A 72,089-nucleotide genomic window follows, 5' to 3' on the forward strand; every position below is an offset into this window, starting at 1 on the left:
GAATCTAAGCTATTATAGTAAACGAACTTAATTATATATAAGCGATATTATAAGGTAGCGGAGTTTCCTAGTAGTTTAATAGCAGGGTTAAACGAGTATAAAGGATACTATTTAATTAAGGTTTAATAATTTTTAGTAGAGTCTTTCTTATAAGGATTCCTAAGTATAAACGGATTTACTAATATAACTATATTATTCTAAGAGATTAAGAAAAATAAGACCTCTAAGAAGTCCTAGAGGTAGTTAACCTTAAAGATAAGCTTAGCGGAAAAAAACTATTACTTTAAAGAGATATAGAACTAGCTTATATAGTAAGGAGAGCGAGAAAAGAGCTAACTATACTAGCTACCTTTATAGAGTAACTTAACTTAATTACTTAAGCTATACGCGGTTTCTTTATAAAACTCCTCCTTAAAAAGACCCTTAACTATTTAATCGCGCTAATAAGAATCGAGAATAACCCTAGACCTTTATTACCTTAAGCGTTAACTAAATTAAGCTCTTTATTTAAACTAAGTAGCTTTTCCCTAAGTAACCTTAAGATAGGATCCTTACCTTAGAATCTATAAAGGAGAGAGCTAAGCGCCCTTACTAGTCCCTTTATCTATATAGAAATAACGCTTTTATTTTCCCTCTTAGATATATAGCTAATTAAGCTTACTCCTTACCTACTACTAACGACCCCTTTAAATATATAGAGGAGCAAAAGACTTATAACTATACCCTTACTAATAGCTTAATAAGAAGCTAGTAAGGAAGAAAGGTAGATAGCGCGGCTACTAACTCGCCCTAAGACTCTAAAATTACTAAGCGCTTAGTTAATTACCTTAAGGCTAAAGACTTTAATAACGCTTATAGCGCGCCCTATTACTCCTTAGAAATAAAGTATAGTAATAGCCTCTTTAGCTATAGTCCTTATAAGGTTTATACTAGGCTTTAAACCCTCTTAGGTTAAAGGAGTTAAAAACCTAGGAATATATTAAAACTACTACTAGGATATTAATAACTATAATTCTATATATTTATATAGGACTACTAGTAACGTAATAATAACTAGTTTATAAGACTTTATAGCTTATTTAATCTAGCTATACTTAAAGCTATAGACTAGTAAAGATATTAACTACTTTATTTCCTTAATACCCCTAAGAATAATAAGCGTAAATACTTAGGAGCGTATATAAGGGGTAGTAGATAATTATTTAAAGAAGGAAGTATATAAGTAAAGATAGGAAAGAGCTAAATAAGTAGCTTATAAGTAAAAGGAGGAATAAATAATATAAAGGGAAAGGATTATAATAAAAGAGAAAAGTTCTATTAACGGTTTATTTACTTACTTATATACTTAGGAAGAAAGCCTTACTTATTATTATCGCGCCCTTTCTATTAGTATCTTAGGTTAAAAAGTTACTAGGAAGGAGTTTAATAAGTAAGATCGTACCCTTATAGATATTAGCTTATTAAAGGGATAAGACCCTTAGTACTCCCCTTTTAACTTACTTCTAAGTATACTTAAAGGCGTTATAAAGACCTTAATTATTTAATTAAGTACCTTTTTAATTATAGTTAATTTAAATTTTTATTTTTCCCCTTTAAAGTAAAGGCCGCTAGTTACGCGACTTTAGTAGAGATAAAGCGGTATAAAGTAAAGAAATCTCTAAGACTTATATTTATAACCTAAGGCCCTTAGAGCTATATATAGGACCGGTAATTAAATAATTACGTAGTTAATTGCTTTACTAATCCTTAGCTACGTGCTACGCGTGCTTTAAGTATATACCCTTATCCTTATTAAACTACCTACGCCTCCTCCTATATAAAAAGAAGATTTAAAAGCAGCTTTTTTAGTTAGTCTTCCCGTCTTAACCCTTAAAGGGGTAGGAAAGGCACCTCTCTTAAAGGATTACCTAGCTGCCTTTTTATCCCTACTTTAAGAAGTAAAGGAAGGTATAGGGCCCGATATAGTTACTAAAGAAGACTAACCTCTTTCTTATTTCGATAGTTTTTCCGACTTCTACCTAACGCTAATAAAAGACGGTTCTTATAAAGCGTTTATAGTAGGCCGGCTTTTTAAGCTACTATTAGTAAGGAAGGTATATAAAAGAGACCTCCTAGACCTACTAGTAAACTAAAAGCAGCTAGAAAAACACCCCTTTAAAAACTAGTTTTTCTAGGCCTAGAAAGACTACTTAGCTTTATATAAAGAGATAGGGTCTTTTAAAGAGGTCCTTAAGGAAAAGGTAAGAGGAAAATAGGTCCTTAGCTATAAGTAGGTCTTTATCTATAAGACTAATAAATATAGCTTCCTTTAAAAGTATAAAGCCTAGCTAGTTATCTATAGGAATTAATAGGAAAAGGGGGATTTACCTACTAAGGTAACTACCTTAGTAAGGATGTCTTTTTAGACCCTTATAGCTATAGTAATAAAATTCGACCTTAAGCTTAATTAGATAGATATAGTTAATGCCTTTATTAACTACTTACTTAAGGAAAAAGAAGTTATTTATATATACTTTTTACTAAGCTTCTAAAAGCTAGGAAAGGTTCTATAGCTTAGGTAAGCTCTATATAGACTATATAGATTACCCTTTCTTTAGTAATAGTATTTAATAGGTTCCCTTAAAGCCCTAGGCTTTAAGAAAGTCCCTTAGGAACTATATATAATATAAAAGGGTAAAATTATAGTCTTCTTCTATATTAATAATATTATCTAGGCCTACTTAAAAGAGGAAGAAGCTACTACTAAGAAGGCTATATAAGGCCTATAATAAAGGTATAAGATAACTAGGCTAAGGGAGCTAAAGTAGTTCCTAGGGATATAAATCCTTTAGAATAAGTCCTAATAGACTATCTAGCTTACCTAGGACGCTTATATCGATAAGGTCGCTTATAAATTCCTTCTTAATTCCCTTAATAAGAAGCTTCCCTTTACGCTTATATTAAATAAAGAGCTTTTACTTAATCCGTCCTTTTAAGCTAAGGAGTAAGAGAAATACTAATATTAATAAAAGGTAAGCTCCTTACTATTTTTTAGCTATTTCTACTAGACCGGATATCTTTTTTATAGTCTCTTAGCTAGCTAAGTATAACTAGAATCCTAGCCCTAAGTATTAAGAAGTAGTAGATAGAGCTATCCTTTATCTCTATTTAAAGAGATTATACGGTCTATGCCTAGGAGGGTAAGGAAGGAAACTAGCTATAGAAATCTTTCTTTATTTAAGCGATTCGTCCTTTATAGATAATTCCTTAAATAGGAAGAGCTTATAAGGGTATATTATATCCCTTTTTAGAGGAACTATTACTTAAAGAGCTTTAAAGTAAGCTACTATTTTAACTTTAAGTATAAAAGTAAAGCTACTAGCTTTTTTTAAAAGTATTAAAAGAAGCGATTTTCCTTAGCTAGCTACTTATATCTTTATAACTATAAATTCTAACCTTATTAACTATAGAATATAATAATACATAGACTATATAAATTCTTATAGAAAATAGTAGGCTATTAACCTAGCTATAATATATCGATATCTATAAGAGTCTTTAACTATTATAAGTTATAAGCTTAGGCTATAGCTTAAGCTATATAATTATATATAGAGGGCTAGATCCTATATATATATATATAGGCTAGCTATATATATAAGAGCTCTATATAGCTTATTAATATTATCTTATAGATAGTACCTATATATACGCCTCTACTTACTTTATAATAGTATAAGCTATTAACTAATAGATCTAATAGATATCTCTTTAAAGAGGGCGCCCCGCTTTTAAGAAAGTACTCTACCCCTCCTTAAACGGATAGGAAGTATTATAGCTATCCTAAAAGCAATTAAAAGCGCGACGGCTAATAAGAAAGATAAGGTTCTCGCTATACTAAGGGAGCTATCTATAAGACTAGCTTTAACCCCTACGACCTTTATAATACCGGTTATAGTAGTAATACTACTAACGCGGAAGCCGCTCCTTTAGCCGACTTAGGATAGTAAGCTAAAGTCCTTTTACTTCTTTCTTAGCCGGCTATAGATAAAGTTTATAACTAATAAGAAATAGGGCCTAAATAGCTATCGCGATATAGTATAGTATTTACTCCTTTATACGCTACCGGAGCCTTAGATATAGCGGATCTTTAGATTCTAAGATAAGGGCGGCCCTAAAGGTAGACGCGACCTATAAGACTTCTTCTAATACCTTATATATACGTTTAGCAACGTATAAAAGTAAGAGAAGGCGTAAGATAGGCTATAGACCCTTAAGTAAAGAGATAAATAAACCTTTAGTAAATTCCTTCTTAATTTTAAAGAGACGCTCTTATAAGTAGCGGGGACTAAAGTATAGGAAGATAGCGTAAAGCTTATATAGCTATAGAATTTAATTACGCCGGCCTTATAAGAGCTACTTATCCTTATACTTATACCTACTAACTATAGTAAGAATATAAGCTAGTTAATAAAGGTAGCTTAGGGCTATAAGTAAACGCTATATTTCTTAAAGCTTTATAAGTATACGCTATATAGTAGCGATAGGATTACCGCCCCTTTATAAGATAAATAACTAGCTATTAATATAGATAGGGATACCTTAATATCGGCTACTTATATAGACCGGGCTAAATACGGTAGGAAGACGCTATTAACTACCCCCTATACCGCCTTATACTCTAAGTAGTAAGCGAAGTAGGTAATAAGTAAGGAAATTAAAAAGAAAAAGGCTAACGGCCGCTACCTATATTATAGAGTATCTATATACTTTATATTAAAATGCCCCTTCTTTTTAGCTAAGCGGCCTATAGCGGTTTAAGTAGCGATGATAAAACCGCTCCTTATCTTAGATAATAAGGAGGACTCCGCCCCCCTAGGCCTAAAGGAAATAAAGTAGCTCTAGAGTAAAGATAGGCTTTAGAGCCTTAATTACTAATACTAGTAAAGGAGAAAGAGGAATTATCTACTTATATAAAAGAGGAGCTTACTTTAATATAGGTTATAATTAATAACTCCTTACTTATTACTACCCTTATAGATAAGGGCTATTAATACTATACTATAGTTAATAAGGCGCTTATATAAAAGATATAAGTACTAGTAGAAAAGATCGCCCTAAGGTAAGTAAAGGGCGCCTTAAGCGCGATAGAGGGTATAGTAATTAAGGGTATTATATAGCTAGCTATAAAGGTTAACGGTTACTATAAGCTTATTATAGCTTAGATAATCCCTTAACTAAAGTTTCCCTTAATCCTTAGGAAACCTTAGTTATTATATATAAAGTTATACTTAGTTTTATATTAAAAGAAGCTATAGTTTAGGCCTATATAATAATAGGTTTACTATAATAATAGTTCTATAAGTATAAGACTAAGGGTATAAGCTTTATACTTAGTATAAGAAGTCCTTACTTTTATTTTTATAAGAACTATATAATAGGTAAAGCGGGGGTAAGGCTAGGTAGCGGCTAATATAGCGGTCTATATAGTTAGCTTAATAGATATTAATAAGGCCCTTTAAATAAACAAGCTAAAGTCGCCTTTTAAGCTATAGTAATAGATACTAAAGCGCTTTTATAACCTCTTACCGCTATTTAAGTCCTAGGAAGCAGATAAGCTTAACCTATATAAGCTAGAGGTAAACTATAAGATCGTACTCTATACTAATAAAAAGGGGTAGGAACTACTTATACTATTTAGACTATAATATAGTATATTATATATAAAGCTATTAGTATTAAAGAAGATACTAAGGGACCTCTTAGATAAGGGTTTTATTTAAGTAAGTAGCTCTAAAGTAAGAGCGCCGGTTTTATTTATACGTAAACTAAAGGGCGGGATATAGTTCTATTATAATTATAGGGCTCTAAATATAATTATAAGGCTAGACCGCTACCCTTTACCCTTAATCTTAGATATACTTTATAACCTTTTAAAGGTAAAGTAGTTTATAAAGCTAAATATAAAATAGGCGTTTTATAAGGTATAAATCTTAGAGGGTAATAAGTAAAAGACAGTATTCTATATACGCTATAGCTTATTTAAGTAGCTTATAACGCCCTTTAGCCTCTTAAGAGCGCCCGCTACCTTTTAGTATTATATTAATAATATACTTTAAGACTTCCTTAATAAGTTCGCCTCTATATATATAAATAATATCCTTATCTATATAAGCGGCTCTTATAAGGACTATATATAGAAAGTATAAAAGGTCCTAGAGCGCCTTTAACTTTATAGGCTCTACCTTAACCTAGATAAGTATAAATTTAAGGTTAAGAGGGTTAAGTACCTAGGCTTTATTATTTATATAAGCGTAGGTATATAGGCGGATCTTATAAAGATCTAAGCGATCTAAGACTAAGCGGCCCTAACTATATAAATAGGTATATAGAGCTTCCTTAGGTTCGCGAACTATTATAAGATATTTATTAAGGGCTTCTCTTATATTATAAGTCCTTTAAATAAGATTACTAGGAAATAAACCGCCTTTTATTAAGGGCCTATATAAGAAGGAGCGTTCTATACGCTTAAGGACCTATTCTTATGGGCCTTAGTACTACTTTAGTAAGACTTCGACTAGTCTATATTAGTTAAAGTAGACTATAGCGGCTAGGTACTTAAAGGAACGCTCTCTTAAGAGGTAAATAGGTAGAAGTAACTAATAGCGTTCTACTCTTATAAGCTAACCTTAGTAAAGCGGAATTACGCTATTTATAATAAGGAGATACTAGCGATTATTAGCTACCTTAAATAATAGTAAGCGGAGCTCTAGAGCTATAAGAGCTTTAATATTCTTATAGACTATAAGAACCTTAAGTACTTTATAACCTATTAGTACCTCTTAAAGTAGTAAGCCTACTAAGTAAAGTATCTCTTATACTTTAACTTCTTAATTTAGTACTAGCTAGGGTAGGACTTTATAGTCCTAAATATACTTTCTTAAAAGGATTAAGACTAGCTAATAAGAGCGGATATTAAGGCCTAGGATCTATAGCTTATCTTATAAAAGGCGCTATAGACTTATATAAGAGCTTCCTTAGTAAAAGAAGGCGCGGTATTAATAAATATACTTTCCTTTATACCTTTACCTTAGCTTAGTAAGGAAGGATAGACCGGCCTAGGGGCGCGTATAGCGCGGGTATTTTAAGATAAGGTCCTTTAACGCTTATAGGATAGGATGTTATTTTTAAACTATACCTATAAGAGTATACGCCGCGCCGTTAAATCTAGCGCTCGACGCCTCGATTTAAAGCTAAAGCTAAAGGTATAAGTAGCTAACTATTATATTAACCTATAAGGGCATTTATATTAATAGGGGAGACTATAGGTACTAAGCGCGCTATATACTATAAAAGCTAAGGAGAAAGATAGACCGTTAAAGCTAGATAAATAAAACGAGCTTTAAGGGAAGGTAGTTTAGCTCGTCTATAACTTTAGTATTATAGGCTACCTAAGTTAGTAGGGTATAGTAGTAGGCCTTATAAGGGATTTTTTCTAGCCCCTCTTATAGTACTATATTCGCTACTTTCTTTATAACTATAATATCTATAACTATACTAAGATTTAAAGGGTATAGCTTAAAGGGCTACTTAAGTATCTTCTAATACTTAACTAGTTCTATATATATATATAGATAGACTTTATAATAGACCTTTTACTTATAAAAGGCAGTAACTACTATATATAGGTAATTAAAGACTAGCTTAGTAAATTAGTAGTATTAAAGCTAATACTATTTATAGATATAAAAGCTTATATAGAGCGCTTCCTATAGTACTAAGCCTACTTATATAGCTAGCTAACTTTTATTATAAGTAATAAAAGATTAAACTAAACTAGCTGCTTTTAGTAGTACTTATACTAGCTATATTAAATTATATAGTTACTTAGTATAGCCTATTACCTATAGACCGATAAGGGACTTAAGAGGGTTAACTAAGTAGTATAGGCGTATTTATAGGTAGTAGTAGCCTATAACTAAGTAAACTAAGACCGCTAGCTCCTTATAGCCTAGCTCGCGTTAAATAATAAACTATAGGCCTTTATTAAGATAGCTCCCTTCTTTACTATATATAGCTTTAAGCCGCCCTCCTTAAACTTATTTACTATAAATATAGTAGTAAAGTAATATAATAGTTTATCCTTAAAGAGCCGCGCCTCTATATTTATATAGAAGCTATAGGAAACTATAGAATACTACTAATCCGCGATAGCCGCCTTAGTATAAGATTAAGAGCGGTACGCTAATAAGACTAAGGCCTTAATAGATAGGTTTATAGTAAGAGATAAGGTATAGCTTAATCTCTATAACTATAAGTTAGCGCGGCTAAAGAAAAAGCTAGATTAGCTATATATAAAGTTTATAGTATAAAGGGTTATTAGCCTATAGGTAGTAGAGCTTAATAATCTTTTAATAGGTATCTATAATAAGATTAATATTAACCTCCTTTACTAAGCTTCCTTTAACCTACTACTTAGATAAGAAGTAGTAAACGCTTAACCGCCTACTATTAAGGTAAAAGAAGATAATAAATTTAAGGTTAAAGAGATATAGGCTATACGCTAAAAGAAGGTTAGCTAAGGAAAACGCTAAAAGGTTCTTATAAAGTAGCGTAGGTACCTCGACTTAATATAAGAACCTATATATAAGTTTATAAGAGCTATAGCTCTTAATAAGTTTAAGGCCCTATATAGACTAATAAATAAGAATAATAAACTAATAAACTACTAGTAGTAGCTTAAGCTATATAAGAAGGTATAAGTAATAAGTATAGAATCGGGTAATTAATAATATAAGTAGAGAGATCGGTTAAAGGAGTATAGGGTAGGATTTTATCCGGAATTTATAACGAGTATATAAGGGGCTAAATAATATATTAAAAGAATAGCGTTATAAAGGATACTTATAAACTTACTTATTCTATCTACTACTCCTAAGGAAATCCTTTGCCTCTTATAGACTATTGCTCGCCTACTAGTAGACTAATTAGTTAGCTTTCTAGTATATTTTATAGTACTTAAAAAGCTCTATCTATAGTATATCTTCCTAACTTAGTAGATAGTTTAATTATAGCGTAATAGTTAACGTAAGACTATAGGTTCTAGTATAAGTAGTAGATTTAACTAGAATATTCTATGCCCTACCTATTCTCGTATCGCGGATATCTTCGGAACCGCTAGGCTAAAATAGGTAGTAGGGTATCCGTTCTACTTATAATTAACTTATGCATTTTATATATATTTATATTTATAAGGATAGGCTTATCTTAACCCGCTTTTCCTAGAGGAAGGTATAGATATCTAGTAGAGGTCTTTATCTTTAAGGGTTATTCCCTTAGACTATATTATAAAGCCTCTTTTTGCTAGCTTATTCTATAAGGCCTCCCTATACCTATTATTTCTTTATAATAGTAAATTAGGAATATATAGGTATATTCTTATAAGCTAAGACTATAAAGTAAGTAAAGTAAAAGAGGTAGTTATAGTAATATAAGTATAATAGTATAAGTAGAGATAAAAATAATATTTATTATAAGGTAGAGCCCTTAAACTACTTAAGCTTATTCCTTATTATTATTATTACCTTTATTATTATTATTATTATTATCCTTATCTTTATTAGCTTTTTCTTTTCTTATTAGCGGTAGTAGCGCTCTTTAAGGCGCTAAGGCGGCCCTCTAAGCCTATAAGCTAGTTAGTAGAGGCGGCGGCTCTAAGAGTAAAGGGGTAGCGGCTAGCGTTAGTAGCGGCGGTAAGGGCGGTAGCGGTAGCGGAGGCGGGCATAGCTAAGGGGACCGCTAATAAAGCAACGGAGGTAGTATCCCTAGCGCTAGGTACGTTAAAGGTAGAAGTAAGGGAGTAAAGGAGTAAGGACTTACTTAAGTATAAGGCCCTATCGCTTAAGGGTATAAAGGTTATAGTATATAGTAGCGGCGGCGGTAAGGCGCTTCTTAGTAGCCCCCTACGCCTACCTATATAAGCCGGCCTTTTAAGCCGATACTATAGCGAGTAAGATAGGAGGCGCCGCCTTATAAGCGCGGCTAGCGCGTATATACTAGTAGTAGCTATTACTTAGCGGCGCCCGACTTAGTTAAAGTAGTTAAGCTCCTACGATATATAATATATATAGGGGGCTAAGTAGGTAGCGCTAGCTTATACTTAGCGCTTATATTATAGGAGGTTAGCGGAAAACACTTATTACGCGTGCTTAACTATAGACCTATAGGGGTAGCGGAGATAAAGGTAAGGGCTAAAGGGCCGGGCGTTATAGGTAGCGGCGGGAATAGCGTCGTTACCTTAAAGGGCAACGTAAGGGTAGCTAGCGTAGCGGAGGTAGTAGCGGCGGCGGTAGGCGTAGTAGTAAGGGCGCGGGCGGGAGTAGCGGTAGCGGCGGAGCTATTATTAGCTATACTTAGTATAGCGTTAATAAACGACTCTATATACTCTAAGAGAAAGGAGGTAAGGGAGGGGGAGGTAGATATATTTAGCGCGGAAGTTAGTATTATAGATTACGGCCTCTTACTCTATAGGGTAAGGAACTTATTAGTTAAAGTTATTATTATTATTAAGGCTATTATTACTATTATAGCTATTACTATAAGTATATATTAATAGAGCGGCTTATATAGCTAAGAATAAACTAACGCCTTAAGTAAAGTAAAACTTACTTATTATTACTATTACTATAGTTAAAGAAGGAAGAAAAGGAAGGGAAAGAAGAAAGAAGGATACTACTTTATATACCCCTTAGTAAGGAAGGCTACTTAAGGCTAAGCGGACGGGTAACCTAAGGCTTATATAGGTCTAGGCCGGCCACTAGCTACTTAAGGGCGTATATAATAGGTTATAGCCTTATTTAAATAGCTAGCCGACTAATAAGTATAAAGCTAGGTTATAGCTACCTAAGCTAATAAGTATAGGGATAATAAAGCTAGTAGGGCTAGTATAATTAATAGGAAAAGGGTAAGGTAGAGCTAGTAGTATAAGCTTAATAGTATAAAAGCTATTAATAGGGCAGCGCGATACTACGCTTAAGGGGGGGTATTATATAAGAGTCTTTAACTATTATAGGTTATAAGCTTTAGCTATAGCCTAAGCTATATAAGTTATATATAAAGGGCCGGATCTTATATATATATATATAGGCTAGCTATATATAAAAGAGCTCTATATAGCTTATTAATATTATCTTATAAATAGCACTTATATATACGCCTTTACTTACTCTATAATAATAACTAAGGCCTATACTAAGGTAAGACCTATACTAATAGTAGCGTAGAGGTATTTACTATAGCTTATACTATAACCTTAGTTCTAATTAAGGTTAAGACTAGTAATAATCTTAGCTAGGACTAAACCGCGATAGGTATAAAGATACTATTAAATAAAATTAAGAGTAGTAGTAAGGTTACTAAGTAATATAAGATAAGGACGCTTTAAGGCTAGCTTAGTAGTAAGAGAACTACTAAGCTATAGCTTAGCGTTAAAGTTAATAAAAGGTAATATAGTAAGATCCTATACTATCTTTAAAATAACTATAGGTATAAGGATAGTAGTAGACTCCTTAGCCTTAGCCTTAGATAGAGCCTTAATAGCCGCCTTACCTTTACCTTTACCTTTACCCTTCCTTTTATTAAAAGGGGCTAGGGCTAGACCGGGCCTAGTAAGGTTAAAACTATTATCCTTACTATTATAGTTATTACTAGTAATAAAATAGAAATAGTTAGTAAGATTATTAACTACTATAAGAGTCTTTTAAGTAACTAAAAGTAACTTAAGCTTAACTTAGGCTAAGGTCTTAATAGTATTACTAAACTTACTTAGGTACTTCTTTAAGGACTTATATATATAGTAAGTATTATCTATAAAATAAGTAAAAGCTAAGGTAAGCGTCTTAATATTCTTAGTTACTATAGCTAGACTAGGGGTAGACTCGCTTAACGCGCCCTTACCTTTAACGGTAAGGGCCTTTTAATTAGCGTAAATATAAGTTTCTAAAGTAGTATAGTAAAGGCGCTCTTATACTAAGCCCTTAATAAGGGAGGGGCTATTAACCTTAGACTAAGCTTAGTAAAAGGTATAAGTAGCCTCTTTACCTTTAAAGGTAATCTAAAATATAAATTAGTATTAAACTTAGACTATATTATAATAAGGTAAAGTTACTTACTTAATAATAAGATTAGTTAAAGTTAGTATAAGTAATATACGCTTTAGCCTTTATAGCTAGTAAAGTTAGTAAAAAGTACTAAAAGTAAAATTAACCTAAGATAAGACTAAGACTAATACTTATAGGATTAGTTTTAATAGCTAGTAAAGGACTTATAGGTAAGCTTATTAGTAAGGCGCCCGATATATATAAAATATAAGATAGAGCGCTCCGATCTTACTATAGTAGCGACTTTTTTATAATAAAGGGGTTTTAAAGGAAGTAAGCTACTACTACCTAAGTCGGCTTCTTAGTTAGATATAGTAATATAATAGCGAACGAACTAAATATAGTATTAAGGAGAACTAAGAATATAAAAATAATATAGGTAAGGAACTAAGGCCTATAAAAGAGATAATAGATAGAGAGGTAAGAGAAGGTAAGAATAAAATAAAGGAGAGAGGGTAAGTATATATATATATAAGCTAAGCGCGCGTAATTAATAACTATATAATAAATAGTAAATATAAGCCGCCGCGCCCTTAATTAAGAAGTCGCGTAGCTAGATAGGAACCGATTTTTAATTAGCGGAGCTAGCTAACTAAATTTTAATTAGTCGGCCCTACCTAAGAGCGACCTATATTAGCGCCTAGCTTAGTAACCGGATATTACTTACCTTACTAACTAATAAACTAATAGGCTAACGCGGCCGCGGCTATATAATAGTAATATAAGAGCTATAAAGAATAAAAGCGCCTATAAGTTAGGCCTTTAAAAAGAGACTACTATTATAAAGTAAGTAGAGGTATATATATAGGTACCGTTTATAAGATAATATTAATAAGCTATATAGAGCTCTTTTATATATAGCTAGCCCGCCCTTATATATATAAGATCCGGCCCTTTATATATAACTATATAGCTTAGGCTATAGCCTAAGCTTATTACTTATAATAGTTAAAAACTCTTATATAATACCCTCTCTTAAGCGCGGTATAGGGCTACCTTATTAATAGCTCCTATATAATTAAGCTTATACCGCTAGCTCTTCCTTACCCTTTCCTATTAATTAAGCTAGCCTTACTAGCCCTATTATCCCCGCGCTTATTAGCCTAGGTAGCTAGAACCTAGCTTTATACTTATTAGCTAGCTAGCCGTTTAAATAAGGGCGTAACTTATTATATACGCCCTTAAGTAGCTAGCGGCCGGTCTAAACCTATATAAGCCTTAGGTTGCCCGTCCCCTCTACCTTAGGTAATATCCTCTACTAAGAAGTATATAAAGTAATATCCCTCCTTTCCCTCTTCCTTTCTTTCTCTCCCTTCTTTAACTATAGTAGTAGTATTAATAAGTAAGTTCTACTTTACCTAAGGTATTAGTCCGTTCTTAGCTATATAGGCCGCTCTATTAATATATACTTATAGTAATAGTAATAGTAGTAATAATAGCCCTAATAATAATAATAACTTTAACTAGTAAGTTTTACGCCCTACTAAGTAAGAGGCTATATTTTATTAAGCTAACTTCCGCAATAAATATATCTACCTCTCTCTCTTTTACCTCTTCCTTCTTAGAGTATATAAAGTCGTTCGTCGACGCTATACTAGCCGCGGCCGACGACGACTCCGCTACTACCGCCGCTCTTACCCGCGCCGCTACTACCGCTCCTACCGCCGCCGCCGCCGCCTCTACTACGCTATTCGCCCTTATATCGCCCCTTAAGGTAATAACGCCGTCCCCGCCGCTACCTATAACGCCCGGCCCCTTAGCCCCCGCCTCTATCTTTACTACCCCTATAAGTCTATAGTTAAGTAAGTATAATAAACGTTATCTACTAACCTCCTATAGTATAAGCGCTAAGTATAGGCTAGCGCCGCCTACTCGGCCCCTTATATATATTATACGTTATAAGAGCTCGACTACTCTAACTAGGCTAGGCGCTACTATAGTAGTAGCTACTATTAGTACGCACGCGCCGGCCGCGCCTATAAGGCGGCGCCTCCCGTCCTACTTACTATGGCGTTAGCTTAAAAGGCTAGCTCGTATAAGTAGGCGCGGGGGGCTACTAAGAAGCGCCTTACCGCCGCCGCCGCCGCCTACTATAACCTCCGCGCCCTTAAGTAATAGGGCCCTATACTTAAGTAGGTCCTTACTCTTTTACTCCCTTACTTTCGCTTTTAATATACCCGGCGCTAAGGATACCGCCTCTATCGCCTTATTAGCGGTCCCCTTAGCTATACCCGCCTCCGCTACCGCCGCTACCCCTACCGCCGCCGCTAGCCGCCGCCCCTTTACCCTTAAAGCCGCTGCCTTAGCGCCCTAGAAACCGCCGCCGCCGCTAATAAGAAGGAGGAGGCTAATAAGGATAACGATAATAAAGATAATAATAAAGGTAACGACGATAATAAGGAATAAGCTTAGGTAGTTTAAGGGCTCCGCCTTATAATAAACGCTATTTTTATCTCTACTTATACTATTATACTTATATTACTTATATTACTATAACTACCCCTTTTACTTTACCTACTTTATAGTCTTAGCCTAGGCCGCTATTAGTAGTTTACTAGTTTATTATTCTTACTTATTAGTTTATATAAAGCCTCGAACTTATTAAGGGCTATAGCTCCTATAAACTTATATATAGGTTCCTATATAGGGTCGAGGTACTTATATTACTTAACGAGAACCTCCTAGCGTTTCCCCTAGCCTACCTTCTTTTAGTATATAGCCTATATCTCTTTAACCTCGAATTTATTATCTCCCTCTACCTTAAATATAGGCGGTTAAGCGTCCGCTACTTCTTATCTAAGTAGCGGGTTAAAGGAGGCTCGGCAAAAGAGGTTAACGTTAACCTTATTATAGACCCCCGTTAAGAGACTATTAAGCTTAACTACCTATAGGCTAACGACCCTCCGTACTATAAACTTTATATATAGCTAGTTTAGCTTCTTCTTTAGTCGCGCTAACCTATAGTTATAGAGGTCGAGCTATACTTTATCCCTTACTATAAACCTATCCGCTAGCGCCCTAGTCTTATTAGCGTGCCGCTCTTAATCCTATACTATAGCGGCTATCGCGGATTAGTAGTATTCTATAGTTTCTTATAGCTTCCGTATAAACGTAAAAGCGCGGCTCTCTAATAACGTACTACTATACTACTCCGCTAATACGTCCGCGGTAAATAAGGTCGAGGAGGGCGGCTTAAAGCTATATATTGCGAAGAAGGGGGCTATCTTAATAAAGGTTTATAGTTTACTATTTAGCGCGAGCTAGGTAGCGGGGAGCTAGCGGTCTTAGTCCGCTTAGTTATAGGCTATAACTACCTATAGGTACGCCTATACTTTTTAGTTAACCCTCTTAGGTTACTTATTAGTTTATAGGTAATAAGCTATACTAAGTAGCTATATAACCTAAAGTAGCTAGTATAAGTACTACTAAAAGTAGCTAGTTTAGTTCGACCCTTTATCGCTTATAATAGAGGCCGGCTAGCTATATAAGTAGGCTTAGTACTAAAGGAAGCGCTCTATATAAGCTTCTATATTTATAAACAGTATTAGCTTTAGTACTACTAATTTACTAAATCGGTCCTTAATTACCTATATATAGCGGTTACCGCCCTTTATAAGCGGGAGGTCTATTATAAAGTCTATTTATATATATATATAAAACTAGTTTAGTACTAAAAGCTACTTTAATAGCCCCTTAAGCTACGCCCTTTAGATCTTTATATAGCTATAGATATTATAGTTATAGAGGAAGCGATAAATATAGTATTATAAGAGGGGCTAGTAAAAGTCCTTAATAAGGCCTACTACTATACCCTATCTACCTAGGTAACCTATAACGCTAGAGTTATAGATAAGTTAGACTAGCCTCCCTTAAAGCTCGTTCTATTTATCTAGCTCTAGCGGTCCCTCCTTCTACTTAGCTTCTATAATATACGGTGCACTTAGTACCTATAGTCTCCCCCGCTAGCGTAGATACCCTTATAGGTTAATATAGTAGTTAGCTACCTATACCTTTAGCTTTAGCTTTAGATCTAAGCGTTAAGCGCTAGACTTAATAGTACGGCGCACGCCCTTATAGGTATAGTCTAGAGCCGCTATCCTATCCTATAAGCGTTAAAGGGCCTTATCTTAGAATACTCTCGCCGCGCGCGCTCTTAGGCCGGTCTATCCCTCCTTACTAAACTAAGGTAAGGGCGTAAGGGGAAGCTTATTCGCTAGCACCGCGTTTTCCTTTACTAGGGAAGCTCTTATATAAGTCTATAGTACTTCTTATAGGATAAGCTATAGATCCTAGGCCTTAATATCCGCTCCTATTAGCCGGTCTTAATCCCTCTAGGAAAGCGCGTCTAGGACTATAGAGTCCCGCTTAAAGCGGTACTTAATTAAGAAGTTAAAGCGTAAGAGATACTCCGCTTAGTAGGCTTACCGCTCTAAGAGGTACTAGCGAGTTATAAAGTACTTAAGGTTCCTATAGTCTATAAGAACCTCGAAGCTCTTATAGCTCTAGAGCTCCGCTTACTATTACTTAAGGTAGCTAATAATTACTAGTATCTCTTTATTATAAATAGCGTAATTCCGCTCTACTAAGGTTAGCTTATAAGAGTAGAATGCTATTAGTTACTTTTGCCTATTTACCTCTTAAGAGAGCGTTCCTTTAAGTGCCTAGCTATTATAGTTTACTTTAACTAATATAGACCGGTTAAAGTCCTATTAAAGTAATACTAAGGCTTAAGAGAATAGGTCCTTAAGCGTATAGAACGCTCCTTCTTATATAGGCCCTTAATAAAAGGTAGTCTACTTCCTAGTAATCTCGTTTAAGGGTATTATAATATAAGAAAAGCCCTTAATAAATATCTTATAATAGTTCGCGAACTTAAGGAAGCTCTATACGCCTATCTATATAGTTAGGGCAGCTTAGTCCTAAATTGCTTAGATCTTTATAGGATCCGCCTATATACTTATACTTATATAAATAATAAAGCTTAGGTACTTAACCCTCTTAACCCCGAATTTATACTTATCTAGGTCGAGGTAGAGCCTATAAAGTTAGAGGCGCTCTAAGACCTTTTATACTTTCTATATATAGTCCTTATAAGAGCCGCTTATATAGATAAGGATATTATCTATATATATAAAGGCGAACTTATTAAGGAAGCCCTAAAGTATATTATTAATATAATACTAAAAGGTAGCGGGCGCTCTTAAGAGGCTAAAAGGCGTTATAAGCTACTTAAATAAGCTATAGCGTATATAGAACGCTGTCTTTTACTCGTTACCCTCTAAGATCTATACCTTATAAAACGCCTATTTTATATCTAGCTTTATAAACTACTTTACCTTTAAAAGGTTATAGAGCGTATTTAAGATTAAGGGTAAGGGGTAGCGGTCTAGCCTCGTAATTACGTTTAGAGCTCTATAGTTATAATAGAACTATATCCCGCTCCTTAGTTTATATATAAATAGGACTAGCGCTCTTACTTTAGAGCTACTTACTTAAATAAAACCCTTATTTAAGAGGTCCCTTAGCGTTTTCTTTAGTATTAATAGCTCCGCGTATAATATATTATATAGCGGTTTAAACGGTATAAGTAGTTCCTACCTCTTCTTATTAGTATAGAGTATAATCTTATAGTTTACCCCTAGCTTATATAAGTTAAGCTTATTTACTTCCTAGGACTTAAATAGCGGTAGGAGGTTATAAAAGCGCTCTAGTATCTACTACTATAGCTTAGAGGGTAACTTTAGCTTCTTTACTTAAAGGGCCTTATCGATATCCGCTAAGCTAACTATATAGACCGCTATATTAGCCGCTACCTAGCCTTCCTTTTACTTTAACTATCGTATAGTTTCTATAAAGATAAAGGTAAGGACTTCTTATACTAAGTTTAAAGCTTATATACTTAGTCCTATACTTATAGAACTATCGTTATAGCGGACCTACTATTATATAGGCCTAAACTATAGCTTCTTTTAGTATAAAACCGAGTATAACTCTATATATAATAACTAGGGTTTCCTAAGGATTAAGGAAAACTCTAGTTAAGGGATTATATAGGCTATAATAAGCTTATAGTAACTATCGACCTCTATAGCTAGCTATATAATACCCTTAATTACTATACCTTCTATCGCGCTTAAGGCGCTTTTTACTCGCCTTAAGGCGATCTTTTCTACTAATACTTATATCTCTTATATAAGCGCCTCGTTAACTATAGCGTAGTACTAGTAGCCCTTATTTATAAGGGCAGCGATAGGTAAGGAGTTATTAACTATAACCTATATTAAAGTAGGCTCCTTTTCTATATAAGCGGATAATTCCTCCTTTTCCTTTACTAGTACTAGTAATTAGGGCTCTAGAGCCTATTTTTACTCTAAAGCTACTCTTTTTCCTTTAGGCTTAAGAGAGCGGAGTCCTCTTTATCGTCTAAGGTAAGGAGCGGTTCTATCTTCGCTACTTAAACTACTATAGGCCGCTTAGCTAAAAGGAAGGGGCATTTTAATATAAAGTATATAAACGCGCTATAACGTAGGTAGCGGCCGTTAGCTTTCTTTTTCCTAATTTCCTTACTTATTACTTACTTCGCCCGCTACTTAGATAGCGGGATAGTATAAAGGATATTCGATAACGACTTCCTACTATATTTAGCTCGGTCTATATAGGTAGCTAATATTAAGGTATCTCTATTAGTATCGATAGTTAGCTATTCCTTTTATAGAGGGGTAGTAATCCTATTACCGCTATATAGCGTGCGCTTATAAAGCTTTTAAAAACGCGGCGTTTACTTATAGCCCTATACTACCTTTATTAACCGGCTTATATACTCGCCGTAGTTAGTAGGTATAATTATAAGGATAAGTAGCTCTTATAGGGCTAGCGTAATTAAGTTCTATAACTATATAAGCTTCGCGCTATCTTCCTATACTATAGTTCCCGCTACTTATAAGAGCGTTTCTTTAAAGTTAGGGAGGAGTTTACTAAAGGTTTACCTATCCCTTTACTTAAGGGTCTATAGCCTATCCTATGCCTTCTCCCGCTCCTATATATTACCGAACGTATATATAAGGTATTAAAAGAAGTCCTATAAGTCGCGTTTACCTCTAAGGCCGCCCTTATCTTAGAATCTAGAGATCCGCTATATTTAGGGCTTTAGTAGTATATAGAGTAGCGAATACTACGCTATATTATAATAGCTATTTAAGCCCTATTTCTTATCTATTATAAACTTCGTCTATAGCCGGCTAAGAAAGAAGTAAAAGGACTTAGGCTTACCGTCCTAAGTTAGCTAAGGAAGCGGCTTTTATATCGGTAGTACTACCGCCGTAACTAGTATTACTAAGGTCGTAGGGGTTAACGCTAGTCTCGTAGACGGCTCCCTTAGTATAGTAAGAACCTCGTTCTTCTCGCTAGCCGTCGCGCTTTTAATCGCTTTTAGGATAGCTATAATACTTCCTATCCGCCTAGGGGGTAGCGGGGTGCTCCCTTAAGGAAGCGGCACCCTTTCTAGGGAGATATCTATTAGATCTATTAGTTAATAGCTTATACTATTATAGAGTAAGTAAAAGTATATACGTAGGTACCGTCTATAAGATAATATTAATAAGCTATATAGAGCTCTTTTATATACGGCTAGCCCGCCCCTATATATATAGGATCCGGCCCTTTATATATAACTATATAGCTTAGGCCGTAGCCTAAGCTTATTACCTATAATAGTTAAAGACTCTTATAACTACTACCTATAACCCTAGGCCTAGGCTAGTAAGCCTAGGCCGCGGCCGCTTAAGATAGTAGCGGCTATAGCTTAAGAGGGCCTACGCTAAAATATAAATATATAGGAGAAGCCTATAGTAGCTAGCGTAAATTTCCTATATACTACTACTATAACCTCGTTTAAAGCGGACCTATATTAAAAGAGGGGAGGGTTTTCCTTTAAGTACTTTAGTTTTTCCCTTTTATTTAATATTAAAGTTTTAAATACTTCTAGCTAGGTCCTTAGTATAATCTTAATAATAATAATAATAATAATATATAATAATTAATATTATTCTTAAAGGATAAACCTATTAAAGGGTTTATATTAATAAATATAGAAAGGTATAGTCTAAGTAATAATAAGTATATTATATTAATAATTAGTTAAAGGTTATAGACTATAGACTATAACTAAGTAATTAAGTAATTAAAATTAAGGATAAGATTATAATAAAGATTATAGTAATTATATTAAAAGTTTTTAAGCTATTTATTTAAAGGAGTATTTTATTCCTTCCTTATATATCTTAAGAGCTTCCCTAGATCGCTAGGAGCACTAGGTAATCCCGTCGCCTAGGAGCGCTAGAGCGTTAGAGCGATCCTACGATCCTAGCCGTAGAGCGTTAGAGCGCTTAAGTAACCCGTCGCTCGATACTTAATTAGCCCGTCGGTCCGTTTAATATTCCTTGCTCCCTACGTTACGTGTCCTCGTAATATATACTGGTCCCCCGCGGTTCGCTAGACCGTGGTCGTAATACTCGGCCTTTTACTAGCTCCTTTTTAAGGCCGGCTTCCTATTTTCCTTCCTAAAAAGGACTAATAAGGTAGACCGGAACGACTACCGCTATAGCTAAGGAAGGTATATGGCTAGATACTATATCCTAAGGTGCCTAAACTATAGGAGGGAAAGAGAGGTCCTTTACTAGGCCTCTAAGAAATAGAAGGGGGCCCTTAGCCTACCTCTTTTCTATAGCTCTAAGGAAAGAAGGGAAGCCCTTCTAACCTTCCTAGCTAAAATAGAGATAGGGATAGCTAAGTAGCTCGAAAAGGAGTAACCTAGGGGCCCTAGGGCCCTTAGGGGGTGAAAACACCGCGCGGGGGGAACTAAACTAGCCTTTCCTTTATCTTTACCTTTATAGCTACCCTTTCCATGGCCCTAGAGGCTGCATGCGAGTAATGATAAAAAAAAGACTCTGGTAACTAGCACGCAGAACCTGAGAGGTCGGGAAGTTCAATTCGCGATGCTTATAAGAGAGGGAAGTCATCAGGACTCACCTATGGCGTCCGTTGCCGCCTATAAATAGCTCTCCCTCGTCTCGCATCTCAATGGTCTGTTGAAGGCCTTCCAAAACCAGCTCAAGATGAGCAGCATACGACCCGTTTGGCTGCGTCCCAATGGACCTCGGTCATCTGGACCCTGTGTCTCGCCCCCAGCAAGCTCTCTCGCGCGTCGCACGAATGCCTCGTGGTTAATCTTCTCTCTCAAGGCGATCAAGTCTGCGTCCAGGGTTGTCTTGTATTGGTCGTCATCGAGCCGCCCCGATATGCGTTGCACAGTAGTACGTGGACCCAATGTCGACGGCAGCGGCGTTCAAGCACCCCGTCATGGTGCAGTCCCATAATAGGAATATGACGACTGCGGCTCGACGGAGACAGCGAGAGAAACGGTATGTGGGGAAAGGGGGATGAATGAAAAACCGCGGAAACATTGTGGCTTTGAGAACGTACGTACAATGTGTACGACACGCAGCCACCAACACAACTGTCGGCTTAAGCCAAGAGACGATCACCACCTCAGGTCGAGATATACTTAGGTATACTGCACTGACAATATACGAACACTTTCTCGCAAATAATAGAGGCAACTTAGAAGGCGTAATATATCTTGAGCATTAGTATTCCAGACACTTTTCTCTATTTGCATAGATACTTTTTCTCATAACGCTTTGACGCGCACGCCTACACTGCGCCAAAGTTTGTCGGCACGATGCAGCAGTCAGTTGTTTACAAATTCTTAGGTGACGTTGCCATGTTGTCTCCCACTACCATGGTGTCTCCCATTACCATCCTCTACAGCTTCCCCGGTGTTACATCCGGCGTCGACCCTGACTCGAACCTCGTCATCGGCCTCGCGGCCACCAACGCCAAGGCGGTAGGATACAATCTGACGTGCGGCGACGCTTCACTACGATCCTCACACCGGGCGCGGCTTTGCGACTTCTTCCACCTCAGTGTTCTCGGTCAACCTGGTCTTCCACCCGCACGTCTATATGTTGCAGCTGTAGTGCTGTATGACCAAGCCAAGCTCAAGGAGGCGATAGAGATCCAGACAAGATTAACCGAGTGGACTGGGCCCTTGGCCGGCTGGGCGTGGTGCACTTGAAGCCGGCTTTGAGCAAGCATTACGGGTACGGAGCAGGCAGGGGCTAGAGGCTGCTGGGTTTCGTGGACAAGATCAAGCTAGAGGGAGAGGCGGATGCTACACCTGGGGTGACTGAGCTCTAGAAGTTGCTCCCGGACCTCCTTTGATCAGCAGGCTGTCAGTTTTTACACGTCACTTCGCAAATGTCCCAGCAGGCCGTACAATACATTCGCGGTAGCTAACCAAGAGACTGATGAGCTCGCTTGCCAGCAGCCCAGGTAGCACTACTGGGCATATTAGAGGCGCCACCGCCTTTTAACATTAACGCGCCGATCTCATTGGACCCATGGCAAGGGATCAACAGCGAGGGTTCAGCCGCATGGGTCCAAGCCACCAGGGGACCAGCTCACTTCAGACTCCGCCCACGTGGGAGTCTGCGAGCTCAGGTCGCGGTCATTGAAAAGGCCTAGACCATCTCACGGCTCGCAAATGAGGTTCAGGGTTTACTGTGCTCGTCATACTCCGCACAATAGGCCTGCTTCAGCTGCGTGCCAACGGCGAGCACCATCAATCGTTCGGGGATCCGCCATGAAAAGGGAGAACACCCCTAGAGCTGATTGCACCGTCACAGCTCAAAGGCGCATGAGCGAATTCTCTATAGCTGGAAGCCAGTGCGCGAGTTTCTTGGCATAACTGACACGTCATGCTTCGTTTCCGCAGTTGGCAAAGCTTCTTGGGTATCGCGGGGCGCCAAAGATTGTGAAGGCATCTTGAATCAGAGTTAGGTCTGATGTTTTATGCCCGATTCATCGTTTGTGATAACAAAGATTGATCATCTTCAAGGCCACCAGCCAGACAGCCACAAGAAGATACGCATTGGGCCGTCGGAGCCCGGCAAGCCTTACCGTCAACCGGGGGGGGGGGGTGAACAAATACGCCTCTTGGCGAATAACAGCTGCTCCTGGCGAGGTCAAGCAGTGTGCCTCTCACACGGTTCTGTCGCTTTCCAAGACACTGCCGTCATCTGTCATTGAAGCACACACGACCTGGCCGAAAAAATGGATTACCTCGTACGTATAGGTCGTTTGATGCGATTTCAATTGTCTCGTGTCAAAACTGGACCGAATACCCTGGACTTTTGGCTCGCTGGGCAAGTTATCGTGTCTAAATCAGGAGCACATAAGTATACCCGCGGGAATGTGTGATCGAACCCACGTGTTTGCTTTGAGGCTGACTGACCCGACGGTGACTACTCAGAGGGAGAAGCAGTCTGGAATAGGACTGAAGTGGTTGAAGGACGGTATTGTTGAGCTTGCTCCTTCGGATATCCGCAAAGCCCAGTTCTGCGCCGATGCACCCTTGCGAACGGCAAGCCACTGTAAGCTACGTTTCCCAGGAAAGAGAGTCACGGTGTTGTTGTCACGAAGAACAAGAAATTTGGCTGCTGAGTTATCCCCGAAACTGGATTCATAACTCAACCGTTGGCTGGCTCAACTCGGAGTGACAATTAAGGAATTTCGGATACTCGACCCATTTGCCAGTGTAGCCTTATTCTACGGATTGCTTGGATGCGTTTCCTGATGATAGCACGCACTCACTCTTGGTGTATTGTGAGGTTACACGAACAACTCATCGGCATATTTTGTTGGACGGGGCGGAGGTGGAAAGGAAATAGTGTAGCGATAATTGCCCTGCACTTGACTTGATGTCCAACCACTGGTTCCAATGATAACGACAGTTTACTCTACAAAGTACAGGAGGCTGAAAGATTTCCCGGAGCAGGATAAGCCTCACAAACCGGAATTAGACTTTTCTATTACCTTTGTACCAAGTGACGAAGTCAGCACGTACGAGATGAAAAGCGTCGCCTCTGCAACGCACATGCATTAGTGAAGAATGGTGGAAGACTAGGAGGGCTTAGGTGAGAGCGAGAGCGGAAGGATGCACCGAAGTTTCATGTTCTCGGCACAGACGGCGACTACACGCGGCCCTAGACTTGGTACTTGGTAGAGGTTGGACATGTGGCCACACTTTGGTATCAGAGTGTCTTGCGCGGCATAAGACGGACCTCAACTCAGCCGGCAGCAGAAGGGCGCCCAAGGGGCAGAGGCCGAGGGTTGCGGTCGGTGTGCCTGCCTGCCATATCGAAGCCTGGCAGAAAACGTTTTAACAATGGGCGGTGCTCGAGTTTGAGCTCTAGCACGGATGTGTCTTGACTCCAGAGTCAGCAGGTATGGTATACATGCGTTTGGGGAGCAGCCTCTTGCTGTACCAAGTACGAATACGAAGTATATATATGCCGATCGTCTTAGACGGACCACGTTGGACCATCCGATTGGCGTGGGTGGTGGGCATCAGGGAGGGAGAGGTCTTGCATCAGCACAGTCTATGCGGCACTACTGCACGGTGCCCCTATATGTCCACTATCCGTACCGTAACTTCATTCATCAGTTTAGGACCTTTTGCTCAGTACCCAACTTGCACTTGGCAGCGTCACCGGCATGGTGGCATCACGATGTTGTACTCAATGTCGAGCCGTGCAGCGCCGTTGCATGTCGAGCATCGCACTACGGCCATCCCGTTAACGGCCCTATGATGATTTGTTTCTTACGGGTACCGCATCGCCTTTCCAGGCTGCCTCTTAGCGCCCTTGGAGCGCCCATGATATCAAACGGCGGCCGCGCTTAGGCGCGAGCCAGTGGAAGTGGGGCTGGCGGCTCGGATTTTTCCTCAGCCCGGCGGCCCATGTCTCATCCATCCTCTTCTTCTCATCCCATCTCTCTACGGCTTCTCTGCGTCGTCGCGCACACCTCCTCGCCCTTGTCCGTACCGCGTCCAGCCTGCAAACTCTCGACACCTTCAGGCACCGACGCCCCGGATGACGCGATGAAGGCGCCTCACCATGCCCGTGCCGCCTGACGCCCAACCCTCTCCCCCCCCCGACGACTCCTCCATGGCCAACGCGCCCCGTTGGCTCCAGGCTCGAGGCTTCCTCGACCTCTTTGTACGCCTCTGATCCATGCCGCGCCGTTCCAATCGTCTGACTGGTCCCGCAATTTTCTAGAAAGACGGCAACGGCAGCGACCCCCGTGTTGGCTCCGGCCGCCAAGACTCGTCGGGCGGAGGCACTCTCAGCACCGCCTCCAACAGCAAGACGTCGTCGCTCAGCAAACTCGGCGCCACCTTCATCCCCGTCATCATCTACCTCGTCGTCTGCGTCGTCATCTTCATCATCCTCCGCCGCCGATGCAGTCGCGTTTACGCGCCCCGATCTATCCCCGGCCTCAGGGCCCCTGAGTATGACCCCCGCGCCTCACGCCGCTGCCGACGTGCTCATCGCCTTGCAGGTTCCCGACTCCCCCGTTGCCCGGCGGCTGGCTCAACTGGGTCGTTCCCTTCTTCAAGATCCCCGATACCTTTGTCCTCAACCATGGCTCTCTTGATGGCTTCTTCTTCCTGCGTTTCCTCAAGGTCGTCAGGAATATCTGCCTCGGCGGCTGCATCATCCTATGGCCCGTTCTCTTTCCAATCCACGCCACTGGCGGCGGAGGGCTCACGCAACTCGATCTATTGACCATCGGCAACGTCCAGGACCCGAAAAAGCTCTATGCGCACGCACTCATAGCCTGGGTCTTTTTCGGTACGGATCTCATGCCTTTGAAACCATGGGCCACGCTGACTCGCTGTCTAGGCTTCGTCTTATACATGATTGTGCGCGAATGCATCTTTTATGTCAACCTCCGGCAGGCCTACCTCTCCTCCCCCTACTACTCGCAGCGCATCTCCTCCCGCACCGTGCTCCTGACCGGCATCCCCAAAGAGTATCTTGACGAACAGCGCCTCCGCAAGCTCTATGGGGACTCTGTTAGGCGCGTTCACATTCCTCGAACCACGAAGGCCCTGGCCAACCTCATCAAGGAACGGGAGCAGACGGCCACTAGGCTCGAAAGGGCAGAGATTGAGCTGATCCAAAAGGCAAACAAGGCCAAGCAGAAGCAGCTCAAAAAGTCCTCCAAGTCATCTCGAAGGCCCGAACCTCCCATTTCGGCAACCGACTCCGTCACGTCTCGGCAAGACCTCGTCACCCTCTCGAGCTGCAGCGGCAACGAACCCACTCCACGCGGTGGCCACCTCGTGCTTGAGCTGCCCGGGTCGTATCTCCAAGCTGACGGATCCAGCGAGAAGCCCGGCGGCGCCAGCGACCTTGATACTGCCGCAGCCAAACAAGATTCAAAGTGCGAGACTGTCAAAGAAGAAGATCCCGACTACGTCCATCCTTACGGACTCGAAGCAAGCCTCCCAGACGTCCGAGGCTCCGTTGCCGCTCAATACATCCCCGTCCAGTCTCGGCCCTATCACCGGCCCTTGGGCAACTTTGGGCGTCGTGTCGACACCATCCGATGGACGAGGAACCGGCTCCGCGAACTCAACCTGCAGATCTTCAAGATGCGCCGGCAGGTCCGCCGAGGCGACGGAAATACCCTGCCGGCCGCCTTTCTCGAGTTTGATACGCAAGAGAGTGCGCAGGCTGCACATCAGGTCGTTGCCCACCACCGGCCGCTGCAAATGTCGTCTCGAATCCTCGGCATCCACCCTGACGAGGTTCTCTGGAAATCTCTGAGGATGTCCTGGTGGGAGCGCATCATCCGCAGGTTTGCCATCATGTCCCTCGTCACGGCTGCCGTCATATTCTGGTCCATTCCTTCGGCCTTCATTGGCCTCATCTCCCAGATCGACTTTTTGGCCAAAAACATTGTGTTTCTCGCCTGGATCAAGCACCTACCCACGGTGGTCCTCAGCTTCCTCCAAGGCTTCGTGCCCTCCATCGCCTTGTCCTTGTGGATGGCGGCCATCCCCATCATGCTGCGAGGTATGTCGTCATCCCCAAACCCCCTTCCCTACCGGCACTGACCCTGAGCAGTCTGCGGCGCGCAGGCGGGCATCCCCTCGGCCACCATGGTCGAGCTCTTTGTCCAAAAGGCGTACTTTGCGTTTCAGGTCGTCCAGGTCTTCCTCGTAACCACCCTCACCTCGGCTGCTTCGGCCGCCTTTACCGACATTCTCGAGAACCCAATCAAAGCCAAAGATGTCCTCGCAAGGAACCTTCCCATGGCGTCGAATTTCTATCTGTCCTACATCCTCATCCAGTGCCTGGCGAGCAGCGGAACCAACTTGATGCATGTTTTTTCCCTGATTCGCCACTGTGGCCTGTCCAGGCTCTCGAATCTGCCGCGTGCCCAGTACCGGACTTGGCACAAGCTGCAGCCGGCGCGATGGGGGGGACTCTTTCCAATCTACGCCAACATGGGAGTCATTGGTACGTCAAGGTCTGGACAGTTTCAGTCGACCTGGTTACTGACGTGCTTTGCCCAGCTTTGAGTTACGCGTGCATAGCACCCCTGATTCTCATCTTTGCGGCCGGGGGCATGGCAGTCATGCGCCTGGTCTGGAGATATAACCTAATCTTCGTCTACGACTCTGGTATGGACAGCAAGGGCCTTTTTTACCCGCATGCCTTGTTGCATCTTACCATCGGCCTCTACCTGGCCGAGCTTTGTCTCATTGGGCTCTTTGCCCTTCACTTGTCGTTTGGGCCGCTTGCCCTGATGGTCATGTTTTTCATCTTCACCGGCTTAGTACACTTTTCGCTTAGCGACGCCATTGCACCGCTTTTACAAAACCTGCCACAGACACTGGCCATCGAGGAAGAGATACAGCGAGAGGAAAAGGCGGCGGCCGACAGAGCGCGAGAGCAAGCCACGGCTAGGCCGGGCGACCAAGGAGGGGAACCAGGCGCCGCCAGCAGCTATTTTGACCCGGAGCAGGCATTCGGCGAGAACGATGCGCGGGGCGACGATGACGAGGACGTGGAGACAGAAGACGACGAGGCAACGGTGACAAACGACCGGGCCATCGAGGGGGCCAGCGGCGTCAAGTCTGCCCTGACCGAGTGGCTCAAGTCGAGCACCAAGTCCAAGGTGCAAGCACAGGCACAAAACGTCGGGCTGCCAGAAATGCTCGAAAAGTTGCGCTTCTGGGCCGGTGACAAGTACGGCGACGGGCCTCCGAGCTTCCTCGCCCGGTGGCTGCACCCAGAGGAGTATGAAGACTTCATCGCCCTGCGCAAGATGATCCCGCCCGACAGTCTCCCCATCATCGGATACCCCGAAGACCACAAATACCGCGACTATCTGCCTCCAGAGCTGTGGACGCCGAAGCCCACGCTGTGGATCCCCCGAGACGAGGCACGTGTGAGTCGGCAGGAAGTTGCGCACACCAAGAAGTACACACCAATATCGGATCGCGGGGCCAGTCTTGACGAAAAGGGCCGCGTGGTTGTGTACATGGACCAGGCGCCCTTTGACCGGCCGCAAATAATATTATAGGAAAACGACGACAGGGCAAGGTCTCGATTGTCGCAATCTAGCGGGCGTGGGCGTTTTCCGTGTGCTGGGGGAAGTTGTTTCTGGCTAGGCACATACAAATAATCACGCCGCTGCGCATCAGCGCCAGCTGGCGATGGGCTTTGAACCGCCGCAAGGCCGACACCAATGGCTTACGAGACTCTGCAAGTCAGGGATATACTTTGAATTTCTAGGTGACATGACCTGGCCGTGGTCTGGGCGCATCTATTCCATAACCAAGACATTCCTGAACCGAGGCTTGCCTGCCTTTAAGCTGTCGACGGCGTCTTGGACCTTGGCCAGGGGGTACTTCTCCACCATGCACTTTACGCCGTGGTTCATGGCAAACCGGATCGCCTCCTCACTGTCGAGTGCGTGCCCGCTGGGCCAGCCCAGGACACTAGCGCCCTTGGAGACGAGGGTGGCGGTGTCGACCTGGACGGGCCCGACAGGGGCCAGGCTGAGCAGCGTGCCGCAGGGGGCCAGACCGGGGACCAGGGCGCCGACGACGTCGGGGTTGGGGGCCGTCTGGACAATGATGGCGGCGCCGCCGAGCTTTTTAAGCTCGGCCGCGGCATCTGAGGTCTTTGTGTTGATGTAGTGATGGGCGCCGAGCTCCTTGGCAAAGCTGGCCTTGTCGTCGCCCGACGAGAGCACGGCGACCTCGTAGCCCATCTTGTTGGCGTACTGCACCGCCAGGTGGCCGAGGCCGCCTAGCCCCTGGACGGCGACGAGGTTGCCCTGCTCGACGTGCAGCTTTCGGATTCCGTTGAAGACGGTGACACCGGCGCAGAGCAGGGGGGCCACCTCCGCGGGATCCATGTTCTTGGGCACGCAGACGACAGCCTCTGCGCGGAGCAAGACGTACTCTGCGAAACCGCCGTCGCGGGAGACGCCGTTGATGAGCTCGTTGTCGCACATCTGGAACTGGCCCCGGCGGCACTGGCGGCAGCTGGCGTCGTGGCCACCGTGCCAGGGCCCACCGACGCGCTGGCCGACAGACCAGGCCTTGACATCGGGACCGACATCGACAACGTCGCCGATAATCTCGTGGCCGGGGACGCGGGGGAAGACATTGCCCATGTGGCCGCCGGCGACGCCCACGTCGGAGAAGCAGACGCCGCATGCCAGCACCTTGACAAGCACATGGCCCGGGCCGGGACGCTGGAGCTCGATGTCTTGCAGCTTGAAGGGGGCATTGGCCTGGGTCAGGACGACGGCCTTGTAGGTCTTGGGGAGAGAGGGAGCCATGGTGGATTTGATGGAGGCTTGGGGTGGTTCGTCGGGCAAGGCAACGTTGAAGACTGTGATTGTGCTAGGCACAGGGGCACACGCGAGTTGGTCGAAGCAGGATTGCTCTTATATACCCACACACATGCCCAACCAGGACGGCATCGTCTCTGGGGCACTAGCCGCGTCGCAAAGCGCGGCAGTTGTCGTCTCTCCCTCTCGACGCCCGGCGTGGCCGGTGGTGCTTCCTTTTGCTTAGCGTACCGTCTGGCTTCAAGCCACGCACGCGGGCTCTGGCGGCCATGACATCATGAACGGAAATAGCCAAGTGCGTGGGCAGCCGGCTAGCCCCGGAGCTGGCGCGGCGTTTGGACATATGGCGCTGAGATCCGACCCGGCCGTTGGACAGGGAAGGGAATATGGAACCGAGGGGGTGAAGGAGCTAGAGCGAGACACGAGGGCGAGGCGGGCATCGGAGATGTAGCAGGGCGTGTTGTTCGTAAAAGCCGGGGACTGATGTGCCGGCCTGGAGATAGTGACTTGCGGTTGAAGCTCCGGGCCGCGCGCTTTCTCTCTCCCTCCGTCTCACCTAAAGCCCCACCATTCTTTGAGTTTGAGTCCTCAAAACGTGGGCATTGGCCGTTGCATATGCACCAGACCCGGAGCATCAATTAAAGGATTAGATTCCAGCTACCGAAGCTCAGCGTCATGGCGTGAACAAGAGGCGTGTCGATGGCGGGAAATCTGGACCGAGAGGAACACCTTATGTAAAAGCCACATCGGCCGCAGCCACGCCACCAGCCACACCGCCCGCAACGCCAAAACATCTCCACTCAGCAGCGCAAAAAAAATCACATCCCCAACTCGTCTCGCAGCGACAAGCCACAAGAGCTCCGACGCTGAGACCACACACGCGCACACGTCTGCCCAATGCCTCTCGACACGTCCACCTACTCGCTCGCGCTGCTGCGCGTTGACGGCCGCCGCTGGAACGAGCTGCGCCGCCTGCACGCCCAGATCCGCACCCAGGACGCCGCCGACGGCTCCTCGTACCTCGAGATGGGCCACACAAAGGTCATGTGCGTCGTAACGGGGCCCTCGGAGCAGCAGCAGCTCCTCCAGCAGCAGAGGCGCACCGGCGGCCAGGGGGGCCAGCGCGATGCCGCGTCCATCAACGTCGGCGTCAGCGTCGCGGGCTTTTCGAGCGTCGACCGCAAGAAGCGCGGGCGCAATGACAAGTGAGTTGTTGAAGAGCCAGCGGTTGATGCAACGACTCTCTCTGTCGCCATGACAAGACTGACCGACTCCCGAGCAGACGAATTCAAGAAATCGAAATCACAATCGCCAAAACGCTCGCCTCGACCATCCACACGCACCTCTTCCCCCACTCGGCCATCAACGTCTCGCTCCACGTCCTCTCGCAGGACGGCTCGCTTCTCGCCGCCCTCCTCAACGCCGCCACCCTCGCCGTCATCGACGCCGGCATCCCCATGACCGACTACGTCGCCGCCTGCACCGCCGGCTCCACCTCGACCTACGCCGCCGCCGACGACGCCGCCGACCCGCTGCTCGACCTTAACGCCCAGGAGGAGCAGGAGCTGCCCTTTCTCACCGTCGCCACCCTCGGCGACTCAGACCGCGTTGCCGTCCTCGTCTGCGAGAGCCGCGTCCAGGTCAGTCGCCTCGAGGGCATGCTCGTCGTCGGGCTCGACGGCTGCAAGCAGGTCAAGCAGTTCCTCGACAAGACGGTCAAGGACAAGGGCGTCAAGATGATTCGCGAGGGCGCTGCGCAGAAGAGCGATGCAATCACTATGGACTTGGACGGTTGAGCCGACAACCAGGACGGCCGCGCTTTATCAGTGCAACAGCCAAGGGCGTGGGTTATCAGGTTCGTTTTCAACCCCTGACACATGATCGGGCAACGCTCGTTTCCTCCTTCCTAACCGTCGCATACATACAGGTACAAATACTCAAAGCTCCTCGTGCACAACTTTTTCCGTCTCTGGGCTGGACGTCTTGGTTTCGGTCTCGGGATCCGTCGCCTGTGTCGCCTCGGATGCCTTTTCCGCCTCGGTCGAGCTCTGCCCTTTCGGCGCCTCGGCTTCTTCAACCACCACGCCCTTGGGCAGCTCGGCCTTTTTGCCCTCTCCCATACGGATGGCATCGATCCATCCTTCGACACTCTCTACGCCAAAGTCGCCCTCGTAGTGTTTCCACCATCCGCGACGAGCGTTGACGACAACGAGTTCGACGCCTGACCCGAGCTTCAGGGCATGTCGCAGCGAAGACGTTCCTTCCATGTTGCTGGGAACTGAGAAGAACGGGAAAAGATGCCTCTTGCCATGGATGTACTTGCTGTTGAGCTGGGAAAGGGATTCAATGACCTTGGTTCCCTGCTCAGATGCGTCGGCGGGGACGAGGGCCAGAACACAGGTGTAGGACTTGGGCCGAAGACATTTTTCCACCAACGTGTCCTTGGTCGTGATGGCGGTGATGGGGATGATGTCGGGGGTATGGGCCGCCGCCTTGGTCGAGGTTGTGTCGGCGGAGGACTCGGACGTCTGCTCCGGCTCGGTGCCTGTCTTTTTGTCAGATCCCATGGGGCAAGAGCCCTGTTTGCCAGGGGCTTTGGTCGACGCACTCCTTTTCTTGTCGGCCTTGGTAGCCTTGTCGGTCTTGGCGGTCTTGTCGCGTTTGGCGTTGGTCGGCGCAGGGTCCGGATTAGGAGGCCCGACTTGGGAGAGGAATTCGAGCAGGCTTTTCTTATTCAATTCTCCCTCGTATGTGATTGGTTTCTCGTTCTTGCCCTTGGCCGGGAAAAGCATCAAGGTGGGAAACTTTTCAACGCCAAACTTGTCCACAGCAGCCTTTTCCTTGTTGCGGATCTGGCCCACGGAAATGGTGTCCAGGTAGTCGATGGCGATGCTCCTCAGTAGCGCGCTCGTGGTGCCCTTGTCGGTGAAGAGAACAAACTTGGGCTTCTCCGCTGCCAAGAAGGCATTCAAGTCCTTGTCGGTCAAGCGGGTGACGTGATTGTTGATCTTCTCGGCGACAGTCTCGACGATGGCCTTTGCAGTGCGCGGGCCCTGGTAGTCCTCGACGACGGGCTTTGCGCCGGGCTTCTTGCTGGGGCGGACAATCTTGAGCGTGGGGAAGCCCTGGACGCCCATGGAGCCGCAGAACTGCTTGTTGGCCTCCTCATCGCAGTCAACGGCGGCGACCTTGGCCAGGCCTTCGAGGTTCTTGGCGGCCTTCTCGTAGGCAGGCTTGAGGTTCTGGCAGTGGCCGCACCAGGGGGCGTAGAATTCGACTATCTGGGAGGCCATGAGCATTCGGTGCAGACGGCGGTGAAATAGAGAGGACTCACCGAGGTGTAGTTGGACTTGGCAATCAGCCTGCTGTAGGAGCGAGCATCGAGCTGAAGAACGCCAGAGTTCTTGGTGTACAGGCCGGCCTGGGCGGCGGGCAGGGCAGCCAGGATGGCCGTCAAGGCGGCTACGAGGGCGGCGGACTGGTGCATTGCTCAAGGCCGACTGCGAGAGAAGGGGAAGTTGATCAAGGCAGGCAAGTTAGCAGTGTGAGGTACGAAGTAGTCGGTCGAGAAAGAGGGGGCGAGAAGCTACAGAGGTGCATGGACAGGGAGTCTCACATGACCCTTTCAAGAAAGAGACGGCGGCGGCTGGGCGCGATGTAGCGGCCTTGAGACAGAGCAAAAGAGGCCACGGTGTAACGACGAATCTCGAACCTCTCTTAATCTGGCCGTGGAAGCCTCACGAAGGGCCTGGACCAGTTAATGCGCCAGCTGGGGTTACTTGGAAGTACGGGCCACCGCCCCTTGGCGTCGCTGATTTTCTAGGGACTAAGATGCCTCTCTGGGTACCTGGTTGTACTCACCCCCTCCCCCCCTCTGATGATAAGCCACTGTGGCGCGAGCTCCCACGGGAACGACTGCACCAGCGGTAGGACAGGCTGCGTCATCCGCGCTGGAAGCCCAAGAAACAACATCGACGCCAGCTAAATCTCACGACGGCCGTCTCCCGACTCGCTTGCCACCCATGCCCACCGAATGACCATAGCACGCCCGCCATGACGGAGCCGCTGCCCACCGCCCTCAAGATCCCAGAGGTGAGCCGGTTCATCAACCGCGCAAACCAGCTGCGGACAGTCAAGCCCGCCATTGCCTACTGGTGTTGGTTCCTCCCTCTTCTGTTTCTCCCTTCTCGTCCTCTTCTGTATCCTTTCAGGAGGCTCCTCTCTAAGCCCAGCTGTACGTCGGTTCTTACTCACAGCACCCGCAGGCGAATACCATGCCGTCAACCAGATCGTCGGCAAGAGCCTCCACACGACCGACGACGACTGCTTCAACTTTACAAAGACGCTCATCGAGCGCCTCGAGGCCACAAAGCTGGAGCGTGCCGACGACGATGCCGTGGTCGACAACGACGCCGGCCAGGCCTACGTCGAGCAGTTTGCCCAGGAGACGTTTGGTCGCGCCGAGCGCACCCTGCGCGCCAACAAGGTGACGAGGTGTGTTCTTCATCATCTCCCCTCACTCGGGCTGTTTTCGCAGTCCGCACGACTACTAACCATTGTCTTCTTGTAAACAGACAAACAGCCGATACGTTCGACGCGGCTGCCACCTTCTTCGACCTCACCCGCGAATGGGGCCCCCCCGACCCCGAGACCCTGCAAAAGATCAAGTTTGCCAAGTGGAACGCCGCACGCATCCTCAAGGCCATCCGCGGGGGCAAAGACCCCAACGAATCCAACCCCCAGCCCCCGGCCCAAGAGTTGGAGCCTGCGCTGAGCCTCGACGACCCCTCCGTCCAGCATCTCCTCGGCCCGCGCCCGCTGCAGTCGACGGTCGAGGACATGCCAGATGCGAACGACGCCGGGCCTGAGCCGCCTGTGGCCCCTCCGCCGCTGGCCCAGGAGGGATACTTCCCGCCCGACCCGTCTGCGCCGCCTGATCTCACCGCTTTTGTCCCGAGCCCGCGCCCGGAAGCGCCCGGAGCACCGCCTCCCTTCTCCCCGCTGGCAAACCCGGCTCCATTTGCCGGTCCTCAGGCCAACGCCCAGTCACCTCACCAAATCCCGACCAAATCCCCTCCTCAACTCGCGCCATCTTCTCCGGGGGTTCTCGCCCCAGGAATCTGGACCTCCCCATCTTGGAGTCCGGTTGTCCCTCCTGCTGCTCTAGGGACTGCCCCCGCGGCATTCACCCCGGCGGTCTCGGCGATGAATCATCGGGATATCAACCAGGCACAAAAGCATGCCAAGTGGGCCATCTCGGCCTTGAACTTTGAGGACGTGCCCACGGCCGTCAAGGAGCTGAAGGATGCCTTGGCCATGCTGGGGGCACAATGATGCCTTGCGGACCGGTGTCACAATCAGGCTGACCCCATCGCGGATAGCCAGCTGGGCGAGAAATGTGTGTACGCAGACGAAAGGAGACGGTGAGGATGCCGTGGGCACAAGTGCGGCCAGGAAGAGAGGAATGATGATTTTCAAAGGTCATAGCCATAGCGTACAGGTACCATGTGCCAAGGTTGCCCAAATTGCGCCTACATCCAAAATCAGATCCACTTCCCAAGCGATCACCCCTGACCGGTTTCCGGTCCCTTGTCCAAACACTCCGGCACTCCGGCCCCATAGACCGCCAGGAACACTGCAGCCTGCCAGTGCTCGATCGGCGATTGTCCCCAACCACGCCCTTGCTTGTGTTGCGGCGTCAGTTTCTACCCGCCGATCCATCGCCGCTTAAGGGAGACGAGTACCTGAGGCAGAGTATTCACATGCCCCAACTTCTCTCCGCGCATAGACTGGATGTCTAATAGCTAGGCGGACTGACGGTCTGAAAGGTCGGGAGGTCGCAGCGCTGGGCATACTTAGAGTTGGGCTGACCAACGTCACACCGTCTCGGCCAAATCGCAAAGGAAACACAGAAATCGCAGCATCGTCCATGTTTGCCGGAACGGCTACGCCGCAGCGACGACATTCGGTACATAGCCCTGGAGAGTGAGTCCTTCAAACAGAGCGGCCGGGTCTGGGTCGACGGGGTCCTCCTCGGCGTCAGTCCAGCCGCGCTCCGGCCCCCAGCGAATCAGCCGCTGGGATTGCACCGCAACGTCAAGCAGGCCGTGCATCATGGCGCCCGATTTCTTGACGCAGGATCGCGCATCGAACTCAATGGCGTGAAGGCAGGGCAAGTCGTCGATGATGTTGGCCAGGAGCTTGCGACTGAAGCCTTCGTAGAAGCCCTCGGAGTGCCGAAAGCCCTTAAAGAAGCCGTCGCTCGGGTCGCATTCGACGTAGACACTGAGCTTGTGCACATTGGCGCAGTCTTGGAGTCCGAGGGCGTCGTTGACGACCCAGCCTCGCGGGGGGGCGTTCCAGCCAGGACCGAGGCGCAGCTGCAAAGAGGTGAGGCATTGGCGCTGGCGAGGCTTGAGCCGGGCCAGCAGGGGCTTCTTGGTCTTGAAGTAGCGCCCGGGGTAAGTGGGAAAGATGCGGAAGGATCTGGTGCTGTAGAAGAGATGAGTGGCCTCGGCGTGTATCTGCTTGCAGACGCGCATGAGGCCCAGGAGCTTGTGGATACACTTGTAGTTGTCCGGTCCGAGGTCGAGAACGTCGTCGGCGTGACCAAAGTAATGCTCGTATACTTTGATGCGCAATTCCGAAGGCAAAAGTATAAAAGGGAAGGGTTTGGAGGGCACGCGTCTTTTGGGCGTCTTGAGCAGAGTCAAAGGAGTGTTGAGGGTAAGAGAGGCGATGGGGATCGCCTTGGCCTCGTCATCGGTTTCGTCCTTGGAAGCGTGCGTGGACGGATGAGCTGAAGCTCGCCGAGGAGCAACCGCCACGCGAAGAGTGGCGCTCTTGATGGGTCTTCGAGGCATGTCGGGCGCTGTGGGAGCGGGCTCCAAATTCTCGAGGGAGAGGCAGGCAGGCACGCCGGCCGCGGGCGCACCAAACGGGATGGCAACTTGGTCGCGGGACGGAAATCGCCAGATGGTAGATGGCGGGGTTTGAGTATCGGTCGCAGGTACGGATTCAGGTCAAGAAGAGTCGAGCAGGTCCAATGGATCTCGGTGTACGAGCGGGCTCGTCGAGGGTGGTTGCCATGGCCAAGTCGCGGGACTCAACGGGGAACCACCCTCTAGAATGCAGCACACGCAGGCATCGTGGACGGATGGGGGTGGGTGTGAGAGCAGACGAGGGACTAGCGTGTTGTTTGCCGGAGAGGGGATCGATACGGAGGGGATGCAGGAGTTGCAGGATGGATGATGGCGGGCGTCGAAGCGATCATGGATGGCTGCTAGGTAGTCGACGGAGGAGGCGAGGGTCTCGTGACGCCCTCTGAAAGCGAATGAGGGTCCGCTATCTGAGACTCCCCGCTCCGCTGCCCCACCAAAGAGACGCGGCTGGGATGGCCACGAGACAGGTCACGTGAGGGAGGCAATGAACTCCCGACATGGCTGGAGCCAATGACTTCCATGAGTCAAGACTTCAGACAGCCACATGCACAGGAGTGTGATCCCCGATGTCGGTAGTATGCGAGAGTTTATGCTACCATGGATACTTTAAGCAGGTTACGCCTTGCCGCATTATGCCCGGGCCTTAAGGGCGCTGATTAGACTTTAAAAGTAGGCGCCCGTGGCGACCTAGTATAGTTGTAAGAGTCTTTGACTATTATGGGTTGTGGGCTTGGGCCGCGGCCTAAGCCGTGTAGTCACGTGCGGAGGGCCGGATCCCGCACGTATATGTGCGGGCCAGCCGTATATAGAAGAGCTCTATATTATAAGAGTCTAGGCGTTGCCTAGACTGTTAATAAGTGTGGTATGGTTGATAAGTGTGATTAATTGACAAGCCGGGCAGCTTAGTTAATTCGATACCTTTTATCGCGTGCGTGCAACACGTCGTACGTGGCAGAGGGGGGTAGTGGCTGTCACGGAGTAGGCAGAGGCGTGGGCTTAGGTGCGGTCCGTTAGAAGAAGGTCAATAATCTACGAGGGGGAAAAGGAAGAGAAGTATAGGCCTAGCCTATATAGGCGCGGAGGCCGCTTATATATAGACTTAGCCTAGACCCTAGTCTAGGCCTATATAGGGCAAAAGCCCTTATATTATACCCCTACCTAGCTTTTAAAGAGGCGCGCTCTAAATAATACCTAATACCGCGCTAAGGGACGGAACCTCTGCGGACTACGCACGCTTAGTCGCGGAAAAAACGTTAGTAAATAACGTATAATACCCTCCTAAGCGAGCTTCTTAGATAGACTATATTATTAGTAGGGGCCGCGCCCTAGGAGTCGGGCTTTAGTACTTCTAGCTAAGGAGTAGAGGTACGTAGAACGGCGCGTAGCTAGCTTTAGTAAGCTTATAGTATCCCGCCCCCCCTATATCGGCGTATAGTAGTAGCTCTTAGTACCGTAATATAAGGGACGGTACTCCGGTATATAAGGCTCCGCTCCTTCTTATATAGGGCTATACGGGCACTCCCTTTCGCTATAGTTATATTATATTAGCGGCCTTCCTATATCTTAGCCGCCTTTTCGGTTACTATAGGTATATATCCCGTTTATATAGTAGCTACTACCGTACGCGAGGGGACGCCGATAAAGCTTATAAAGGCGTTACTAAGATTACTTATTACTAGAGTCGCTATCGTCGAACCTAACCTCCTTTCTATCTTAGCGTATACGCCCCTCTACTACTTAGAGTACGTTTACCCGCGCCTCTTAGCGCGGGTACTTTAAAAACTAATAGGATTTACTACTATAGCCTATATAGCGACCCTCCTATCGCTACCTCTTTCTATCCTTAGTCTTTAAGGTAAAGATAGAAATATTTATAGTATTATTAGCGTTATCCTCTTCTTATATTATAAAAAAAGACGAAAAAAGAAACTTATTATTACTAAGCTTATAAAGAAGGTAAATAAGATTAGTATATATATCTAGTAGTATAGACCTTTTACTTAAATAGGTATACTAATCTATATTTAAGCTTATAATAAGGTAATTATACTTTATTAAGTTAAGCTAGCTATATATATTTACTCGATAAAGTACCTCTTTAAACTATATAAGGTAAGCTAAAATAGCTTTACTTTACTTTTAATAGAGCGTTATAAGCTCTTAGCCTACTAACTTAGCTATATTAAGTTCGCTATAATTAGTATAGAGCTTTATAAGGAGGTCGGCTAGTCTATTTATATTAGTCCGCGTAAATAGTAAGAGATACCTTTATAAGTATAGAGATAGGCTCGCGTAAAGATAGTTAAATTAAGCGCGGATATCCCTTATTATAGCGCTATCTATATAGAGCTTTACTTTTATATAAAGTAGCTATAGATTAAGCTCCGCGAAGGAGCTATCGAACTTACTAAGGTATAGTAGTACCGCTCTTAGTTATATAGAGCCCTACTATTATAAGAGGCTCTTAATTACTTAGGTAAACTAAGTATTATATTTACTTTAATTTTATAACTATAAGAGTATAGATATTTCGTATATATATATACTAGCGTAGGCGGTTTAACTAGATTAGGTAATTAAACGTCGGCTTTAAAGGCAGCTAAAAATAGCTATTTTATATATAGGGATATAGAGAGGGTAAAATAAAAGGTAGATTATACTATTATAAAGTAAGTAGAGGTATAGGCTTAAGTATAGTCTATTAAAAGAAGGTTAATAATCTATAAGGGGGAAAAGGAAGAGAAGTATAAGCCTAGCCTATATAGGCATAGAGGCCGCTTATATATAGACTTAGCCTAGACCTTAGTCTAGTCCTATATAAGGTAAAAGCCCTTATAATAGCGCGACTATAGCCTATACCCTCTTAGGTTTACTTTATAATATATTAACTAAGCTACCTATTAGCTATAGGCTTAAGTCCCTATATATAAGGCTAAATAAGCGCGTATATATATAGGCGCTATAGCCTAGAGGCGTATATATAGCGTAGGTAGTAAGGGATCTTAACCTAGGCTAATAGGTAGTATAGTACCTAAGGGTAATAGCTTATTAACTAAAGGGAGAGAGTATAGGAAGAAACTATATATAAGAGTCTAAGCGTTACTTAGACTATTAATAACTATAGTATACTTAATAAGTATAGTTAATTAATAAGCTAGGTAACTTAGTTAATTTATTATACTATTATATATAATAAAGGGTAGTAGTAGTATAACTATAGCTTATACCCTCTTAGGTTTACTTTATAATATATAGCTTATTAATATTAGCTTATATATAGTACTTATATATATACTACTACTTACTTTAAAATAATATAAGCTATTAACTAATAGATTTAATAGATATCTCTTTAAAAAAGGTACTACTTCTTTAAAGGAGTACCTCGCTACCCTTTAAGTAGATCGGAAGTATTATAGCTATTTTAAAAGTAATTAAAAGTATAATAGCTAGTAAGAAGAATAGGGTTCTTACTATACTAAGAGAGCTATTTATAAAACTAGCGTTAGCCCTTATAACTTTTATAATATAAGTTATAGTAGTAGTACTATTAATATAAAAGCTACTTTTTTAGCTAACTTAAGATAGTAAGCTTAAGTCCTTTTACTTTTTCCTTAGCTAGCTATAAATAAAGTTTATAATAAATAAGAAATAAGGCTTAAATAGCTATTATAATATAGCGTAGTATTTACTTTTTTATATACTACTAAAGCCCTAGATATAGTAGATCTTTAGATTCTAAGATAAAAATAGCTTAAAAAGTAAATATAACCTATAAGACTTCTTTTAATACCTTATATATATATTTAGTAATATATAAAAGTAGGAGAAGGTATAGGATAAGTTATAGACCCTTAGGTAAAGAGATAGGTAGACCTTTAGTAAATTCCTTAATAACTTTAAAGAAACGCTTTTATAAGTAGTAGGAATTATAATATAAAAAGATAGTATAAAGCTTATATAATTATAGAACTTAATTATACTAGCCTTATAAAAGCTATTAATCTTTATAATTATACTTACTAACTATAATAAGTATATAAGCTAGTTAATAAAGATAGTATAAGGCTATAAGTAAACGCTATATTTTTAAAAGCTTTATAAGTATATATTATATAGTAGTAATAAGATTACTACTTTTTTATAAAAAGAATAGCTAACTATTAATATTAATAAAGATACTTTAATATTAGCTACTTATATAAACTAAGCTAAATATAGTAGGAAGTTACTATTAAATCCCCTTTATACTATCTTATACTTTAAGTAATAAGTAAGGAAATTAAGAAAAGAAAAGCTAATAGTAACTACTTATATTATTATTATAAAAAAGGTAGTAGCCGCCTATTAAATATAAGCGATAGCGTTAATTAATATATATAGTATATATAATATACCCTATTAAAGATACTATATTAATTCGTCCTAGGATACTTAGATATCCTAGACTATAAAGGGAATTTTTATATAAGTAGGCCTTATATTAATACCGCGTAATTACTTTAGTAAGACTTAAACCTTAGGCTTTATAAGTAGTACGAGCTAAGCTAGCTAGAAAGTATATATATAGTTACTAGGACGTTCTTAAAAGGGTAACCCTTTTACCTAAGCTTATAACTATTATAAAAAAAGTAGTAGCCGCTTATTAAATATTAGCGATAGTATTAATTAATATATATAGTATATATAATAATTATAGTATATTTATATACTTTATATTAAAGTACCTTTTCTTTTTAGCTATATAGCCTATAGTAGTTTAAGTAGTAAAGATAGAACTACTTTTTACCTTAAATAATAAGAAGGACTTTACTCCTTTAAGCTTAAAAGGAAAAGAGTAGCTTTAAAGTAAAGATAAGCTTTAAAGCCTTAATTACTAATACTAAGAAAAAAGAAAAAAGAATTATCTACTTATATAAAAAAGGAGCTTACTTTAATATAAGTTATAATTAATAACTCCTTACTTATTACTACCCTTATAAATAAGGGCTATTAATAGTATACTATATTTAATAAAGTACTTATATAGGAAATATAAGTATTATAAAGTAAGTAAAGGTATTTTAACGGTAGCTACGGTATATACCTAAAGATATACCTACGCTAACGGTAATAGTAGCAGCTAGATACTAAAGGATAAGGGGGTCTAAGGGGAATAAAGGAAAAGAGAAAGTACTAGGTAAGGTAAAGTAAAGGCAAAGAGGGCTAAAAAGGTATATTAGTAAAAGAGGATATAAAAGAAGATAATAATATAAAGGTAATAAAAGAAGAAGATACTATTTACTAGCTAAGGAGAAAAAAAAACCTCTTTTATAGACCGAATTTTCCCTCCTTCTTCCTTAGATAAATAGGGGCTAAGGGATTATCTAATTAAAAAGAGGGCTAGCTAGAGACTTTACTAAGGATCCTACTAAGGACCCTACTAAGGACCCTACTAAAGACTTTACTACGCGGGCTATATATTCCTTAGGGTATTAATGCCCCTATTAAAGTATATATATAAGTACTATTTATAAGATAATATTAATAAGCTATATAAAGCTCTTTTATATATAGCTAGCCTATATATATATATATAAGATCCGGCCCTTTATATATAACTATATAGCTTAAGCTATAGCCTAAGCCTATAACCTATAATAGTTAAAGACTTTTATATAATACCCTCTTTTTAGCGTAGCGCGGCGCTACCTTATAAATAGCTTCTATATAATTAAGCCTTAAGCTCCTTATATTACTAGCTCCCCCTTACCTTTTTTCGTTAATTATACTAGCTTTATATACTTTATTATCCCTGCGCTTATTAGCTTAAGTAGCTAGAACCTAGCTCTATACCTATTAGCCGGCTAGCGGCTAAGCTAGACTTATATAAGCCTTAGGTTATCTATCTTTATAGCTTTAAGTAGTATTTTTTACTAAGGGGTATATAAAGAAATATCTACCTCTTTTATCTTCCCTTTCTTTTCCTTCTTCTTTAACTATAGTAGTAGTAGTAATAAGTAAGTTTTACTTTACTTAAGGCTTTAGTTTATTCTTAGCTATATAAGCTACCTTATTAATAAGTACTTATAGTAATAGCTATAATAGTAATAGCTATAATAGTAATAATAGCTTTAATAATAATAATAACTTTAACTAATAAGTTCCTTACCTTATAAAGTAAGAGTATTATAAGGTAAGTAAAAGGTTATATTATAAGTACCCTTTATTATATTATAATAATAAGCTATATAAAATCTAACTATATACCGCGCTTACTACTATTAAATATATAGTTATATATATAACTTACCTTACCTTATAACGCTATTAGCTAAGGTCTAAGCTAATACTTAGACCTATACTAAAGATAAATACCTTTATATAAGGTCCCTACCTTTCTTTTTATAAGCGGTCCCTTATAATATTAATCTTATACCTTAGCGTATAGCTAAGAAGTAAATAACTTACTAGCGCGCCCTTATTACTCTCTCTTCTTAACTATACTATTATTATTAATATTAGTAATAGTAGCTATAACTATAACTATAAGTCTCTTAATACTTACTTATAAATTACTACTTATATATAAGTTAACCTTTACCTTTACTAGTTATTTAAATAATTTAATATATCCTCCCTTACTTTATCTTACTTCTTTACTAAGATCGATAACTTTATTAATTATACCTTTACCTTACTTACTATTCTACCTACTACCCCCGCCGCTTTAGTCGCGCCCGCCGCCGCTCCGCGCTACCTACTACCTAGCTTCTTAGCTATTAACTTTACTACCTATACCGCCGCCGCCCTTACTATACTCTCTACTACTAGCCGCCGCGATAATAATAATAATAATAATAATAATAAGCGCGGGTCCTTACTACTCTCCTTTATAAGCCCCTTTATCTTTATTCTTATAAGCGTTACTAACTCCCTATATTAATATAAGCGCGCTATAGCTTAGGGCCCTACCTACGATTCCTTTTATATATAGTATACCTTATAGTCCCTCCCTTATACTAACTAAGCTAGCTACTTTAATAGGTAAGATCGCACCCCTATAAATATTAGCCCGTTAAAGGGATAAGACCCCTAGCACTCCCCTTCTAACTTACTTCTAAGTATACTTAAAGGCGTTATAAAGACCTCGATTATCTAATTAAGTATCTTCCTTAATTATAGTTAATTTAAATTTTGTTTTTCCCCTTTAAAGTAGATACCGCTAGTTACGCGACTCTAGTAAAGACGAAGAGGTATAGAGTAAAGAAAATCTCTAAGACTTATATTTATAACCTAAGGCCCTTAGAGCTATATATAGGACCGATAATTAGATAATTACGTAGTTAGTTGCTCTACTAATCCTTAGCTATATACTACGCGTACTTTAAGTATATACCCTCGTCCCTATTAAAACTAGTCTCTAGGGCGTAAACTCGTTATTTTATTCTATTTATATAGCGATAAGTAGCTTTATAAAGCCGAGAATATTTAGAGGACGACGGTATTATTTAGAAAAAAATAAAATCTAGGGATTTAATAATTAAAGTAGTAACTACCTTAATAAATAGAGTTAAGGACCTAATAAGGCGATAGACTTACCGGGAAATAAATAATTAGATAATGCCTTTACTAGTAGTAAAGGAAAAATAATAAGCTAATACTAAAAAACCCTAAGCTCCTATTATCGGCCCTACGACCTTTAATACTAGCGACTTAGTTAAAAAACCACGATCTTTATATAATACTTTAAAAGATATAAATAATAACGATAGTATAATCTAGACCGTTCTAGAACCCTACTAAGACCTCTTACTTATATATATACTAATATTACTAATATAAGTACTAACGAGGGATACCTTAATAACCTTAACCTTAGCTCTCCTTTATATAGTAGCTTATAGAGAACGCCTACCTCCCGCTAATAGATAAGAAAGTAAGTAATAAGATAGTTATAATAAGATATCCTTTAACTCTAAAAACTCTAACTTTAAATTTTATAACCTCGTAATCTATAAGTATACTATATCTAGAAACGCTAGCCGTTAAGAGGGATTATCTAATCCTATTACTAGCGATATAAAGAAAGCTAAGGTAGATATTAATAAGATTGCTAATAAACTTAGAGATATACTTACTAGAAGCTAAGATAACCTTATAGGAAGACTCTACTAACCTTAACTCCTACCTATTAGTAAATTTAATAGTAAAAATATAACTAAATTCCTTAAGAAGTTCGAATAGGAGATATACGTTAACTATATCTACGATAAGGATAAAATAAACTAGCTCGAAGTCTATATCTCCTTTATATAAGCCCTTATTATTAAAATTCTTATAGACGGACTTACCTAAGAAGAAGTAAAAAAGAGACTCCTTTAATACTACTATATATATAATATTAAATAACTAGAAACTACTAACGACCGCTTAGACTATTATAATACTAAAAGGCCTAAGACTATTATAGAAGTTATAGAATAGCTTAGTTTTTACTTATACTTATAGCGTAAGGCATAACCTAATAGCTAGGAAGAATCTATAGTCTAGTTATACTTTATCTACTATATAATACTAAAGGAGCTTATTATTAATATTATAAAGAGAAATAGGAAGATATCTAAAGTTATCTCGAAACCCCTATATAAAAGCCTTATCTATATAATTAATAACTACTTAGTACCTTACTAAGACGTTAAGCAATAAGATATAGTATCTAAAGTCTATAATTAGAAGCTTAAGAACCTAAAGAAAGACTAGCTCTTTAGGGAAATTAATAAAGTAATAAAGGAAGCTAAATCTAATAAGGGCAAAGAAAAACTTCCTAAAGAATTAAAGAAAATAGATAAGAAACCTAGATAGCCCGTAAAAGAAATCTTAGACCTAATAAAAGCCTTTAAAGATATAAAGATTAACCTTACTCGCTAGTAAGAGTAGATATTTAACTAGCTTAATAAGGAATAAAGATATATTAGTAGTAGAAGCTACTCTTTAAGTTATAGATAAGGAGGTAGCGTAAATACTATTAGATTTTACTACCTATCTAATTAATATATATAGTTTTAGGTTAATACTTTTAACTAGCCTAAGAGATACTTTTATTATAGTAAAGAAAGATACTACCTTAATAAGTACGAGGTATACTCTTAGGACTATAAGATTAGATTTATAATATATAAAGTAGTAAATAGGACTCTTTACCTTAAAAGAAAAGATAATAGAAGCGTAATTTCCTTAGTACTAACTAATAGGTTTTCTTAAATAGGTATCTATATTTAAAGGCTTATTATATACTAGGTAGATATATAGCTAGACTCTTTTATATTACTACTTATAAAATAGGTTAAAGCTATAGTTATACTATCTTACTTAAATTACGGTACTAGTAAAAGAGAATCTGGTTTCCTAGACTAGTTTTTAAGATATAAAAGCTCGTATAAGTAGAAGCTAAGGAATCTAAAAGTAAGCGATATAAGAAAAGAAGTAGGAAGGATATCGGTTATTATAATTATAGATAATATATAATAAAGCGATATATATAATTAAATAATCTATATAACTATAATAGGGATTAATACTTATAAAGGGAAAAGATAAAGAGTTAAAGAGAGTATAAAGGAAATTAAGATAATAAGAATAGTAAAAACTAGCTTAAAGATTATCCTTATATACTATAGATATAGAGTAGATTTAGATAAGAAGTTTAATAGACTTATAGATAAAATCGTTAGAGAAATTATATATAAAAGAATCCCGATCCCTTTAAATTACCTAATTAACTTTATTCCTTAACTAAGCGAGAGACTTAGTATAAGATATATAGATATAGCCTAAGGTATAGAAAATACTAAATTCTAGGCCTTAGAGAAAGTAAAGAGTAATATAAGACCTTATATAGCTATAATAATAGTTATAAAAGTAGCTAAAGATAATATAAAGAGTAGTTTACTCCTCCTCGAATATCTATAAGGAAAACTCACGGTAGCTTTAGTATAAGTTAAAGAATAAGATAAAGAATACTAGATCGAACCGATTAAGCTTACTTACCTTACTTATAAAGAATCGGATTATAAGTACCTTAAAGTCTAATAAGTACTAAAGGAAGTTAGGTTTATAACTAATATAATTAATATAATATAACTAGCTTAAGGACTATTTAATTAATAAACTCTAAAGGTAATAAGACTAGAGAAAGACGAATTTATTATATAGGAAGTAGCACTCTCGATAAGATACTAAGAAACGACTCTAAAGGACCTTATAGTAATTCCTATAATATATATAAATATAGTCCTTATACCTTTCCGCTCGCTTAAGTATATATAAGACCTACCCTATATTTAAGTACGGCTTAGTAGCTAGATAGCTAAAGTTCTAAGCGCCTTAATCGATACTAAGTTTAAAGGAAACCTTATTACTAAAAGATATATAAACGTATACGGGCTTAAAATCCTACTAATAAGAGTATTAATAATAGCGTATACTAGGTCCCCTATAAATATAGTTAGGGAGGTAAAAACTAATCTCTATCTAGGCACGGCCTAGATACTAATCCGTCTTTATATTACGCTAGATAGAGTCTTAGTCCCCTTTATCCTAAGCATACTATTTATTAGAGCCGCGTATATATTATTTAATTATTCTTTAAGGAATAGCAATATATAGGTTAAATATTAAATCGGTACTATCTAAGTAGTTATACTAGTAGTAGGAGCTATTAAATAAGAGCTTTTAGATAAGGTCGATATAGTAAAATCCTTTTAGGCTACGACCTTAATAGTTAATAAAGATATATATAAAAGACTAAAGCTTAAGGAGGCTATATAAGAAATAGCTACCTAGCTCCTAAGAAAAGATTTTTAGGCTTTAGTAATAGAAGTTAAAGAAGATAACTTAGGAGCTACCTAATAATTATAAAGAGAATCCCTTATAGATACCTTAATAGCCGAGATTCTCTTACTAGGAGGTAAGATCCTTAGTTATAAAGGGGGTGCTAACTAAGTCCCTAACCTAGCCTATACTAGCGTAAATAAGCTCTTAATAGTATTAGTATAATAGTAATTAATTATAGATAAATAAGATAAAGCGATTCTAGCTATTAGATCTAAGATAGTAAAAGAGATTATTAAAGTTATAGTTATAGAGGCTATAGGAGAATTTAAGAAAAATATTATTAGAGCTAGAAAGAAGTTTAGAAAGATTTAGAAGGTTAAAGTTAAGATAAAAAGGAAACGACCTATTAGATTATATAATCTAAGAGTTAATACTCTCTTTAAAAGAAAAGTAGATAAGATTAACTTTAATAACGATACTTTATTAGATAGCTCGACGCTAAAGGGGGACCCTAACTAAAAGAAGACTAAATAGAATACTATTAAAGATAAGATATAGCCTAGACCTTACCTAGAATACTTAATAGGGAAATTCTTAAGTATATAAAAAAGAAAGCGGCTAATATAAGAAAGACTTAAAGTAATTTATAAATAATTTAAGGGCTTTCTTATAAAAGTAGAAATCTAGATCTTCGATAGTATTCTATTTAATAAGGAAGTAGCGTTATCCTAGGACTTTATAGAAAGAAGTAAAGTCGACCTAGCTATAGCCTTATTATAGGTTATTAAGATAATAGAATATAAGGTATAGTAAGTAGCTTTAATCTTAATCTTAAAAGCGATAGAGTAAAAAGTTATTAATATCCTTAAAATTAAACTAAAAATAAGAGTCCTTAAAGAAGGGTATAGGCCTTATAAGAACCCTTTTTTCCTAGTAGTAAAGAAAGATAGAGGACTACGCTTAATTAATTCCGCTACGCGTATAAATACCGTTATAATAAGAGATATAAACCTACCGCTAAATATAGACGAGTTTAGCGACTACTTCTTAATATATAAGATCCTTTCCCTCCTAGACCTTTTTTTAAGCTATAATTAGATCCCTCTTAATATTAAAAGCTATAACTTAACGATATTCGCGATACTTATTAGCCTCTTATATATATATATACTCCCTTAAGGAGCTATAAACTTAGTCAGCTAATTTATAAGGATAATATAAAGAATCCTATAAGACCTTATACTAAATATCTATAGGAATTTCCTTAATAATATAAGTATTAAGGGGCCTAATATAACGTATAATAATAAAAAGGTAGCGCTAAAAGTAAGGAGATTTATCTTTAAATACCTTATTAACCTTAATAAAGTCTTAGTTAACGTTAAACTCTTTAGTTATATAATTATAAGGGCTAAATTAAAATTCTATTAGTAAGTAACCGAAGTTATTAGTTATATTTATAGAATAAATAAAAGGTGCCTTATAAAAGCTAAAGTTATTAAAATTAAGGAATAGATAAGATACTTTAATATAACGTATATTAAAGCTTTCCTTAGTATCGTAAGATACTATTAAATTTAGATTAAATAGTTCGCTATCTTAGTAAAACCCCTTATAAACCTACTAAAGAAAGAAGTTTATTAAGAATAAGGAGATAAATAAGTAAAAGCGATAGCTACTCTTAAGGAAGCTATTACTAATCTAGTCTTTTTAGTATCCCTTAACGTTAGCCTAGGAAAAGGAGATATTATTTTAATATATAACGCTAGTCTACTTAGCTAGGGGGCAGTCTTAATATAAATCGTCGATAGAAAGAAGCGCCTTATAAGGTTCGAAAGTAAAACGTATTTACTAGTAGAAACTAAATATAATACGATAAAGAGGGAGTATAAGGCTATATTAAGTACGCTTAGGAGACTAAGAATATACCTATATAGTATATATTTTATCCTAGAAACTAACGTATAGGTCTTAGTCGATTAACTAAAAGGTGCCCTTAAAGATATCCTTAGAGCTATAATAACTTACTAAATAAGCTATATTTTCCTCTTTAACTTTATAGTATAATACGTTAAAGGTAAGAAGAATAGCGTAGCTAATAGACTCTTAAAAAAGCTTAAAGGACCTTTTAATATATTAGATAGGGAAGTAGAAAGCGATATTAAAGAATTTATAGACTTTTACTTAAATATAGTATAAGGGACTAAGCTATAAGGAGACTACTTAAAGGAATCGAGGATAATTATAGACTTCCTTTTATAAGGGCTTTTGCCCTATATAGGCCTAGACTAGGGTCTAGGCTAAGTTTCTATATAAGCGGCCTCCGCGCTTATATAGGCTAGGCCTATACTTCTTTTCCTTTTCCCCTTTATAGATTATTAACCTTCTTTTAACGGACTATACTTAAGCTTATGCCTCTACTTACTCTATAATAGTATAATCTACCCTTTATTTTACCCTCTCTATATCCCTATATATAGAATAGCTATTTTTAGCTGCCTTTAAAGCCAACGTTTAATTACCTAGTTTAGTTAAACCGCCCGCGCTAGTATATACGCACGCGAAATATCTATACTCCTATAGTCATAAAATTAAAGTAAACGTAATACTTAGTTCGCCTAGGCGATTAAGAGCCTCTTATAATAATAGGGCTCCGTACGACTAAGAGCGGTACTACTATACCTTAGTAAGCTTAACGGCTCCTCTATAGAGCTCGAGCTATAGCTACTTTATATAGAAGCGAAGCTCTATATTTATAGCGCCGTAATAAGGGATATCCGCGCCTAATTTAACTATCTTTATATAAGCTTATCCTTATACCTATAAAGGTATCTCTTACTATTTACGCGTACTAGTATAAATAAACTAGCCGACCTCCTCGCGAAGCTCTATACTAATTTCGGTAAACCTAATATAGCTAAGTTAGTAGGCTAGGAGCTTATAACGCTCTATTAAAAGTAGAGTAAAGCTATTCCGGCCTACCTTATATAGTTCGAAGAGGTGCTTTATCGAGTAAACGTTTATAGCTAGCCTAACGCGGTAAAGTATAATTGCCTTATTATAAGCTTAAATTTAGATTAGTATACCTATTTAAGCAAAAGGTCTATACTACTAGATATATATACCGATCTCGTCTACCTTTTTCGCGAGCTTAGTAGTAATAAGTTTCTTTTTTTATCTTCTTTTATAGTATAAGAAGAAGATAACGCTAATAATACTATAGATATCTCTATCTCTACCTTAAGGACCGAGGATAGAAAGAGGTAGCGATAGGAGGGTCGCTATATAGGCTATAGCAGTAAATCCTATTAGTTTTTAAAGTGCCCGCGCTAAGAGGCGCGGGTAAACGTACTCTAAGTAGTAAAGGGGCGCACGCGCTAAGATAAAAAGGAGGTTAGGTTTAATAATAGCGACTCTAGTAATAAGTAATCTTAGTAACGCCTCTATAGGCTTCGTCGGCGTCCCCTCGCGTATAGTAGTAGCTACTATATAAATAAGATATATACCTATAGCGACTAAAAGGGCGGCTAAGATATAGGAAGGCCGCTAATATAATATAACTATAGTAAAAGGGAGTGCCTATATAGCCCTATATAGGAGAGAGCGGAGCCTTATATACCGGAGTACTATCCCCTATATTATAGTACTAGGAGCTACTACTATATACCGATATAGGGGGGGCGGGATACTATAAGCTTACTAAAGCTAGCTACGCGCCGTTCTATATACCTCTACTCCTTAGCTAGAAGTACTAAAGCCTAACTCTTAAGGCGCGGCCCCTACTAATAATATAGTCTATCTAAGAAGCTTACTTAGGAGGGTATTATACGTTATTTACTAATGTTTTTTCCGCGACTAGGCGTATATAGTCCGCGTAAGGGTTCCGTCCTCCTAAGCGCGGTATTAAGTATTATTTAAAGGCGCGCCTCTTTAAAAGCTAGGTAGGGGTATAATATAAGGGCTTTTGCCCTATATAAGCCTAGACTAGGGTCTAGGCTAAGTCTATATATAAGCGGCCTCCGCGCCTATATAAGCTAGGCCCGTACTTTTCTTTCTTTTCCCCTTTATAGATTATTAACCTTCTTTTAATAGACCGTACCTAAGCTTATGCCTTTACTTACTCTATAATACCTTTAAACGTTAAAACGGCCGGAGGGCCTTTCTAAATAAGACTATAGGAAGCTATATCTAAAAAGTTTAAATTTCTATATTAAAGATTAAAAGCTTTAGTAACTCCTTAAGAAGGAAGAAAGGGGACCTATACTAGTCGTAGATAACCTAAAAGAATAAAAAAGGATTATCGTAAAGTACTATATATAAATAGGATATAAAGGATAATAAGTTATATATACGTTCGTAAAGAATAGATATTAGTAGGCTAGCCTTTAAAACGATATTTATAGCGTAATCTCTTCTTATAAAGAATACTAATACTTTTTAACTAAGAGACCCTAGGAAGTTATAACCGCGACCGCGCCTAGCTACCTTATAAGTAAGATTTACTTCGATAGCTGGTATATACTATCTAATTATAGGTATTTATACCTTATAAAAGTATAAGACGACCTTACTAAATAAGTAGAAGTAACCTTAGTTAAAGAAATTACCGCGGGAGCTATAATTAAATTTATACTCTTTATTATTTATAGGTATAGCGTAATACTATACGCTATAATCGATAGAGGGCCTAAAATAAAGAAAGACTTTAAGTATATCCTAGAAGATATAGGCGTTAAAGTTATTTAAACTTTAGTATATAATTTAAAGGCGAAAGCGGTAGTAGAATAAGGGTATTAAAGGTTAATAATAGTACTTATAAAAATAATAGAGAAAAAGGGTAAGTAGATTAGATACTATAACTAAGTAATCCTTATAAACTAAATAATAGTTAGAGAGTCTTATAGAATATTAGCTTTCTACCTACTATATAAATAGGAACTAGTACTAACTCTTAAGGTATAATACTTAACTTAGCGACTAATTAACTAAGACGAAGTAAAGATAAAAAAAGAATTATTTAAAGTATAAGTATAAGTTTTAAAAAGGAAAGAGAAAGATATAAAAGAAGCTAAGAAAAGAGTAATAAGATATCGGAATTAATTAATAGAAAGGATAGATAAAGCTAATAAGTATATAATAAGGAAAGAAAGCTTATAACCTAGAGACCTTATCTTACTATTCGACGTAAGACGATTAAATAATCTAGGGAGGTAAGCTAAGTATTAAATAAGGTAGAATAGTCCCTTTTAAGTAGTATTGCGCTTAGAGTAGTCTAGGGCATATAGGATTAAGACTTTAGATAGAATTATACTTAATAAGATAATCTTAAGAGAGTATTTAAAGAAGTTTAAAAAAGATAAAGAAGGTTAGTAGTACTTTACTAAGGACGACTAGTTACTTTAAGATAAGATTACTCTTAATAAGAGGAGGAAGGAAGAAATAATAGATAAAGTAAATAATTTACTACTCCTATTAAGTAGAAAAGCCTTAGATTAAATAGTACTATAGTTATAATAACTCCTTAACGAACCTTAGAAGGATTAAAGCTAAGAAGAGGAAAAAGAGCGACTATAAATACCTAAGAAAGGCCTAAGGTATATAATCGAGGTTTAGCTACTATAACTTAGTAAAGTAAAAAAGGACCTTTATATAAGAGCCTTAAAAACGCTAATCTAATAAGAAAAGGAGGAGGTAAAAAGGAGCTAAGGAGGAAAAAGTAGTAAAGATAAAAATCTATAACTATTATAAGAAGTACGCTAGAACCTAACTAGTAATTAAAGCACTATCTAACTATTTAATTAAAGGATAACTATAATAGCTAAGATATTTACGAGCGCCTTACTAACTACCTTATTATTTTAAATTTTCTACTTAAAGCTCCTTAAGTAAATAAAAATAGTATTTCCTACCCTTCCTTAATAATAACCTACCCTTTACTACCTTAAAGAAGACAAATAGAGATATAATTAAATAATAAAGTAAGAAAACGAATATTCTTACTACCTACCTCCTTTAAGAATAGGATTTTTTACTTTATAGATAGGGACGTTTATTCTTTATTATAAAGGGGGAGACCCGCTATAGCGAAAATAAACGTACTTATAAGATAAATTTTAATATATTTTCGACTTACTAAATTAAATATATATAACCTTAAGAGAAAAACTTTTACCGCTAAAGATAGCGACTAAGTAAGACTACTTACTCTTAGTAAACCTACTATAGACTACTATAAAGCGAACTTAAAGACTATTTAATTATTACTTAAGAGAGAGCTTATTAAACTTATATAATTTCTTTTTAAGTAAAATAGGTATAAGGTTAATTTCCTCCCCTTCCTCTAAATCCTTAGTAAGATTAAAGGGATTAAGGATATTATAAAGAAGATAAAGGGCGGTCTTATTACTAATATACTTATTATAAAATTTATTAATCTTAAGGTTAGTATAGAAATTATAACTATATATATAGTTAGCGAATCTATTAAGGTTATAAGTAGCCCTATAGTATCTAAGGAAGTACCGCTATTTATAAATAAGCGCCTTAGTTAAATCCTAGATATAGTTAGCGTAAGAGCTATTAATAGTACTTAAAAGAGAGATATACTTATAAAAAGGAAATATAATATACTTATAAGCGGAAGTTATAGTTATCTAATAAGTTCGAATATACCCTTAATAAAGGCAAGGATTATAAGTTCTATATAAAGTAATTAAGACTACTTAAGAGTATTTTTACCGCCTTAAACTAAGCTAAGAAAAGAAGTATCCGCGTAAATAAGCGATTTCTATAAGGATATAGGTTACTAGCCGACGTCTATAATAAAGAGTATAGAAGATAATTTAATTATACCGACCTAGTATACTCTCGAGAAAGTAAGAGAGAGGAGAGCGACCGCGCGCTTTAATCCTAATAATATCGGGAGCTTTTAATAGAACCTATAACTAAAAGGTAATTTCTACGTAAATTAGAAACCCTTAATAACTAATATTATTTTTACTATAGACCTAGGTCTTAAAGTAACTATAGATCTATAGAAAAAGATAGTTAGAACGAGCTAAGTAAGATTAAATAAGTTAGATAGTTATTACTTAAAAGTACTTTATATAAAGAGGAAAGACCTTAGTATATAATTCTAAGTAAAAAGAGTAGTAGTAATAAAGGAAGGTTATAGAAGAGTAGTTAAAGAGAGGTTAACGATATTTAATAGCTCTTTAGTTTTAAGTTTAGCGGTCTTATAAGATATAATAAAAAAGAAGAGGTAGTTATAAAAAGAGAAGATAAGAGGTAGCGGTCTAGAAAAATAAAGAAGATAAAAGAGAGAAGAGGAAGAGGAGGAATAAAAAGAGTAAAGAGGAGAAGAAAAAAGTAGAGATTAAATAGCTCCTTAATTAATAACTAATAAAAGAAGCTATTTAGGTATAACCCCTAAATACGCCTAAGACCTTATTACTATAGAGGCCGGCTAAAGTAACTAATAACTACGCGCTCTAATAACTATTTATTCCTTTTTATAACGACCGGTATTATTCTTAAGGGATAAACCTATCGAGGGGTTTATATTAGTAGATATAATAGGGCGTGGTCTAAGCAATAATAAGTATATTACGTTAGTAATAAGTCGGAGGTTATAGACCGTAGACTATAACTAGGTAATTAAAATTAAAGATAAAATCGTAATAAAGATCTATATTAAAAGCTATCGAGCTATCTATCTAAAGGAGTAAAAGTAGGTAGCTATATATACTTATAGAGACTATCCTTAGATTATAGGCCTAGCTATAATCCCTAACGTTAGATCGTATAGAGCGTAGTAATCCTATTAATCTTAGATTACTTAGATCTCTACGATCCCCTTAATCCTATATTTATTAGATAGTTATACTAACTATTTATCCGTTAGACCGTATTACGTGCTTAACGCGGTTAACTATAAGCGGCTTAGTAGCCGTAGTCGTAATATAATATCTCCTCTCCTTTTAGTCTTATCCGTAAGACCTACTATAGCTGCCTTAGCCGCTATATATAAATATATCCTTATCGCGTTATACGTAAGTATATCGTTCCTTATTTCTTTATCTTTTCGGGATATACTACTAATAATATATCTAGTTATATACTAAAAAATCGTTCCCGAAAAGCCTCTAAGCGCGCTACTCTTACTAAATATATCGATTTAAGTAGAGATCCTACCGATATACTATATACTTAATACTTTAAGGCAAAGAAGATAAATTATTAGATAGCCGAAAATTCTTTACGCTATAATAATTATATTACTAGTAGTCGTCCCTATTATAATAGTGTTTTAGTAGCCTCTTCTTATAGGTATCTTTTAATTTTTTCTATACGTAGTAGCTAACGTATTTCTTCTAGTAACTAAATTATTAGCGGAGTAGTATAGGCTATATTCTAAAGAGAAGGAAGCTAGGGAAGCCTTATTAAAGCTTTAGGTATAGCTTACGAATCTTTAGTCGTAAATATCTATCGCTATTAATTATTTAGCTTATATTTAGAAGATTCGGAATCGTATAAAGGAAAAGAGTTCTAAGTTATTTTATCGTAGTATCTAAGAAATAGATACCGAGGATAGCGTTTTACCTACGCTCGATATATATAAGTATTAGGTAGTAAATAACTTATAATTATTAGGCGTTCCTAATAAGGCGAATTAGTCCTCGTTTAGTATTAGTAAGGAGTTTATAGATCTTAGTCCTTTAATCCCTCTTAAACCTTCTAGTAAAATTATCGAAGTAGAGAGCTATAGTAGGTTAAGTACTTAAGTAGTTCCTAAGTATTTTCCTTTAGTCTATATCCCTTCTACTTAATAAGGTACTTTTATTACTAACCTTATTTTCTTATATCTAGTATTTATTTTACTTTATATTCTTAATTATTATCGACTTTAATTTTTCCTTATAGTTTTACGTTTCGTAGCGCTAGTTTTAATAATAAGATATAAAATATCGGGTATATCTATATTATTATTAGTAGCGAAAGTTTATAGTTAACTTTTAAAATAGTTTTCTTAACCTTAAACGGTCTAAGTTTCTTAAAATCTAATTTATTACTTAGTTATTTTATTTTAATATTTTATCGTATAAGGTAGACTATATCTCCTTCTTAAAAGATTAGTCCCTATAATCTTTTCCGATTATAGTAAGTAGATATTCGTTCTTTAATAAATTAAAGTTCTTATTATATTTCTTTATATAATTTTCGTAGCTAATTTACTTATAGTATCGCTTATTCTACTTATAGTCCTTATTAAGTAACCTTAAATACTTCTAGGTTATATCTATAATTAGTATATATTAGTAAGAGCTTAGTTATTTCTATAACTAAGCTATTATAAGCTAGTTACGCTATTAGTAGCTATTTAACTTAATTATTTTATTCGTAGCTAATATAGTATTATAAATATTATTTAAGCGTTTAGTTAAGTCGTTTTATTTATCTATCTATTTATAAGTAATAAGCTATACTAAGCTTATATTTCGTCCCTAATTATACTATAAGAGCTTATTAAAACTTAGCTATAAATATACTTCCTTTATTAAAGATAATTTTATTTAGTAGTCTATAATTACTAATAATTATTCGTAGGAATATATATACTAGCTCTTTTATATTACTTACTTCTTTATATAGTAAGAAGTATCTATACTTCGTTAGTCTATTAGTAATAATAAATATACTATTATACTTAACGTTAGTTATAAGTTCTTTTAATAGTAATAGCTTTATAATATAGTTAAAAGCTATTAAATCCTATAGTTTCTCTAGTATTAATAGCGGTTATAATTCTCTATATAGTTTATATTATTCTACTTTACTTTATACGTAAAGTTTATATTTTTTAATAACTTATTATACTACTTCCTTAAGCTATAAGAAGTTATATTATCATTTAATCTATTTTATTATTCTTTAGATTCCTTAGTATCTATATATTAGATATTTATATATACCTTATATAACTTTATCTTATAACGCTAGTAGTATCTAGATTTTATTCTTATATATTAAAACTTCCGAATATTCTATATTATATCCCTTTAGTACTTTATATTCTTTTATCTATTTTAGGGTCTTTTAGTATATTAAGTCGTCGGGTTATACTTTAAATATTATATTTAGCTATCGTTACTAGTAGTTTTCGTTTTCGTTAATTTCTAGGAGCTATTCTTTCGCTATAGGTACTCCTATATTATAATTACTTCGTCGACTAAGGGTATTAGCTCGACCGTTTTCTATTCCTTTTCTATAGATTATTTTATAGTTAAATTCTAATAAATATTCGGCCTATCGGATCTATTATCTATTTAACTATTATATTATTATAAAGTATAAGATATTCTTATAATCTATATAGACCTTAACTTTATACTTACTTTTAAGAAGGTAATATTAAAATTCCTTAAAAGCTTAAATAATTATAAGGAATTCTTTATTATAGATAAGGTAATTAAGTTCTACGCTATATAGCGTTTTCGAGTAGAATATAATTAGTCGTAGTCTTTCTTTATTATCCTTTTATCCGATTTATACTCTTAAAGTAAAGTCTAATATATTAGTTTCGAGTTCGATTTATCGTTTTAGATTAAAGGTAGTTAAAACTAGTTCTTATATAATTATAGTCTTAATATATTCGAAAGCTTTATTAGCTTTATTGTCTTATATAAATTCTTTTTCTTTCTTTATTAGGTCGTATAGTAGTACTATAATCTTTCCGAAATCTTTAAGAAATCGTTAGTAGTAATTTATAAATCCTAGGAAACTTTATATATCCTTAACGTTCTTTAGCGTTAGCTATTCTTTAACTAAGTTAATTTTATCTTATTATATTTATATCTCTCTTAATAAGATCGTATATCTAAGGAAGTCTACTTCCTATATATAGAACTTACTTTTCTTTAGTTTAACTAGTAACTTTATATTTTAAAGTACGCAGAGTACCTTATAGATATATTCCTTATATTCTTCTAAGGTATCTAAGAAGATTAGGATATTATCTAGGTATACTACTATAAAGATATCTAAGTATTTACGTAGGATATTATTAATTATCTATTAAAAGGTAGCTAGTATATTTATAAGTCTAAATAGTATTACTAGATATTTAAATAGTTTAAATTTTATTCTAAAAGCTATTATCTATTTACGTCCTTTCTTTATACGTATTAAGTTATAGGCGCCTTTAAGATCGAGGGCTATAAACTATTTTTTACTATATAGTCGATCTTATAGTTCCGATATAAGCGGTAATAGTATTCGGTCCTTTATTATAATATTATTTAGGTATTTATAGTTAATAACTAATTATAGCTTACCGTTTTTCTTTAAAATAAATATAACTAGGTAGCTTACTTTAGATATTAACGTTTATATATATCCCTTTTATAGATTCTTATTAAGGTAGTCGTATAGCGTTTATAGTTACTTTTCGTTTAAGTTATAGATCTTATAGAATATCGGCGTTATTTTATCCTTAAGATAAATTTTATAGTCTTATTAGCTATATTCGGGTAACCCTATTTTAAGTTCTTTCTTAAAGAGTTTATTATATTTCTAGTATTCTTAGGGGATATTCTTTATTTTATCTTATAAGCTTTATTCTTTCTTTTAAGAGCTAGTTTCTCTTAACTTAAGCTCTTTATTAATTTATTTAAGGTCTTTCCTTAAAGTAGTAATAACTCTTTAGATCTTTATATTATATTTATTATTCTATTTATATCGGATACTAGGTTATATAGCTATATTAATTAGTACGTAGGTCTTATTAGTTAATTTTAATATATCTATTAGTTTAGTTACTATTTTCGTTTATAATACTAAAGCCCGTAATAATTTACTTAAACGGTTATCCCTTTTATCCTATTTAGTAGCTAAATTATCGTAAAATTTTACTTTCTTCTAAATCTATTAGTCCTAGAAACTTATATCTTCGTTCTAATATAGCTAGCTAGTTTTCTAGTTAATTAGTAGGTTGCTCTCCTATAGCTATAAAAGCCCTAATATAAGGTCGTGTTATTTAATATCTATAATATTAAAGTTAACTTATTCGTTATAGCCCTAGATATTAATATCGAGGTAATTAATCTCTATATTAATAATTTTATTATTATAGTTAAAGGCCTCTCTTTTAATATTTATAAGTTTATATAGATCTATCTTATATCTTTATATAAGTTAATAATAATTAATAACTCTAGGTAAAATATAATTACTTATTACGCTATAGTTTAAAAGTATATATATATAATATCCTATAATTTAGATATCTAATACTATTTAGTCGCTATAGCTTACTATTACTATATATAAGGTCCTTAGATCTTATTATATCGTGCTAGTCTATAGCCCTTTTATAGATAGCGTACCTTATTTTTTACCTAGTCCTTATTCGTTTTATTTAAGTATTCTTTTTCGATTTATTATTAATATCGTTTCTTTATATTTTCGTCGTATAGTATTATATTAGGGCTTAAGAGACTAATTTCTTATAGCTAATCGAAGATTTCTTATTTCTCGATACTATATAGTTTATATTATACTATTTTATAGTTAATTATATACTATACTTTATAATTTTATTTGTTTTTATACTAAAGGTTAAGCTTTCGTTCTATATCTTTCTTTTTTATATATAGTGTTTTTATATCGATTCTCCCTTAGTTAAATACGGCCTATAGCCTTTATATATATTACTAATAATCTTTTAGTAAACCGTTATATCGTTTATACTATACTTATACTTTTTTATATTTATAAACTCTATAGTTTAGGTATATATATTTATTATAATCTTCTTTATTATATTTAGTTTATTATATAAGTCTTTAAAAGATTAAGGGTTTAGATACCTTAAAGCGAGTAGCATTATACTATTCCTTTATTTTAGCGTATTTATAGATTTTATATATCTTTAAAAGATATCTTATTAATAAACCATAATTATTATAGTATTTAAGTACTATGCTATAATTAGGTTCTAATAATATAACTTAGTTATTTAGGTAACGTTAATCGATTTTCTAGTAGTTTAGTTCTATACTTAAGTAGGGTTTTAAAAGTACTTATCCTTTAAACCTAACTAAGAAACCGTTATATCGTGCTTTTATCTAAAAGTATATTATATAATCTAAGTAGATATATAATATCTATAAAATATACTTATAGTACTTATAAGTAAGTAGTATTTATAGATCGTCTTTAAATTCTCCTTATAGTTACTATTCTCGTTATAAAGCTATAAAGGTATCGACTATAGTAATAGCTATAGTATAGTCTCCTTTATATAGTACTAGTTAATATCGAATTAATATAGCTTATTAGTTTTCTATAAGAATTTAAGGCGTTTATTAGGTTTTAATTTTAAGTATTTCTTTAAATTCTTTAAAGTATAAAGCGTATTCTCTAATTATAGTATTTTCCCTTAGTAGCGAGGGTAGTAGTATAAGTTCGTTCTTATCTTCTATTTCTCTAGGTATTTCTTATTCTTTAGAGCTTATATCGTTAATACTTCGTTATTCTTTCTTAGGTTATTATCTAAGTTTCGTAAGTATAAGGGCTATATCTATATCTTTTTTATTATATTATTTATAGACCACCTATCGTTATTATCGATTTTTACTTTATATATCTTCCTAAAATCGTTTACCGTTCTTCTTAATCTAGTCTTATAAGACTCCTTTAAGATAAGGGTATTTTAGTTCTATAAATTTTACTTATTTCTATATTTTAGGATCCCTTTATTATATTATTATAATAGTTTTCTTTAGTAGCTTTAAGAACTATCTAGTACCGTTCTTATTGCTTAGGTATACTATATATTTATTATTATAGTATATAGTCTAACTAAGGAGTTTATACTTTAGTTCCTATCTATTAGTAGCGTTTAAGTATTTCTTACTTTTTAGGGCTAGTACTTAGTAGGTTTTCTTCTCCTTATAAGGTTATCTATATTTTTTAGAGTAATATCTAAGTTTCTTATAGTTAAAATACTTTCCTTTACTTTTCTATATTATATTTAGATCTATCCTACCTAGGTTAAGTATATAGGTATAGGTAATAAGAGTTTCGCGCTTCTTTTTATAGTTAGCGCGTCGGTTAAAGTTATTCTTATAAGAAGGGTTTTAGTTTCCTCTTCCTTATTTCTTTTCTTAGCGTTATATATACTATCTATCGTCGATTCGTACTACTATAGTAATATAGTCCGAGAGGTTATTAGGTCGATTTTCCTTATAAAGTTCGTCCTTAACTTCTTCTTTAAGCTTATCGTAAAATCGTAATATAAAAGGTTCGTTATCTTAATTAAGCTTTAAGGTAACTTAATAAAACTTTATAGTATAATCTAATACTAAGATCCTTTATTAGAGTTCTTAAAGTTTCTATTTAGCTTCTTATTCCTCGTTAGTTATTCTAAATACCTTTATAATAGCTTTTTTAAATCCTTAGAAACTAGTAAAGACTTTATCTATCTTATTATCTCGTCGCGCTAGTTAGTTATTTAGAAAATCCCTTATAATAGGTCTAAACTAAGCGAGTACTATTCTAGATAAATAATTTCCTACGTAGAGTACCTTTTCGACTAAGTCTAAGAGTTTAGTAAGGTAAAACTAGTAGTAGGCCTTAAGTTAAGTAAGAAAGTCTTAAAGCGTACTATAAGTACCGTCGAATAGTCCTAGCTATTTTAGTTTAACTACTTCTCTAAGGTCCTTAACTTATCCGTTACCTCCTCCGTTCCTAAGTAACTATACCTTATATCGAAGGGCGATAATTTCGCGTATTATATCTTAAAGCGATATAGTAGCTCTAGAGTTAGTTAATCTAGCTTACTATATAGGTATATTAATAGTTACGATATTACTTAAAGTAACGCGGTATTATATTAAATAAGAGCTTTTAACGTATAACGACTAGTATTATTCCTAAGGGATAAACCTATCGAGGGGTTTATATTAGTAGATATAATAGGGCGTGGTCTAAGTAATAATAAGTATATTACGTTAGTAATAAGTCGGAGGTTATAGACCGTAGATTATAACTAGGTAATTAAAATTAAAGATAAAATCGTAATAAAGATCTATATTAAAAGCTATCGAGCTATTTATCTAAAGGAGTAAAAGTAGGTAGCTATATATACCTATAAAGACTATCCTTAGATTATAGGCCTAGCTATAATCCCTAACGTTAGATCGTATAAAGCGTAGTAATCCTATTAATCTTAGATTACTTAGATCTTTACGATCCCCTCGATCCTATATCTATTAGATAGTTATGCCGACTATTTATCCGTTAGACCGTGTTACGTGCTTAACGTAGTCGACCGTTAGCGGCCTAGTAGCCGTAGTTATAATACTTTTACTATACCCTCTTTCTTCCTTCCTTCTTCTTCTTTTTATATATATATATATACTTTATACGCTTCCTTACTTATAACGATCCCCTTTATTAATATAACTCCTATATATATATATAATACCCTCTTAGCCTTTTAGCGTTATTACTTAAAACTACTTACCCTAACTATTTAATCTTAGCTTCTCCCTCTCTTTCGCTTACTCTACCCTTTCCTAAGATATAGCGGCGAACCTAGATAGTATCCTAGGCCCGGCTATAGACCTCCCTAAGAATACCGCTATCTTTTTTAACGTATTACTATTTAAGAGTAAAAGCTTTATTTTACCTACTTACTATAGTAAAGTTAAAGTAAAAGATAGTAAAGGGCGCTTCTATACTAAAGATAAAGAAAGGTTTATAGACTAAGACTAATAAGACGTGTTTAGGTAAAAGTAACCTCTTTAGTATATTTATAGAGATTATTAATACTTAATACTAACGGGCCCTATTAAGCGGCGGGATATTACCCTTAAAGACACTTAGATAATATATAAGGGTATTAAAAAGATAAACGGATTTGCTAGGAATAAGGCTTACTAAGAAGAGTATATTATCGATATATATAACTTTCTGTATAAAGCTATCGATAAACGATAGGCTATAAGCTTTAGCCTTAGCGTAATAATTAAAATCTTAATAAGAGGTATCGAGAATATAGTATACCCTTTACCTTACCCGCTATTATTTATACTAACTATTAAGGGGAACCTATCGAAGATATAGAAGATAGATATAAGAAGTACTATAAATATCTAAATAATAAGGAGTATTTAATTAAGTTTACTGCTCCTACCTTTAACTTTAGTCGCTTTATATATAAATAAAGGTATATAACTAAAGTTATTAACTTTTTAGTAGGTATAAATAAAAGGGGACTTTACTAAGGGGCGTTCTTTTAAGACTATAAAGAAGGAAACCTAGTCGTTTTTAATACTTAGAAAGAGGGACGATATACTAGACTCTATACGTTCTTATAAGTATAATAGTAGTTTCTTTATATCCTCTAAGTTCCTTATAACTTTACTTATATACTAGTCCCTTATACCGCTTAGTAAGAAGGGTAGGAATATAGCTACTTAGCCTTAATAATAATCTAATACTAGGTTAGAAGTATAGTTAGGCTATACTTTAAGATAATTAAATAGTAATACTTAAAAGTTAAAGTAATTCTAAAGTAAAGGTATAGGGTAACGTAAGAAGCCCTATAGATAGATAAGATCTTATACTAAGACTAGTATTTCTTTAAGCTAAATAAGAGGATAAGTATAAAAAGCTATATAGATAGGCTAATATATAGAATCTAAGCTATCGCGGTAAATAAGCTTAATTATATATAAGCGATATTATAAGGCGGTAGAGTTTCCTAGTAGTTTAATAGTAAGGTTAGATAACTATAAAGGATACTATTTAATTAAGGTTTAATAACCTTTAGCGGAGTCTTTCTTATAAGGATTCCTAGGAGCGAGCGGATTTACTAATATAACTATATTATTTTAGGAAACTAGGAAGAATAAGACCTCTAGGAAGTCCTAAAGGTAGTTAACTTCTTAAATAGGCCTACTAAATAAAGACTATTACTTTAAAGATATATAGAACTAGCTTATATAGTAAGGAAAGTAAGAAAGGAGCTATTTACGCTAGCTGCCCTTATAGAGTAACCTAACTTAATCGCTTAAGCTACGCGCGGTTTCTTTATAAAACTCCTCCTTAAAAAGGCCCTTAACTATTTAATTACGCCGACGGGAATCGAGAATAGACCTAGTCCTTCGTTACCTTAAGCGTTAACCGAATCGAGCTCCTTATTTAAACTAAGTAGCCTTTCCCTAAGTAACCTTAAGATAGGATCCTTACCTTAAAGCCTATAAAGGAGAGAGCTAAGCGCCCTTATTAGTCCCTTTATTTATATAAAAACGATGCTTTTATTCTCCCCCTTTTATATATAGCTAATTAGGCCTACTCCTTGCCTACTACTAATAACTCCTTTAAACGTATAAAGGAATAAAAGACTTATAACTATACCCCTACTAATAACCTAATAAGGAGCTAGTAAGGAAGAAAGGTAGATAGCCCGACTACTAACTCGCCTTAGGACTCTAAAATTACTAGGCGCTCGGTTAATTACCCTAAGGCTAAAGACTCTAGTAACGCTTATAGCACGCCCCGTTACTCCCTAAAAACAAAGTATAGTAATAGCCTCTTTAGCTATAGTCCCTATAAGGTTTATACTAGGTTTTAAACCCTCTTAAGTTAAAGGAGTTAAAAACCTAGGAATATATTAAAACTACCGCTAGGATATTAACGACTATAATTTTATATATTTATATAGGACTACTAATAATACGATAATAATTAGCCTATAAGACTCTATAGCTTATTTAATCTAGCTATACCTAAAGCTATAAACTAATAAAGACACTAACTACTTTATTTCCCTAACGCCCCTTAGAATAATAAGCGTAAATACTTAGGAGCATATATAGGAAGTAGTAGATAATTATTTAAAAAAGGTAGTACGCGAGTAAAAATAAGAAAGAGCTAAACGAGTAGCTTATAGGTAAAGGGAGGAATAAAAGACGTAAAGGGAAAAGATTATAGTAAAGGAGAAAAGTTCTATTAACGGTTTATTTACTTACTTATATACTTAAGAAGAGAGCCTTACCTATTATTATTACGCCCTTTCTATTAGTATCTTAGGTCGGAAAGTCGCTAAGGAGGAGTTTAATAGGTAAGATCGTACCCTTATAAATATTAGCTTATTAAAGGGATAAGACCCCTAGTACTCCCCTTTTAACTTACTTCTAAGTATACTTAAAGGCGTTATAAAGACCTTAATTATCTTATTAAGTATCTTCCTTAATTATAGTTAATTTAAATTTTATTTTTCCCCTTTAAAGTAGATGCCGCTAGTTACGCGACTCTAGTAAAGATAGAGAGGCATAGAGTAAAGAAAATCTCTAAGACTTATATTTATAACCTAAGGCCCTTAAAGCTATATATAAGACTAATAATTAGATAATTATATAGTTAATTACTCTATTAATCCTTAGCTATATACTATATATACTTTAGGTATATACCCTCGTCCTTATTAAACTACCCTTAAAGCAGCTACTTTTTATATACTTAGGCTAGCCGCGCTTATAAAGTTACGCTACCTATCCTTACTTATACTACTATAGCTTAAAGCGCTATAAAGCTAAGTAAAGACTAAAATAAAGCTAAGCGCGCCTTAACTACTATTACCGCCGCTTACTATAACTTATAGTTCCTTAAGCGCGCCGCTCTTATACCTAAGTATATAATCTCCTTTTCCCTTACTCCTTATAGCGCTAACTCTCTCTCTCTTAGGGGTACTATCGCCGCCGCCTTAGCTACCCCCGCTACCTTTACCGCCGCCGCCTCTACTACTACTAGTACCGCCGCTACTACCGCCGCCGCTACTACTGCCGCCGCTACTACCGCCGCCGCTACTACCGCCGCTGCTATCCTTAACGCCGCTGCTATCGCTACTTAGCTAGGTAGCTTAGAGGGCTAGATCTATACTCTTAAAGCTAGGGCCGCGCTTTATACTAAGAAGAAAGATAAGGAGGAGGAGGAGGAGGAGGAGGAGGATAAAAATAACTATTTAATAGTTAAGACCTTACTAAAGAAAAAGTCCTACTAAGCTTAGTTTATATACCTTTTAGCGCGCTTATAAAAGCTAATATAATTTATTTATACTACTACTAACTTAAGTATATTATACTTATTATTTATAGTCGCGGTATTTATAATATATACCTATAGCTTATATTAGTATAGTAACTATTATAGGCTTAGTACCTTACTACTTTTTTAAGGGCGGGGTATAGTCTCCCTTATACTTTAAGGTACTAGCTACTTTACTACTAAGGGGGTAGCTTCTCTTACTAAGCCGTCGTTTTCTTTTACTAGCTTATAAAGGCCTTAAACTTATTTAAAGCTACCGCTCCCTTAAACTTAAAAGCTAACTCTTATATTAAGTCCTAGTAGCTATACTACTTAATAAAGACTTTATACTTCCTACTATAGCCTATATTCTTTTAATAAGCTACTTATAACTCTTTTACTAAGAACTCCTTATCCTTTTTAATAAGGATAATAGCTAGTTAAGGATCTACTATCTCTTAGCTTAGTAAAAAGTTAATAGTAGTATAATAAAAGAGGTCGATATTAATTATATTATAAATACTAAAGGGTAGCCCTTTTAGCTTTATAGTCTATAAACTTAATACCCTCTTTACTATATACTTAGTATATAGCTAGTTAAGCTTTTTCTTTAGCCTTATTAACTTATAGTTATAAAAGTTTAGCTAGACCTTATCCGTTACCGCGAACTTATTTATAAGATCCTATAACCTATTAGCTTACTATTCTTAATCTTAGGTAGTAAACGCTACTAAAGATTAATAGAACTCTATAACTTATTATAGCTTTTATACAAAAGCGGACGCCCTACCTTTTAAGGAGCTAGCTAGGTAGCGCTCTATACCTATATTTATAATAATAAGCTATACTAATAGTAGTTTAAACCTATATAGTATAAGGAAAGGGAATATATAAGTTCGACCTACTATTAAGCGCTATCTAAGCTATAGGAAGCTACTTATCTTAGTTTACTTAATTATAAGCTATTACCTTTTAAAGGTAAGCTTATACTTTTTAGTTAAAGCATTTAGGCCCTTTATTAGTTTATAAGTAGTAGGCTATATATAGTAACTAAGTAACCTAAAGTAGCTTATAAAGGTACTATTAAAAGTAGCTAGTTTAAGTAGTGCCCTTATTACTAGTAATTAAAGCTACCTATTAATAAAAGTAAGTATAGTATTAAAGGAAGTATTTAATATAGGCCTTTACTATTATAAATAGTATTAGCTTTAGTCCTACCTTTATACTTAAACGGTCTTTAATAACTTAGTAGTTATAGTTACCGCTTACTATAAAAGGGAGGTCTATAATAAAGTCTATTTATATATATATATAGAACTAGTTAAGGACTAATAGTAACTTTAAAAGTCTCTCCTTAAGCGCTTACTAAATCTTTAAGTAGCTATAGATATTATAGTTATAAAAGAAATAGCGATCGTATAGTACTATAAGTAGCTAGTAAAAGTCCTAGCTAATTACTACTAGCGTGCCCTTATAACTAAGGTAGCTAATTACGCTTAAGTTATAGATTATTTATATAATCTACCCTCTTAACCTATCTTACTCCTTAACTTTTAAAAGGGCCGTCCTAGCTATAGCTTTTATTATTACTAGCGTACTTAGGACTTATAGCTTACTTTTATAGTAAAGGTAGCTATAATAGTTAATATAGTAGTCGCTTACTTAGACTTTTAACTTAAGGCTATAGTTAAGGGAGCGCGCCTTTATATTTATAGTATAGCGTATACTTATATACGTACTATCCTATACCGCTAGCTAGTCTTATAAGCGTTAAAGCTCCTTATCTTAGAAGATACGCTAAGGGACGTTAAGCGTACCCTTAAGAGGGGCTAGGACCTTAGCCGCTCTTAAGGGGTCGCCCTTTACCTTTAATAAAGTAGCGCTAAAGTAAGTCTAGAGCGCCTTATCTAAGATTATTTATATATCTTATATATTAAAGTCTATAAAGGTAAGCTAGTCTTACTTTTTCTATAAGAAGGTATCTAATATTATACCCTTCTTACTTAGTTTATACTTAATATAGAAAAAAATATAAGAGATACTCCGCTTAACGCGCTTACTACTTTAAGAGATATTATTAAGTTATAAAGTATTTAAGGTTCTTATAGTTTATAAGGATCTTAAAGCTCTTATAGCTATAAAGCTCCGCTTACTATTACTTAAGGTAGCTAATAATCGCTAATATTATTATTAAGATTATACTAGTAACCTATCTAGAGGTATCTAGAACTTTAGCGTTAAATAAAAGGGAAAAACTAAAGTACTTAAAGGAAAACCCTCCCTTCTTTTATAGCTAGTCTACCCTTATACTAGGTCGCGGTTATAATATATAAGAATCTTATACTAGCTATCTTAGGTATTATAATAGTTAGTCGGAATCGTATTAGCCCTACTATAAAGTAACCTTAGAAAGTAACTCCTTTATATATATAGGGTATATAGCGTTAATTAGTAGTATAAGCATTTTTTAGTTAATAGTTAATAGTTAATTATATAATTATCTCTAACCTTATCTTATAATAATATCTTTTTAGGCTTTACTTTATTTTTCTACTATAAGGCTTAGCGGGCTATTTTTTATTAATACTAGCTTTTAGCCGGGCTAGTAGTTAGGTTATCGTACTAGCTTCGCGCTATACTTATCGAGTTACTAGTATCGGCCCTAGGTTTTTATTTTTCTAGTCGGGGGGCCTAGACTAGGGTTAAGGGAAGGTCCTAATAAATTCGTCGCTAGGTTTAGGTAGGTAAGGTCCGGGCCAGCCTACTTATAGCGGGGCTAGACTACTAGTATATTTATAAGCGCTTTTAGAAGCGCTAATTAGCTAATTAATAAGTAGGTTAGCGTAGTTTACTAGTCTAATTAAAAATTAATTATACCTTTAGCCGGATTTAAACTAACTTTAGTATTATAGCTAGTAAGCTTCCTAGGTATATAACTATTATACTATAAAGGTAATCGCTAATATCTCTTTATTATAAATTAAGTAGTTCCTATTTACTATAGTAAGCTTTCTTTTTATATTATTACTTATATATAGCCTCTAAGGCTATAGTAAGGGTATTAAGCGCCTAGGCCCTTATTAGTAGTCTTAGCTAGCTATAGAGCCTAGGATCTTATAACTAATTAAGGAAAGGGTAGCTATAAAGGTAATAATAAAGGAAAGGTTAGTTTAGTTCCTTTTATATAGTAAATTTCCCTTTTAAAGGCCCTAGGGCCCTTAGGTTACTCCTTTTTAAGCTACTTAGCTATCCCTATCTTTATTTTAGCTAAGAAGGTTAAAAGGGCTTCCCTTTCTTTCTTAAAGCTATAGAGAATAAGTAGGCTAAGGGCTTATTTCTATCTCTTAAATGTTTAATAAAAGACCTTTCTTTCCCTCTTATAATTTAGGTACCTTAGGATAAGGTGCCTAGCTATATACCTTCCTTAGCTATAGCGGTAGTTATCTTAGTTTATCTTATTAGTCCTTTTTAAGAAGGAAAATAAGAAGCTAGCCTTAAAAAGGAGCTAGTAAAAACCGTGGTAAGCTTATATAAGTAGAACGCTACTAGCTTCCTTTACCTTTCTACTTCTTAAGATAGGGTTCCCTTAAGTATATAGCTATTATAGTTTACTTTTATAGTTAAGGGATTATTAAAGTCCTACTATAGTAGTATTAAGGCCTATAAAAATAAGTCCTTAAGGGCCTAAAACGCCTCTACCTATATAGGTCCTTAAGAGAAAGGGGCCCTATCCTTTATTAGCTCGTTAAGTAATAGTATAATCCGCGAGAACTCTTTAATAAAGACTTAGTAGTAGTTAGTAAAGCTAAGGAAGCTTTATATACCTTATTATAATATTAATATTGCTTAGTTATAGATAGCTTAGATCTTAGCTAGGTCTACTTATATACTTATACTTATAATAATAATAAAGCTAAGGTATTTAATATACTTAACGCTTAATTTATACTTATTTAAGTTTAAGTATAAGCTATACTTTACTAAGCGGTTTAGTACCTTTTATACCTTTTATATATAATCTTTATAGCTCCTACTTAAATAAATAAGAATATTACTTATATATATAGATATAAACTTATTAAGGAAACCCTTAAGTACCTAGTTAATATAATATTAAAACGTAGCTAAGGTAATTACTAAGCTAAAAGGGGTAACTATTTACTTAAATAAGCTATATCTTATATAGAACGCTGTTTTTTACTCCTCCTTATATACTATTTATACCTTATAAAACATATAAACGATATTAAGCTTTATAAACTACTTTACCTATACTAAGTTATAAAGGGTCTCTCTTATAAGTAAAAGGAGGTACTAGTCTAAGTATATAACTATATTTAACGCTTAGTAGTTTATATAAAAGTAAAGTCCCCCCCTTAGCTTTTATATAAATAAGACTAGAGCTACTACCTTAAAAGAGCTAGCTTTAATAAATCCTTTATTAAGGAGTTTTATAAGGGTCTTCTTTAATACTAATAGTTCCTCTTATAATATACTATATAGCGGCCTAAATAGTAAGGGAAGCTCCTTACTATTATCCCTTATATAGAGTAGTATTAAGTAGTTTATACTTAGCTTATAAGGGTTTAACTTATTAGCCTTACTCTTTTAAAAGAGCGGTAGTAGGTTATAGAGCTATAGTAAGAAAGCTTACTATAGCTCCTCTTTTAATATAGGGCGCTTTAGTTATAGCGCTTTCTTAATATCTACTAAGCTAACTATATAGATTAATACTATAATAGTAGCTAGTCCCTTTTACTTATAGATTTACTATAACATGCCTATAAATACTAAGGCTAAGACTTTCTAGGCGTCTTATAAGTTAGGTAGGGCGTTTAGTACTCTTTTCTTAAACCTCGGATAATATAGGGCTAAACTATAGCCTCCCCTTATATAGTACTAAATATAACTTTATATATATATACTATAGCTTCCTAAGAATTAAAGGGAACTTAAGCTAAGAGACTATATATACTATTAATAGCTATAGGAGCTTATTAACCTCTATAGCTACTTAAGCGACGCCTTTAATAACTACGCCCTTTATTATAGCTAAGGCGCCCTTTATATACTTAAGGCGAATCTTTTTTACTAGTAAGTATAGCTTAAGGGCTTTTACTTTATTAATTATAGCGTAATACTAATAACCCTTATTTATAATAGTAGAGAGGAGGTAAGTTTAGTTAATAATAACTAATATTAAAGTAAGTTCTTCTTTAATATACTTTACTAGGTCCTCCTTAGCTATTAATAGCTTACTAGGCTCTAGGGCCCGCCTTTATACTAAAGCTAAGCTTTTCCCTCTACTTTATATATAGCGGAG

The 72,089-nt window shown here is 37.6% G+C and overlaps 7 protein-coding genes across 7 annotated transcripts; 4 read left to right on the forward strand and 3 right to left on the reverse strand.

The window, feature by feature from the left end:
• Nucleotides 1-21,876: 21,876 nt before the first annotated feature.
• Nucleotides 21,877-22,272, forward strand: HRG_09539 (uncharacterized protein; the record flags this gene model as incomplete). Its single annotated transcript, XM_044868010.1, has 1 exon — nt 21,877-22,272. The coding sequence occupies one exon, from the start codon at nt 21,877-21,879 to the stop codon at nt 22,270-22,272; it is 396 nt and encodes a 131-aa protein (XP_044716591.1).
• A 2,881-nt stretch (nt 22,273-25,153) lies between these two features.
• Nucleotides 25,154-28,637, forward strand: HRG_09540 (calcium-dependent channel, putative phosphate domain-containing protein; the record flags this gene model as incomplete). Its single annotated transcript, XM_044868011.1, has 6 exons — nt 25,154-25,255; nt 25,316-25,548; nt 25,599-25,891; nt 25,943-27,121; nt 27,173-27,568; nt 27,625-28,637. 6 exons carry the CDS (start codon nt 25,154-25,156, stop codon nt 28,635-28,637), a joined length of 3,216 nt encoding a protein of 1,071 aa, XP_044716592.1.
• A 243-nt stretch (nt 28,638-28,880) lies between these two features.
• On the reverse strand, nt 28,881-29,906 carry HRG_09541 (alcohol dehydrogenase groES-like domain-containing protein; the record flags this gene model as incomplete). Its single annotated transcript, XM_044868012.1, has 1 exon — nt 28,881-29,906. The coding sequence occupies one exon, from the start codon at nt 29,904-29,906 to the stop codon at nt 28,881-28,883; it is 1,026 nt and encodes a 341-aa protein (XP_044716593.1).
• Nucleotides 29,907-30,815: 909 nt separating this feature from the next.
• Nucleotides 30,816-31,714, forward strand: HRG_09542 (3' exoribonuclease family protein; the record flags this gene model as incomplete). Its single annotated transcript, XM_044868013.1, has 2 exons — nt 30,816-31,123; nt 31,201-31,714. 2 exons carry the CDS (start codon nt 30,816-30,818, stop codon nt 31,712-31,714), a joined length of 822 nt encoding a protein of 273 aa, XP_044716594.1.
• Nucleotides 31,715-31,855: 141 nt separating this feature from the next.
• HRG_09543 (thioredoxin domain-containing protein) lies at nt 31,856-33,405 on the reverse strand (the record flags this gene model as incomplete). The annotated part of the gene is made up of 3 exons (XM_044868014.1): nt 31,856-32,463; nt 32,527-33,199; nt 33,253-33,405. The coding sequence occupies 3 exons, from the start codon at nt 33,403-33,405 to the stop codon at nt 31,856-31,858; spliced, it is 1,434 nt and encodes a 477-aa protein (XP_044716595.1).
• A 566-nt stretch (nt 33,406-33,971) lies between these two features.
• HRG_09544 (vta1 like domain-containing protein) lies at nt 33,972-35,252 on the forward strand (the record flags this gene model as incomplete). Its single annotated transcript, XM_044868015.1, has 3 exons — nt 33,972-34,074; nt 34,184-34,412; nt 34,493-35,252. 3 exons carry the CDS (start codon nt 33,972-33,974, stop codon nt 35,250-35,252), a joined length of 1,092 nt encoding a protein of 363 aa, XP_044716596.1.
• A 611-nt stretch (nt 35,253-35,863) lies between these two features.
• On the reverse strand, nt 35,864-36,781 carry HRG_09545 (3 exoribonuclease family protein; the record flags this gene model as incomplete). The annotated part of the gene is made up of 1 exon (XM_044868016.1): nt 35,864-36,781. One exon carries the CDS (start codon nt 36,779-36,781, stop codon nt 35,864-35,866), a length of 918 nt encoding a protein of 305 aa, XP_044716597.1.
• Between the last annotated feature and the right edge of the window lie 35,308 nt (nt 36,782-72,089).

The sequence above is a fragment of the Hirsutella rhossiliensis genome (assembly GCF_020360975.1).
Source record: "Hirsutella rhossiliensis strain HR02 chromosome Unknown scaffold00013, whole genome shotgun sequence".
NCBI lineage: Eukaryota > Fungi > Ascomycota > Sordariomycetes > Hypocreales > Ophiocordycipitaceae > Hirsutella > Hirsutella rhossiliensis.